Source organism: Myzus persicae, unplaced genomic scaffold (genome assembly GCF_001856785.1).
Source record: "Myzus persicae strain clone G006 unplaced genomic scaffold, MPER_G0061.0, whole genome shotgun sequence".
Lineage (NCBI taxonomy): Eukaryota > Metazoa > Arthropoda > Insecta > Hemiptera > Aphididae > Myzus > Myzus persicae.
In genome coordinates this window covers 7,238-69,184 of record NW_019101213.1, presented here as the reverse complement: position 1 = coordinate 69,184, position 61,947 = coordinate 7,238, and the positions used below count along the sequence as shown (strand labels likewise).

Below are 61,947 nucleotides of genomic sequence, written 5' to 3'. Positions count from 1 at the left end.
AGTTGTAGTAACAAACCGAGTTTAATGACCTAAAATTGAAGGTCAGTACAAAACTGCTATGTGTTTATGACGTATCTTACTGAGAGACTTTTTAGAATTTTTTTGTGGAATGCAAAAAAAAAATTTACAAATCACATTGCTAAATATTATGACATTTTAGAAAATTGTTTTTTTTTTAATAAAATAAAAACAAGTAGGTGCATGATGTAAAATACAAAAAGATAGTTGATATTTTTCCAATTAAAAATGATTAAGAAAAAAAAAAATTCAAAAAATAATATAAGGTGACTAATATTAAAATTTAATGTTGGTACTTCTGTTTGGCTATTTGTAATATTCAATATATTTATTTAGAATTTAATTACATTTTAAAAAATGATCACCTTTTCATAAAAATTGTCCAAACTATTAAAATGTTATTATTTGTGTTAAAAAAGTCTTATCAATTTGAATAACAAATCTGTAAAATATACATAATAATATAATATGCACAAGCACAACCTTGCACCCCTCAAATGGCGCCTCTCCTTCTTGACTGCGTCAGAGTATCAGGCAGTGTCAGTAGATTAACCGTTAATTCAGAGTTTAGATTTTATAGCGTTTAAAATTGTATAAATATGAGCAAAATGTGCCATAATATAATACTACACCCGAATGCGTTGTCTCCATCTTACAAACACTTAACATCGCAAATTAAAATTTAGGTACGTTCTGAATAATTCATTTAATTCTGTTGTGTTTAATTTTTAAAGTGATTTGATCTACTACTAAATTTAGAAGTAAGAATATTATTTGGTACAATATAATATAGTATCTACATATTTTAATTTTAAAGCTAGTAATGAGCATTTTAAAATTGTAAATTATTTGTGCATTTTAAAATGCTCATTACAACCCTGCTTAGGTACTATGAATTATTTATTAATTATTATGACCTATATTACTGGTCCTTGAACGCCATTATAATTATTTTCGTTACTAAATCTTCATTATATTGTACATTAATTAGTTCGGGTACCACGTTCAAGTATATTTTTAATTATGCTTGTCCTCACCTATCGTCCATCCGATTATCATCCATAAATGGATGTATATATGTTACCAGGCATATAGGCAATATACATTGCAAGATACCTTTAGCAATTGGCCACTGACACGAATGACTTAAGTAGTAATAACCAAATTGCCTATTCTATGTGGGAATTGATATTCTTTCATGCGTATTTTTGACAATACCCAATAAATGTAAGTCACCTATGATTCTATAAAATGTCTAAAAATATGAATATTTACCAGGTAGGCATTGCAATTAATGTCTTAATGTCTAATGATCTGTAAGCAATATGATAGTATCTAAAGGGTCAAATAATTGTATACAAATAAGCAAAATGTACAGAACAAAATTAATGATTATTCGAATTTATTTACAAGCAGCAATAGCTATATTAGCTACTTAAGTACTATGGTATTTTGAGTTAAACACAGTGTTGGTCTGGCACACCAAAGGCCCCTGAGAATTTTTTTTGGAGGCCCCTTATTACTTCTACTTTATTTCTTTATTATACGCGTCTATGACTGATTGATTGAATCGTAAAATTAATATTAAAACAAGTTAAAAATGGTTTGAAACCAGTAGACCTTGCAGTGTGCACAAATTATTTTTAAATTTGTAAAAAAAAACATTTTATTATTGAATGTAGTATTGGTGTACATAATGTGTAGGCTGAGTGTTGACTAAGTATACAGGAAAACTGGAATTAGATAGAGTAATTTGGGTGTGTGCCCCATCTTTCTCTTAAGTTATACACTTCTATAATTCTACTATTCGAATAAATAGGTAGGTGCTATAGGTACACGTCATGATGGAATGATGGATAAATTATGATAGTGGTGATTATACTAAAAAGAACCATGAAATAATATGTAGGAAAATATAATTTTTGAATCGTGCTTACATCTATAAACAAGTACATGATAAGCAATATTGTAATAATTATTTTTAAGAACGCTAAAAAAATCGTTAAATATGTATAGTTTATTATGATGACTTGAGAATAATAACTTAAAAAATACAAAAAAAAATATTTGCAATTAGCGAAACCGTTAATAATTGCATGCAATTATTTGGTGGTATTTTGAAGTCAATATGACAAAGTGCGGAGTAGGGTGGGGCAACTTCATATACATCATACAGATTAAAGACTACGAAATATCTATTTTGATTGAAACAAAATACTGTTTTTGTTGATGGTATATTATTTTACGGGTTATATATAATACTGCGCAGTGTATTAATGCAGTATAATAAAGGATAACTAGAAATATCTATATTATATACCATGTACGGACTGAACTTAAACAAAAGTTATAAGTTATAAGAACAAATTATAATTATTTCTCCCACCTCGAATATTTGTATCGAGTATGGTGCAAAATATTTACCAAGCTACATATTTTGTCACACAGTACTAAGTACAAAAACATAAAGCACCCTTAATTTCGTATAATAATAAATATAAATTTATATTAATATTTTTACAATACATATCAATACCTATCTATATTAAAATATTAAATACATATTTTTAACAAATTAATTAAATTAAAATTTTTTTATACTGTTTTTCATACTTAAATGATATAATACAGTATTAATTCACTGTTGTAGCTTAGCATACTCGTTCCCGTCCAATTTTCTGCCTCATTGAAGGAAAGACATTATTTATTCAATGAGTATTTGTTTGTGGGGGGGGGGTCGCTGAACAGAGCTCCCTCTTAGCTATGTCTATGGACATAATACGGACTAAGTTTTACCTAAATGAACATAACAATAAATATTTATTATTTACGCATTAATATTTACATATTGGTAATCACATTATTTGTACCTGAGCGGCGTGTGCTGAATGTTTGAACAATATAGCATTATACCGACTACTGATTAGTGAATAACATATAAACATAATTTATTTTCTTGCCAGTTGGCAATTCATATATTATACATTATCATTAGTCATTAGTATGTCAGTATACATACCTTTATATTGCTATAAATTATAATGTAACAAAACAAATTAGAAGGCGATGCAATTGTAAAAATACGACGCTTGAAAGATAAAAGATAAATGCCAAAAGATTACATTAAAATTTATGCTACCTACAAATAGTTATTGTAAGTCAAATTAATATTGAATTACTTTAATAATATTTTGTGTGTGTACATAGGTATATACTACAGAAATGTATTTTACTGTATATAATAGGTTTATAGATTATAGATCAGGGGTCGGGAACCCAAGTGTCTTTATCATGTGGCTCTTTGGAAAATGATCCTAATGATCTAGACCTTTAAAATATAAATTAAAATTCCATTATAATAATTTCTATATTACGGTATAATTTATGAGGTATATTTTATTTTAACTACCTAATGATAATATTATGGGTTTAACGATGTTTATTTTTGGTAAAAACAAAATAATATTTTATCTATAATGAAACCACAGTTTATCAACCTTATCACACTAACCGTGGCTCTTTGAAAATCTTGATTTTGCAATTTTTTTTTTAAATGCCTCTAAGTATAGATAACAATAATTTTAATTTGTGTATCATATAATATTGTTGTATAGTATACATACTTATATTACACCTAAATTATTACAGTAGGTATATAGTTATTTTACGAATTAAAATTATTATTTTATTGTTGTGACTTACGTGTAAGTATCTATATATAGTATATACCTACTGTATATAGTATCATACAATACTGCAGTAGAGTGTAGACTGTAGTATACCTGTATGTATATTCACACAAAATATTATTAAAGTAATAAAATGGCAATGTAACGCTTGAACTACGCCGTCGATAAAATTTTAAAATAACTGAAGGTTATTGTTACCAATATGAAATAAGGATATAAAGAAAAAACTAAAATTGTGAAATTCGATTTATATTTGATTCAAAAATCTCCTTGGATCTGCAACTGGACCTGAAACGTAATTTAATAATCGCTTACATCACCAACAATCGTATCCTTCAAAATGACTTACCTAGTGTTTGCACATCTGTTCCACTTAAATTATAATCGCCGATCGTACTCGTACCTATAACACAATTTAAGTTCATTGTGGTCATATGTAAAAAGGGAAAACGTTGTTAAGAAGTTGACATCGTCAAATACAGAGTATATCTTTTAATTTGTAGCAGTGATGCATTAATACGTTTCACTCTTAACTCCAATACGGCAACACCATCATAGGCATGCTCAGATTCCAGCTTCAGGGGCAAGCAGAAGATTAATCTGACCAATTTTCTAACGTAATATTTAAAAAATAGATATTTTAATGAATGTTTTCAAAACAAATTCAGTACACAAATGTACGATAATTATTGACGTAGAAAAAAAATGCAAAATTTATATCTTTTTATTTTATCGTTTGGTGGAAAAAAGGTTTCTGTGCCAATTATTTGGAAGGATAGGAGTCCAAAATGTTGACGAGGAGGTTGTATAGAAACGTATCTAAAAAATACATACAAATTGTTTTTAATTATAAATTATAATGTAATGTATATAATAATGTACTTAAATATAATTTTATGGAAGTTGAATTTACTGCAGCCCATAATTCAATATTTGACGGCCGCGGAAAAAGTTCAAAGGCTGAATATGCTGCCCTCGTGTGCACGCCTATGAACACCATCCTATAATCCCTAATAATAGTCTCTCATTTATCATCATCATACTCTTCCTGACAACTCAATCACATCACCTTAAAAGAAGCTAAATGGTGCCATGACCTCCTAAATTAGTGATTAAATAATCAAATTCTGTTCTGAACGGTTTCATCACAAGATTATTCCTTTATCATGTGTTTTTGCGTTATGATGTTATTTACTATTTTTTCCATACAAAAGACATCCTATATTTACTATTATTGTGATTAGTGTTAAAAGTATAGATTATAAGTTTTTAATCCAATAAAATAAATAAAAACAGTGATGACAACCGTTATCTCAAAAAGTATTGACGTTTAGGAAAATATTTTTTATATATAGTTAAAATTCTTTACAAAACAAATTATTCTAATTGAAAATAAATTATATTTTTCAGTTTTCTCTATAATTTTTAAGTTTTTACTTTACCGAATGTCATTATGACAGCACACATTTTAGACACTGAGCGATGAATGTATTTTAAATTTTATACCCAGAAAAAGAATACTATTTATTTTAGTATTTTTATACACAAAATACAATTTTGAATAAATATATTTATTTAGTTAAAAAAATATTTTCAAACATATTATTAGTATACTTAATATAGTTAATACTTTTTGAGATTATGAGTGTTTCATTGAATAATATTTTTATTTAGTAATCAAATACCTACTTTAAACAAATTGAAAAAAGTTTTTCAACTTATTAATATTTACCTTATATATTATCAGACGTGTTTTCGGCATTGTTGTATATGCGTCATTTTGCAGGACATATTTAACCTATTTCGATTGATATCAATACAATTTTTATTTTTGGTATAAAAAGCTTGGAAATGTAATACTTGGTTTAATTTTTAAATTTTTCTTATATTCGATAAAAAATATATCGACTTTTTAAAAATTAAAAATTGTATTATTATCGATCGCCTAAGTTAATACCGGATTTATAGCGTAAATATTATATTTATAATGAGTATAATAATTGTATATACATATTTGTGGATATATATAATGTATAATGTATTAATGTACACTATATACTAGGGTCGCTAACCTTTTCCAATAGTGAGCGAGTAAGCCACATTCAAATTTTTAAGTATCTAGCGATCTACCATTATTTGTTTAGGTGTACTATTTTTATTATTATACGTAGCAGAATAATAAATTGTTTAATAGTTTACTTTTTTCATTATTTTTCCGTCGGCAAATTGTATGTTTTTCTTTTCTAAAAAATACTTTACTTTGTATATAAAGCTTAAAAGTGTGTTTAATTCTTTAACATTAAATTTAAAATAATACGCACGTGATCAGCAGATATTAGTATAATTAATTTTTAGAAAGATCGACCAATATTTCTCTAAAGACCGAATGATTGGTGACCCCTTCTATATGCTATATACCTACTATATAATTTAGCGTAGATACATATTACATTTATATGGTTTTTTATTAAGTGCTATATAATTATATAAAGATATATACGACATATACTTTTCACTTGCCATTATAGCAATTCATTTTTCAAATTAATGTTGAATGGAAGTCATACAAATACGAAACTGTTGCTTGTTGTCTGACATTTGTATTGTAATATTATTTGTTTAGAAATATTTTGACATCCATTCAAAAACAACAATGTAATTATCATTTATCACGAAACCCAACTGAATAATAAACTCGTCATACGCAAAATGTAACTTAAATACCTACTTAATATGTATATTATGTAGTTTACTACATCGTCAGTATTTTATTTGTATTTTTTAATAAGTATATTTCAATATCATACATATATACATCGATACATATATTGTCTGCAAATAATACATATATTTGGTATTTATTATATACCACTCATATTTTATGTACTGCCAATACAGATTATATTATATTATATGCGCATTGTATTGGACTATATTACGTAAAAGTATACGTTTCCTTAATAAATACATAATATGTTTTTCTTGAGTAAAAAATTACATTTAAAAATGTATAGGTACCTTATATTTATATAATTTCTACACAAGTACACAACGCGTGTACCTAATACCTCAATGAGTTCTATGCTTCTATAGCAGAATATTATATATTTATATTATAAATTATATAAATATATCTCACTATTTGCGTCATATTATGTGCTTATACAGTACCTCTTACAGTTAGGTATACTTATGAATTATGTTAAAGTACACGTCAGTCAATCGTCACTTTCAATGCCATGTGAATTGAAATTTCATCTATTTTATTCAGTTATTATTAATGTCAGAGTGAATTGACCAATCATCAAGTTTTAAGGTAAGAATATTATATCTATAGCTATGGCATCTCGTAGGTTCTTTTGACATTTTAATTTTGAGTCGAGTAATGAACATTTTTAAATTATAAATCACATCGGTGAAATATCTATAGTGGTTGTTATAAGACGGTCAAAAGTCTAAAAAGTGGGAGGGAACATTCTCACTTCTCGGTATTACATTATGTGTATAAAACAATAGAATTAATTTGAAATTGTTTTATAATTAATCGTGTTTAGGGTATTTTAGGTTATAGATGTAGCAGGTTTGAATCTACCTTCGACCGTGACAATATTCACTTTATTTCCCTTGGTAATCACCTTGTACTAATGGAACGGCCAATATCAGACATCAGTAATATTAATCAGAATATTAAGTCGTAACATCATTATAAAAAATTATTTATTCTCAGATTAATATGATATAATACTATAGGTACTAATATATTACATCCAAACAATATTGAATCGTATATTTGTATTATTATTCATTATGTACTATATTCCTTTAACGTAAGTTGGCGTAGGTACTTATAGAACATAGACTACTGTATATATTATGTATTTATTTATACTTATACAGGTATCACTGCAGCAGTATCAGTTTCAAGTTTATTTATTTATTTTAATCTTTTAATTGTTGACGTTCGATCTCTATTAAATTAATACGTTTTAAATAACGGTTCGGCTTTATAGATAGATAAATATAGGTCAATCGAAAGTATTCGTCTAATTTGTAGTTGCAGACATAAACATTTTTTACCGATAAATAATGCTTTGTACTATAGATAAATCGATTTTAATTGACGTAATTGATCATTTCCGGTTAATGTAAATATTACTAAACAGAATAAAAAAAATATTTTCCACTACCTAAATAAATATAATAGGCTTTTAAATATTATGTAGGTAATATCAACATTTTTGCATAACACAGTACTCTGTACTTCCATTTGTCTACTTAGAATATAGGTCCTATATTGATATGTACCTTATACCTACATCAAAGATAAAAAAAAACAAATAGTTTTTCTTTCCTTGTTTCAATAAACACACATTATATTATTAAAGGTACTATCCACTATGCCAAGAATTGTGTTTTTTTATTATGATCATTAAATGCTTATTATAATATCGTTGAAACAATAATAAACACTTTATCCGTAGTTGATCGATGATAAATCGAACGGTCCGTCATATTATATTCCTTAAACCTAATATTATTTACTATACAAACTTTGAAATAAAAAAATATAATCAATTGAAATTTATATTGACTTATTCACGATACCGGAACGTTCAATTCAATTAATAACATAGATATATCATCCTGGGCGAGGTTACAAACTGCAGTCGTATTGTGAGGTATGACTATTGCAAAAAATGATAAAAAAAAATAGAATTACCTATGATTGAATTTTGCTTATGTTTTTCAGTATCAACTATCAATTATACAAATAAATAATAAAGATAATTAAATGTATTATACAACCTTACAACTATTTATTATGAGTACCTAGGCATAACTGGTACAAGGTAATAATACTATATCGATCGCACAAGTCGAAATGACTACATGGCATTGTAACAATGTTAATAATATACAATTTGTTAAATACATAAAATATATGAGTGCACTACAAAATTAGTCAAACCAAAATATTAAATTAAATGCATGCATTTATAAGCAAATTAAGCTTTGATAAAAATATTATGTACAATGATGTAATATGGTATTGTTAAATAACTTAATTATATTATGTAATGCGTTTTTGATCAACCATTTGTATAGTTAAACCGTATTATTGTCGTTTTTCTTGAACCTGTGAACAGATGTAATATCCAAGTATGTTAGAATATTGAATAAAAACATTCTTGGTAAAAGCTATTTATGGATTATGGCTTATGGGGCATATTTTAATAATAAGACTAATTTTTCGGCGTATATTATGTGTTGCAAAGGTGGGCGTTAATTAGTTAAAAAGCTATTTTTTTTCTTAACTTTTAAACTTAGCTCGTTAATTTTTAATTAACTATAAATAACTTAACCAGATTTATTGTCAGTTCTAATAACTTATGTTTTTTTCTGATAGCTTGAAAAATAATAGTTACATTAAGCTAAAATCATGTTTATACTAATCTAAAATTGTAGTGAAAACAAGGAAACTTAAATTATGTTTGTTCATTCAATCATGCAGCATAGTGAAGACAATAATCTTAAATCAAAGTAAAACAGTTAATATTTTTGATTTAATAATTTAGTAGGTATGCCTAGATACATGCACATAATTTGCTTAAACCATTAGTGCGTGTATAGTAAGAAGCAAATGTAGCTATAAGCTTAATTATTAACAAAATGCTTTAAGTTTTGAAAATAATTTAAAGTTCAAAGTTGCACACACAATAGTGTTTCCTAGGATGAGTAAAATAAATAAACTAATGAGTTAAGTAAGTTAATATTGTTTTCCGTGTAGGTATATTAACTTAACACTCTTAGATTTAAATATAATTTTGGTAATTTTGAACTTAAAAGTTATAAAGTCCTGAACGTTAATTGAATTAACCTTAGCCATTTTTTTCATTAACTTGCCCACCTTCGATGTGATGTATATTATGAACGTGATAAATATAATGTTCATATATGAAAAACAAAATGAACAGAAAAATCATAGTATTTAAATGTAATACAATAATATTTTTTTAAATCCAATATATTATATTATACACACACACTCACACACACGCACATAAACATACGAACTCGCGCACACACACACATAAACAATAATAAGATTAATACTAAACGACTATAGCAATATAGTAGGTAATAAAAATAAAATATTACACACGTCCATACAAAATAATAATCACATTATCTTATACAATTTTATCTTAAGATCCATTGTTGTACAGTCTTGGATCGAACGATATATTTTTTATCGAATATCCGTCATCAAAAAAAAAACAAAATAATAGTTACAATAATAATAATAATAATAATAATAATAATAATAATAATCATATAGTATTGAGAGAGCTTATCAACTTCTTGTTTAAGGTTCGTACTGGTTTTGTACCTTTTGAGGTTGATAGCCCCAGACAAACTTGTTGAAATATTCGCCAACCATGTATAAGACGGAAGTGTATACAAATGTGCCCAGGAAGAACAGGCATCGTAATGGCAGGTTCAACTGAGAAAGGATCGGATACACCCACATATGGCACTGGCTATACACAATATGAATCCTGTAAATTGCACAAGAAAGGGCTTATTAATTTATTGGCGTAGACGAAAACCATACTCTAAACAGTCTAAACTATAATAGTAGGTAATCTATTATCTTTACTAAGTTCTTAGTTTCTTACAAATAGTTATCAAATACTAAATACCTACGTACTAGATACTTAGCTAAATTGACTTTAATTACTGCTAATTGTATATATTAAGTATAATACTGAAATTATTATGCTTGCAAATAAAATTATCCAAATTATTTTGTATTTAAACCTTATTCCAAATATCAGAGGTTTTGAAAATGTAATACAATGTTCCTCCAAGTAGTATAAAAAAAAAAAAAACTTAAAAAATTACACTATTATTAATTATACTTTTTATACTTCAAAAATATTGAAAAGATATAATATGAGCACAATTTTATTTTATAAAAGCTTTATTTCAAATTGTCCGTCTTTTTCGCTCAGAATTTTTTTTTCGTTTACCTAGGTGTACCTACAATATATACATTGATATATTGCATTTATTGAATTCAAACAGACTATGCAGCAGATGTAAAATCTCCAGTTTTTATAATTGATATCTAAAATAATGACTATCGAATGCCGTCAACAATGCAATTTAAAAAATTTTAAAAATATTTTTAATCAAAATATTTACCAATATTAGTAAAAATATATTCTATTTATGCATAGTATTCCCCCCCTCACTCCTGATTTTCGCAATGTACTACACACAGGTGGTGGTAATAAGCTCCTCCAATTGTATTTTGAATTCTCCCAATGTTAAACATTGTTAACTTTGTCCTCCCCCGTCAACATTTTGTTTATAATAATATTATAGCTCACAGCTAAAGAAATTGATTTATACCAATTACCAAAAAATATTTTTATATCATATAACTATAGTGAAAATTAAAAATACAATAATGATACAAATAATTAATTTATAACAGATTCTGAAGATTTTACATATACCCTTCAGCCTTCAGGTTGTACTGAAGTAAACCCGGTAGAGCTTACATAATATACGAATGTGCTATTAATGGAGAAATCAGAAAAGTCACCATTAGTGAATAATATAACATACGCGGTATATTGTATAATTAATCAATTTTTACAAGTTAGAAAAGGGGTCACCACAAAAAATGTTAAACCTGAAATAAGTAAAGGGAAAAAAATGAAAATATATATTATTACGTTAAACTTATATTATATTGGTGAAACCAGAGACACCCTACCTACACCTTTCACTCTTTGGGTAATAGACCTGGGAGAGTTAACTGGTCATTAAAATCGAGAGACCTTACAGTGGCTGGTACCTAATTGGTTCCCGAGCCCCAACACCATAGGCCGATTAGTTCCAGTTTTATAAAGGTGTTTTATTAAGTTAAGCCAAATTGGTTCCCGTTTAAGAAGGGTATTTTATTAAGTCCAGTCGAATTGGTTCCAGTTTAATTAAGCACATTTTCCTTCTCAATTTTACAGGCTTAGGACTATCAACTTTTAAGTAAGCTTGGTTAAAAATGTGTGGTTATGTGTGTTAAAAAATTAAAATATAATATAGAAAATTGAAAATCTTTGTGGGGCCCATTATTTTCTTGAAGAATAAAATTATACAGACTTACTATTGCAAAAGAATGCTTAAAAATGAAAATTGTAACTATTTGACCTAAACACGAGAACGAGAACCAATTCAGCTCAATTTATTAAAATACCTTTTTCAAACGAGAACGAATTCGGTTACTGCCCTTATAATCGTCCCACACATTGAATTGTAAAATATGCACCTATATTTAAAAAGGTGATTATTTGATCATTTTTAGGTATAATGTAAAATCGTTTAAAATAGTTCACAATATCAACAAGTTGCTTAAATGTTAATACAGATACGTTACATATAATAAGTTCTATACTTGTATTTGTTATTATTCGTTCATATTTCTTGTTCTTTAAATTCATAAAACAAACATAAGCCATAAGGTAAAGAAATAAAAAATGACCATGAAAAATAACCAGATAACTGGTAATGGCATTTAGCATATGTAATCAGTTGTGGTCACTTGTCACAGAATTTTGGAATATTTAATGCGAATCTTGAACTACTTACATTTTTACAGATGATTACGATTCATAATTGAATCTATAATATAATTATGGTTTGTAACTTTTTAAGTTATTATATGTCAACTGCATTTTAAATATTATACCAAAAGTATTAATATATAGAAACTATCATACTTACCATATTAAATAAGACAACTGCAAACAAATATGTGTGGTCATCCCGAAAATACGGGATGGATATGGTCTGTAGGCGGTGACCATTTCTAGGCAGGCGAATACGAATACGAACGTATGCATTGTGTGGTTCAGCCAAACAGGAAAATATAAGTCTATATCTTTAGGCATCACCAAACTTCGGTCGATAAACCATAAGCTCCAAAACGTTGTTGACACAAACTGAAATAATTTTAATAATTTTTAATTTGGCTAAATATATTCTATTATGAATAACATAATATATATATATTTTTATTCAACAATAATGTGATTCAATAAGAATTCACAGCCCCCGTTTTCATCTTTAAGCTTTACATTAAAGCTGTATTTTTAAATTGATACCTACTTAGATTTTTACGGCAGATGGCTTTTTATTTTAAATGTTGGTGTAGCTCTGAGTTATAAAATATTTATACCTACAACTGTATTAACTTTATTTAAGGATAATATGAATAATACACGATGGCGGAAACTCGAAAAATGTCTCAGTTTATAATAAGGTCTAAGAAGTTCTTTAGGTTCTTATTCAGAACCAAAAGTGTGCTTATGTCAAATACAATTTTAGATTCTAGGCGGATCGATGAATGTGTTGATTTTACAATGATTCGAGTTTTTTATTTATTTGTTTTATGCCCGTATTCACGATTCTAAGCAGAAAAAAATATTCCATCTTCAACTTTAAGATGGTATTTATTTAAAAATGTAATCATATTTGTACTTAGGAAAATATTCCATGCACAGGATTTCTTCGTAGAAGAGGTTACGAAGAAAAATGTACAAAATAAATACATCAATTATTGGTTAAATAGCAAAACCAATAAGTGTTAATAACTAAGATGTAAAAAAGTTTTTAAGGACCCCAACCCCTTTGCGCACGAGCATGGCTTGAGCAACTATATTAATAATAGGAATGCAAATTACTGATAATAGAAGTATAAATAAATTATAAGATTTACATAGAAATAACTGAATCTACTCAGAATCGTTTTTCGTATGTAAATATGTAATGATCTACATCATTGAATTCAAGTATAATACATCTATTACATTGACTGAGATAGAATGAATTTCCCGGTGTTTTTCTTAGCTATATATAATTTAATGAGATCAACGTCCAACTATACAGTGTGTATACTATTTGTAGTATTGTGTTATGTATTACTCGAAAGTTTTTAGACGAAACCTTATTTATAATCAGTTATTTTACTTAAATGTGTTGTTCTATTTACTATTATACATATTATCAGGTAGGTATTGATAATACAATAATTATACATTTTTGACAATATAATAAATATTAAAGTAATTTTAAATTTGAATTGTTTCATGTTTGGACTTTTCCCTTTTAAAATTAATAAATGTATTTATGTTTAAAGCTTCGGGAAAATTAAGTGCAGTGTAGAAACATCTTAAGATTTAAAATTGATAATCCTTTAGACAACCGAACAATTATTAAAATCTAATCTTGATTTTTTTTTTTGAAATGATTTATATTTGTAAACATCACTGAGGATTGGCAGAATCACAAAATAAAACAGTGACTATAGTTTATCTGATGTTATCCTCGATTTATTTTTAAACATATGTCTACCCGATATAAATAACTGTTCAATGCTTCAACTTAGGTTTCAAACATTACGACAAATTCAGTGGAGCCAATTTTGCATCCGTTCTATTTATTTTTGAAAAGTATGTTTCAACAATATGTCATACTTAGGATATTTGCCAAATACTGTTACAATAATAAGGAAGAAAACACTTCCAAAAATTATTATTTATAATCTTAATACTTTTCTATACTTTAACGAGTAGAATGAGTAGATGTAATTGCTTTATTTGAATTTTAACCGAAACAAATATTGTATTTTATTAAATAGTTATTATTGATATTTTGTTTAAAAAGTCACGGTCAATAACCACAACCAATACCACAGAACAAATAAATATACATAGTTAATGTATCCGAAATCTGAATGAAATGTTCATGGATTAAATTTAATATAAATATTTACTATTTAGACATTTAATGCATGAATATGTGTATAAATGTTAAAACTTCCAAGTCCTTATAATTTTAATTATTATAGTTATTACTGATTTAGTGCAATGACACAATTTCAATTTCATTAACATAAACGGAGCATGGATAAAATATATGATGCCTACGTATATAAATGTATAAGATATTAATATATTATAGGTACTTTAAGCATCTGACTAACTGGTACTCAATCAATAATTTGACAATTTGTATGATGTATGATAACCAAGGTAAAACGATTTTTTCTTATTTTTCTTTATATTATTTTGAAGGACAAAGATGACTAATAAATGTTAATCAATAAATTATTAACCATAACCCAAATAGTCATGAATACACTAACATATTTTAAACATTAATACTATGAAGTTATTGAATGTCATGGTTCAATTTCGAGGATTCTTACATTTAAATTTTACTATTATTTATATGTGAATTAAAATGATACGTACTTGAGTATTTCTACCTTTTTCTTGTATCAGTTATAATTTGTTTAAATTGGTATCTACAATTATTATATTATTGAGTATACTAAACTATGTATAAATATAGTATTTTAAAGAATACTTTTATTTCATAATCGGAATTCGTATTCAAATACTAGAAAAAGTATTCAAATACTATTAGAATCTATTTCCCCCCCTCGAATATTTGACAATTTTGGAATGGTTGGAAATTGATGTGAGCCAATCATATTACATTCAAAGAGAAAAACATTGCTAATAACTTATTATGTGCCCGACTTTTTATAAAAAAATTTGTTTTGTCACAAATATAAACTATTTTTCGAGTTAAAAAGAAGCATTCTTTAATAAATAAAAAAATACAAAAAAAAATTATTCAGAATACTTATTGGAATAATTTCTTCAAAAAGTGTTTTAAAATAGTATTCGAATAATAATAAAAAAAAGTATTTGAATTGATTTAATTAAATACTTACTTTACAAAACGAATTATATCGTTATACATACTCAATGCTTATAAATGTGTATTTTAGAAGGTTGTTAGTACTTTTGTACTATACAGTATATACGCTATCGGATATAAATACTAGATACTATGGACACAACAATAAATTAATATTTATTCAAACGCATTTTGTTGTATATAGTGTGTAGAACTAGGTCATTTTGAACAGCATATATATGATGAAAAAAGTTTTGATACCTCATGTCATGTTACTCGTATAAAGTAAATATCTTCAAACTTGAAGTTTAAGTCATAAAAAATCTATAGATCTACGTAATAATTATTACTACAAGTATCAATAATTAAGATTCAATCAAACATAATTGGGAGACTTGGTCTATTGTATATAGTATGTGTCAAATGTAGGTACATCGTCACTAGGTTTAGGTCACTCTAATGTTAGATTTGAATTCAACGATGATTCATTGCTTACAAAAAACTATACTAAGCGAAGACTGTCTGATAGCCTATACATTTCTAAGGATATTTCACCTTATTATATTGTAAACCTCAATAATAAACTTTGTAGGAGGTAATAAAATAAAGTTTACGATAGGTTAGGTACTAGACACTAGTAGGTATGATAATAATACCCATAAACGTTTACGATAGGTTATGTACTTGTTGGTAATATTATAATACCTATACATGTTTTTAAGGTTTATTACTAAAGGTAATATTAATAATAGTATTAATTAAAATAATCGAAAACCATAATTTTATCCTTAGCTGGTAAAACATGCGGGACTCTTATTTAAAATAAATAAAATAAAATATAAGCTTAAGCTTTTAAAACTTTGCTTATATAACATTAATTTTTTTAAATAAATTTAATCAAACTTGTTAAATAACTTATTTTTCATAAGAACACGCTCGTCTTAACGATTTTTTTTAGCTATGTACCAACAGATTTTGTTAGATAATATATAAACATCTATTCAAGTTATTAATGAGTCTTTTCACATGCTTTTTAGTACAGTTTTTTATATTGGACACAATTTAATGTAAATTTGTAAACCATTTTATTAGAAAAATAAACACCGAAATTAATTAAAATGGATAAATTCTTGAACAGTCCGCAAATAGTATATGATAAAGTTTCCTCTACATTATTGGTTTTCAACCGGTGTATCCCGAGTCTCGACCCCATTTTGGGTCACTTGAGCTTTACAATTAGGTCGCAGTATACTTTTAATTACCTACTTAAAAAGCTTACATAGAAAAAATATATTGTATTCAATTTTACAAAGCAAATAAGAGTGGCATAACTAAATCAATCAAAAATGTGTCCTTTTTTTACATATATAACAGTATTTATCAAATAACTTTTTCTTGACATGTGGCTCACTAAAAATGAGTAAAAGCTAAAACGGGTTTTAGCCCGATAAGGTTGAAGATCACTGCTCTAAATAGAACGTACATGTTTAGGATGAACTGAGGTATTTTAAATAAGAACGGAAAGAGAGAAAAGGTATACAAGTATGAGTAATAATTAGTGAAAACAACATTTATATTCAAATTGCGGGTATGTTTAGTATGCACCTAATGAAATTACCAAATAATATGTGTAATATGTACTAATTGTCCTAAAATATTTCTATAACAAATATATATTAACTATAATAACTATAAATCTGAACTCTAAAAATATTAAGATTAGATTCAAAAGTTGTACTTACCATACTTAATGGAAAAGCAATGCTGGCGAAGAAAAAGTGTTTTACTTGAGATAGTGTTTCCAAGACCGACGATTTAGAAGGGAAAATCAACGGGAAAACGTCCACAACCAATGCATATAGGAAGAACAATGCTTGAAAACACTATAAAAATAAAATAAATATACAAATTAATATAAACTTATTACATTAAACGTATAATTTATGTAACTATATGAAATTCGAAACGAGTAGTTCACAAAAAAATTAGATTAAATTAAAATTAAAAATACATAATATAGGTATAGGTACATTATAATTCATAAAATTATAATATAGTTTATTGATATTATAGGTATAGCTAGTAGCTACATTAACACATAACACATAAACAAATAGATATAAGATATAAATGTAATAGGCAGATAAGAGCAAGATTTTTGTTTTATTACATGTGCACACGGTTAAAAATATATTTCTATTGAAATCCTGATACGATTTTCAAATTTGAGATAATAGCGAATAATGTATTGATTTCACAATGTTATTTTTTAATATTTTATTTAATACTTTGAATGTAGGAGTGCTAAAATAATTTCACTTATTTAACCTTTATGAGGTGGAAATCGAATGGTACCTTGAAGAGGCATTTTCAGATTATATATTTTATTCTTCTAGTTTTTAGCATCTATCAACCATTGAGACCATCCCAACGCATATACAATCCTCCAATTTTTCCTATTATTTGCTATAGTGTTTTCGGGCAATCAGGTCCTCCATTTAGTGACTCTACGTCTTTTTTAATTATATAATCCAATCTCAAACGGGGTCTCCCAATTGGCTTTTTCCTTACTGAATTATTTTCCATAATAACATTTAATTTATCATACCTACAATCTACTGCTGACAACTGTAAAGCGATTTCTAAGAAATGTCTGCAAGTGTGGTTTTTATCAACTTTCACTCCTGGTGTTTGCTTTGGAGATGGGTGATAATTTGTTACATAAGTAGGCTTAACTAGGATCCCTCATAAGTTTGGTATACTGATGCCATGGGTATATTAAATTTTAGACTTTTGCAGCAAACTTCATGCATATTACAATTTTAATTCTTGGTTACATGTGACGTATATATTATTATATTATATAAATAATGTATAGCACCGTAGTCAAAACTAGGTATACTGAAACATAAAACTATGAAAGTATAATATTATTTACTTTACTTGTACATACAACAATGAAAGCTGAGTTTCTGATTAATTCAACGTTTAGACAAGACTTACCCTTTATATATTAAAAGTTTTGCCACATCGTATTCTATTATATTTAATGGTAAACACTAAACAGTAATAGTAGTATTAATAAAAGTGAAGTTCTGGTCTATTATTATTATTTATAAATTTTCTTAAATATGAACCAACTTATGTAAACGTATTATAAATTCAATATTTAACCAGGTGAAATTGAAATGCAAGTATACAATATTATATCACAAACAAAATAATAAGTCATATACAATTGATTTATCGATGGTTAAGAAAAACACATAATATGTAGGTACATACAATGTTGGTATTCTTTATTATTACTTTTGTAAACATGTATTTATATAGTAGCAGGTATAGCTGTGTAGTATTGCAGTATGCAGTATTCATACATAAGATATATGCACCTATACTAGATTACCTACAATTTACAAACTATTTTGTATTTTTGTTCTATAAATAAAAAAACACGGTTATACTGTAACGAAACAAATTACTTCAACACAGTGGTATACAAATAATTTGTATATAGTATACATATAATCTGTTTATTATACGTACAATATATCTTATACAGCTATACACTATAGTAATATGTACATATATTTTTTTTCTAATGTTATTTTGTAATTCTATTATTTCATTACTGTAACTGCCTTATTTGTTTGTCAGCGTACGCGCATGTGTGTGTGTGTGTGTGAGTGTGTGTTAATAGGTTCACCGCAATTATATTGACCAACTAAAAAAAAATTGTTTAAACCTATTCCAAAATAAGACGACAAATTATAATTCCACTTTTCAATAACAATTTAAAAACACCATGCACATTTGGAATCAATTTCAAAATATAGTTTAATTAGCAAGCACCTATACTTACGACTAAAATCCTAATGGCTAATGCGAACACACTTTAAAAATAACAACATTGATTAACGGTAGTAATATGTATACTTATATTTGTATCTATAGTCTATACCGTTGTCTGTTTTCAAAATTTAAAAAAGCATATTTTATTTCAACTATGTAGGTTTGTGTTTAATACTAATATACAATTATATTGTTTATATATCGTGAGCGTGTCCTTGGACGTTTTTTAATTCGTAATAAAATAATTCGCCTTTCATCGCCTACTCAAAACGTATACAATATTATACTATATAAATAGGTGTAAGAACTGACAAAATTAAAAATACCATGCAGTTTAGATGAATAGAGTATAATTTAACTCAGTTATTACATTTTATTAATTATTATTTATTAATAAATAATGATTATATATAATAACCATACGCATGAATAATAGCTGGTAGGCAATGTTATGAAAAATATTAAATAGATACCTAATACATTTGAGACATAAATAAAATATAGATATCACTTTAGCAGTATAAAAAAATAAATAAATAACAATACAATTGAATGCAATATTATTATATTATATATCTAATGCACTAGTTAAACAAAATTATTCCAATTAGGTATATACGAGCGTGGTAGTACATTTAAAATATAAGAAAAAATACATACATTTTTAACTTTAACAAGTCCATATTTTATCAATAGAATTAGACTTTATAATTAAAAATCGATTTTAATGATTGCACGCTTATGCCATTATATAGGTACTTACATACTTTTAATAATTTTATTTGCAGGTATATAGTATACGGTATGCGATCGGTAAGCAAAACTATAATATTCATTGAATTAGTAGGTATAATAAATAATAATGGAGGTACATGTATGATAATATAATGTACAAACATACATATTATTATAATGCAACAAGTAACAACTGACAACATGGTATGTCAAAGTGTATATAAATTTTCGTCCGAAAAGTTACACGTATGCACTATGCAGGTCGTGTATAATATATGTATTAATGTTATACCTACTCTTACTATTGTTTCATTGTATGGCCCATGAATATTTAAAAAAATAATACCTAACTTTTTTTTCTTCATTACTTTTTATTTAAAAGAAAAACCAAACAATACATCTAACTTTTAAGTCTGGTTCTCTTGTTTGAAATAAATTCTTGGTGAATCGAGAATCGGAGTTAAATAATATATTATGAGTATAGGATAATTATACTTTCACTATATTATAGTCGTCTTACTCGTTTTTGCGTTATGGCAGTTCTAATAATTATAAAAGATAAGACTATTACGTATACGCAGAGAGTGAAAATAAAAATATGTTTTTAAAAAGTAAAATCATCATATAATATGTTATAACTAGGGCTAAGGACTTATAGGAGTTTGTATGTTTTCCAAGATTCAAAGTAATTATTAGTATGGATCTTGTTTTTCTTGTCTGTGAGACCATTTATAAATGAAAATATGAACCATTGATTTTATCAATTTTAACTACTATTACATAACAACCAATAATAACTATAAATTTGGGTAATAATTAACATTTATTAAATTAACTATAGAAAAATAATTAGGTAATTAGTAAATGGAATTTTTTTTGCAGACAAGCTTAAAAAACGGGAAATAAATCTGAATATATAAATAATAAATATAGATTAACATATATTTGATGAAAGTATTACATTTTTATGCAACATACATGTATGTATATTTTTTACAACTCAAATGAATAATATTATTTTTATAGTAATAGTATAACTGAATTAAGTTTATCCAAGAAATTTATATGAATAGTATGATTTGTATGTATACTAATAATTTTCAAATATACGACTTCGATAACCCATTACTAATTGGATTTGGATTAATGGATTCTGGATGCATAACCCATGAACAATAAAACCATAGATAAAGCACAACTTATAACCATAGATAATTTATTATATTAAACTAATTTAGTACATATGATGTATAATTTGCGTATATTAACTTGGCTCTAACCTAATGGATAAAGGGTTTGTTGCAAAATACAATAGTATACTGTCTAGTCAGTTTGAACACCGTATAATGTTCAACAATTTACATATCGTAAAACACGTGTTGGACCTTGTAATAGATTATTATAAACCGTAAAAATATCTAAGTCTATACTGATTGATTCGCTCAAGTGTGGTACATTTGATATGTATTATAAGTTATAAACTAATAATCAACAATTCTGCACATTATTATGTATTGAAACTTAAAACTTTAGATAGGTATATGTTGTGCACGGTTTATGCCATTTCCCTTAATAGCAACACCCGATTTTACGGTTCATGATCACATAGGTACTTCCAATAAACATAGTTGATTAATTTTTAATATAAAATCAATAGTAGTATACAGTACCTATGCATAAAACTATAACATATATTATACGACGTAACATTATGTTTACCGTAGATTTTATAATTTCAGTGTAAATTCACATATATAATTATATATTCCATTAATACTATGTACAATGGATATCTTAATTTTAAAATTAAGTTTTCAATTGTTGTAGTACCTATAATATTTATTGTTTGTGCATAAGATACATTAATTATAATTTAAAGTATCCAACACGCAATTACATTAATACGCTTTAAGATAACCCCTCTCTTTATTATCTATATGCGTATACATTTATAATATATGGATACATAAATAATAGGCAGTATAAATACAAGTAATTTTCGTACATGTTCCATTTTTATTTCAATTTTTTTTAAACAATTCAACCACCAATGACCTTACCAACTTAGGCAAAATTGTATATCATGGATTTCCTCACGCCATTGTGTTAATACTCGTATAATAATATTTATTAACTATTTATACATTTTATATTACAATACTTTTACTATTATACTCATAATATTGTTTGCAATATTTTAAAATTTTAATAGATTACCTAATATAAATTATTTAATCTACAACTTTTATTTTGTATCGTTATTGTTTTTTGATTTTTACTTTATTTAAGTATCTACCAGGTAGATTCTACCTATAGAACTTTCATTAGTTTCTGATCATTAAAATAAGTCAAAAAGTATGTAACTAAATAAGAAGTAATAATAAAATAACTCAAATAAGCGAAGTATATTAGACTAAGTTCAAGTAGGTGCAAAGTGTTAGATTATGCTAATGCAGGAGAGTTAAAATTTTAAACCAGTGATAATATAGGTAATTAGGGTACATAAACAGGTACATTTAAAAAAATGTTTTTTGTGCATTTCGTTCTATCTGGAATTTGTAAAGATATCTTTAAAACAGCTTTGTTTGCTTTTACGCATTTTTTCCGATTTTTACTTTATACATTTATGAAGTTTTCCTATGACCAGTGAGAAATAGTGAGTAAACTACTATTATAGGTATCTGGTATACAATATGAAATGTACATATAATGTTATCTATTCTAATACCTATATTATATTATCTTAAAAGCGTAATAGTACAATACAAATACTACAGAATTTATACAGATGGATACTTAGAAGTCAATAGAAATATTTAATTGCATACCTACCTAAGAAATAAAATACAGAAGTCTAACAACATTTCGCAAAATGAGGTACTATTTACTATTTTGGTATCTCAACCACTCAACTAATCTATTCTATATGAGTATATGACTATATACTGCAGCATATTTTGTACAAAATATTTATACAAATCAGAATAACGATAAATTATCGTCACAACTCATAATATCTAGGATGTGACACCCTCTCTAAATTAAAACTTATTTTTTATGTCATCAGTAGTTAGTCATTTGTATAAATTCATTGATTATAAATTCCATACATATATTATATTGTATATTTATATAATAATATATACAGAGTGATTATTTTAACAGTAAACATTGATTAACTAAAAAAGTACCTACTAACATTTTTCACAAAATCATGTGAAATGGACCATTAGCTTACTATTTATTATTTAAATAAGAGTGATTGTATATGCATTTTAGTGTAATAATATTAACCGATGAGTTATTTCTTATTTTGATCCCAAGCGATATTTTAACATTTTTATTTAAGTCTATCTAGTTTTTGATGAAAAAAATTAAGATGCAATGACCTGGTGATTGACTTTCGACTTTGATTTTAAAAAGTGGACAGTACATTTTAGAAATATTTGTTATTGTTTTCTCTGACAACCCGTATCTCAGCGTTGATAAGTATATCGGAATTTTGACATTAAATATGTAGTAAGTAAACAATATGGCATGTAATATGATTTGAAAATGGGCTACAAAAATGTTGGCACCAACAATAAATGATGTGCCTACTCTTATTGTTGCACAATAAATTCGAGTTTAAGACTAGGTAATGAAACATTTTCGAAAATTCAAAATTATTTTGTTAGGTATTGTTTACGATTTATTTTACATGCAAAATTGTGCACAATATAGTACATTAGTACATACACGACCAATAGAATCAGTGGCGGTTCCAGGGGGGGGCTTAGGGGCCGCGGCCAACTTGTAATCCCGTATTTTTTAAAAAATTGTGCATTTTTAAAAACAAAATTACAAAAAAAACAGAATTATTTATGCATCAGGAAGGGGGATGTAAGGGTTTATGACTTACAAATAGGTATGTTTAAGACTTTAAAATTCGATTACTTACTCCGTCCAAAAACGTGAGGTATTTAAATTTTCCACCGAATGCGTCGTCGATGGGATTCACATGCGTGGGTATGTTGACGTGAACGTAGTTATAGTAGACGGAGAAGACGAACGTGATGGTGCCGAGCACGTGCACGGCGATATTAGCCACCGTTAAATACGACGTCAGAGCCATGGCGGTTAAATGTATATTAGGGTTATACAAAAAATACCGGAGACGTGCGTAAAGCGTAATAAATGTATCTAATACGATTTAATTTCGTCCGTCCGTATAGATGTCGATAATAATAAATAATATTATACGAACCGTACGAAATGCACTCGCGCACGCAACACGGTAAGTATTAAAATGTGGGCTACGGCGACGTGTAGGCAATGTCAATCGGAATATTATGCGATCGAAATTTAATTTGCCGACAGACTGCAAATATTGTTATTGCAGCGCAGGATCGGAACGAGACGATCGCACCAGACGGACGGGCGAATGATCACTAAACAGCAAATGACCGTCGCAACTCGCAAACGCCTTCAAATATGAAATAACAGTCGTTGGCGAGCGTGCGTTGCGCTGCGCGCGCTTGTGTTTGTGTCACGCGCGGATGTGTGTGTGTGTGTGTGTGTGTGTGTATGTGTGCGTTCGTCGCGTGTGTTTGCGCGAGTGTGTGTGTGTGTGTTTGTGTGTGCGTGCGCCGTGTGTGGATCAGCCGTCACAATCGTCTCTGGCGCCGCATTGTCCGAGAGGGTAGTGAACGAGCGAGTGGCCGCGCACGCGCGCCGCGAGCGGAAGGGCACGTCTCGGCACGGCGACAACAAATCCCGTCCGAACGTCTGCTGTCGATCGTCTCTTTAGTCTAAAAGTCTTTACGTCCATTGACCGTTATGGCGTTATATTAAAATAACATATTTATAAATCATCATCTTATTATTGTAAAAGTATAGTTAGTATAATATAAATTGTGAATTATAAACTATAAGAATACTACTAGTGCTATAAATTATAAATAAAGTAAAATTGTAATGCCGTAAAAAATCATAAATCGTAATTTAATTATTGTATGTGTGTATTGGAATATCTGCAGGTTAAAAATAAAATAATTAACAATAACAATTATAATTGTCCAATTATTTTGATTTACTTGTTAATTATAATACATTAATTATATATTAATAAGATTATTAAGATTTGAATATCTGATTTGTCTTCGGCTGAACATGGACGCAAAATGTAGTTACAATCAAATTTCCACCTTTTTAACATCTTTGGTTTCTTTGGAATTAATTTCTCAAATGTCAGCTAATGCCATTTTCTCCTCTGTTCTTTCCTAACCCAACTGGAGTCAACTGTCAATACTCAATACCTAGTTAATTGTCATATATTTTGTATGCTCTACTGTAGAAAGATTTGTAAGCCCAACTTATTATACAAATAAAATAACAAGTACAGTGAAAAATATTGTTTTATTCATATAATAAGGGACTTTTTTTTCTAGTGTTTTTTTTACAGTGGACTTCTTCACCTAGACTTTTTCCGATACCATGGTGTGCCTGCAAAAATACCTATGTGTGGTATACATTGAAGGCACAATATAATGTCCCTTTTCATCAGTAGCGTATTTAGGCCGTGGCCATCGGGGCAACCAAGGTATGTCCAAGTTGGGGGGACCTTTATCATTAGGTACATTAAATAAAGTACTGAACACTTTTTTTTCATTTATTTGTTAAAAAAATAATTTGATTTGAAATACGAAAAAAAAAAATGTAGAGTGTTGGTGTTTATTATCTAATTAAATACGTCATTGGTTTTTGTAACAGACAACTATATAGCTGTACAAATAAATTATCATAACTTGTACGCAGTAATTGCAGCACTCAGCGTCTCAGCTATTCTAAGAATATTATTTCTAAGGAGGCAACTATCATATTGTACGCTTCTCGGTTTTATAACCTATAGATACAATTTGGGATTTGTAAGTCGTACGTCATCTTCTTACAATCCTTATAATTATTATTAGTTCCTACTGTTCCTAGAATCACTATTTAAGGTCGAAATAGATGATCGGATTTTTCCAGGTGAACCGCGAACTGACCGGCCGACAAAAAACGTCACTGCCTGTTTTTTCCACTATCTAACTTTATATTCAACAAACAAAACTAGACATCAGACGCCGTACCGGCCGGCAAAACCCGGCCGTCTGTTTGGACTCTTAACAATCAATTTATTTATCATAATTGAATTTCTGTGTTAAAGAGGACCTCTATCTCTTATGGGCCTTAGGGCCACCGAGTTTTTCTCTATGCCACTGCTCTTCATTCAATAGACAATACACCAGCGTTCCTTAACGTGGGCAGTATCGCCCCCTATGTGGAATTCCAGTACAAAAGGGGAGGGAGGAAGGTTCGAAGGGGGGTTGGAGGGACGGCGAGCTCTCAAATGCGGAATAATGGAAAAAAATATATGAACACCAGCGTCCAGTGACATGTATTATCAAAACATTATTAATAATAATTATAATAATAATATATATTTAAGGACGTCTCATTTGCATTTACTATATACACACGTACAACATAGCATGTGTTTGAGTTCAGTATGGGATAAATGTTTGGGTTATTATCTTTAATATTAAGGTGAATTTATTTTATTAAAAATTAAAGGAACTTTGGTATTTACAATATTTTAATTTAAATTCTGTGTAGTAAGTTGGTAAATAAGTAAAGTAAATAGATATATAAAATAGTACAATTAGACTATATAATACATAATATACATAGTATCTAATATCTTTGATACTCTATGCTACCATAAGTACTAAGCATGCTTGATGAATCACTCTAGTAGGTACCTACCATATTTATAAGAATTAATAAAAAATTAAAACTAAACACTTCATTTGCAAATTGCAATAGTTGGTACCTGCTATATTTTTTTAATATGAAAATATATATATTCATTTTATATCATGAAATATGTTAGAATCTTATAAGTCGATAATTTATCAATCTCAAATTTTGTTAACCCTTGTTAAAAACTAAACGTAAAAAACTAAAAAAAATTATAATTAGGGTCCATTCATTAAAAGTGACACTGCCAGGGACGCCCGGAAGGGGGGCCAGTGGGGGCCATTGCCCCCAATGAGATTTTTTGTGTCAGTTACAAAATTAGAAGTTTTTTTACATAAAGCTGGTCTAAGGTATTTAGCGACTATGCGACAATCCTTGTATCTAACAAGTCATATAAAAGCAGCCTGTCGTCGACGGAAATAGAAACCTTTTGACAGACATTATTATTATTACATTTATCGTATTCTGGGTAATGTGTTCAGCTATCATGGGTAGAAATGTGCAATTACTATATATAAATCATTATCAAACGGTTAACGAAATATTGTGTTTTCCAAGTCCACGTATTGTTGAGTGTTGACTGTTGTTAGCGTTGTTGCCCTACAATTTACAAATTAATCAATTTTTAAGTTAAAATAATAAAAAAATTCGTTAAGAAGTGCAAATATGGATTCAGTTCCTAAAGAAGAAAATGAGGACACTTGACTCCTATTTTTCAAATGATAAAACAAAAAAAGTAAGCTCTTATATTGGATTATTTATATTTAATTTCTTGCTAATATTTTATTAAAATTACATTCTACCATCATAACAAATTTAATGTTTTTGGGAGTTAAATTAATTACTTTCATACTTAAAGTATGCATTTTTTCAGTTAATACAACTTACAAGAAATAAAGTTGTTTTTTGTTTAAATTGTATTATGTTTTTTCTTAGAAATATTATAAATAATAGTGTAATTACTGTAATTTTATATTTACTTAAATTAGTTTTGATTTTTAAAAAATTATAAACGATACTATTACTCAGTATGAGTAGATGAAAGTGTAGCGGTAAATCTTCCCATAAGTATTTACTATTTAGGTACTTGCAATTTTTTGCCCCCCCCCCCCCCGAGCTACATTGCTGCGGGCGTCCCTGCAGGACACTGGGTCTCCATTTTGACCATAGTTGTCCCACGACCCATAAGATTGAGACTTCCACTTAAATTTATTTATTTATTTACTATCATTTATGCTTGTACACTATTAAGTATTTTAGTTTGTATAGCAAAAATTCAAAATAATATCGTGGAAGAAAATAAGAAATTAATCTTATCGTGGATATTTTCCATCAGAAAAACAAAAACGGCGGCATTGAGGTTATACGTATACCATTATGTTATTACCCGTTTATAATTGTATATTATAATAAATAATAATTTATAATTTATAATACGACATTTTATATATTAAAATAAACATACGCTGGCAAGAACTAGCAAAAACCCGAGCAAAAACTGGTTTCAAATTTTGACGCATTTTGTTTTGCAAGTCTACAATGTTGATCAACAAGTTATATAAGGTGACGTGATTTAAAAAATTTATTGTATTCATTTCCGGATGTATTTAATTTATATACCAGATTTCCCTGCGTCATACACGTCTTGTAACATACCCACTTCTACTATAAACGTTTATAGGAACTATAATATATAATATTATAATATTTAATAATATCCTCCATCTCGATTATCGAATCTCGACAACGATGTAAACACAATCGTTGTGACGTTGTAACTTGTAATAAATCGTAGTAAGTAAACATATTTGTTATTCGATTTTAATAAGATACAAGCATAGACAAGCGCCAAGAGAGAATATGCAACAAGTAATAAGTATAACACTATAACCATTTTGTTTTCAAAACACTTAAACAAGTTTCGAAATAAAATCACGATGAACATTAAAGAACTAGGAAGACTTATCAATACACTGTCATTTTGGTCATATCATTCATAATTAATGTTTTAGTTTAAAAGTGATTCGGTAAATGGATGCATTTCGTGCATTTGTTGATGTAGCCATTGTAGCCATATAGGTATTTTTATAATTTAAAAAGTGGGCGAGTTCAAACTTCAAATAGCTCATAAGAAACGTACCTGCCTGTTAATATACCTTCAACGTTTTGATTACTATTATCATAATGTAATTCGAATTGTTTTATTATTAGACAGATTTAATATTATAATTTATAATAAATAGTACAACGATGGATCTATACAATTTATGTAAAAAATTAAAAACTATTATAATTAAAATTGAAACGGAACAGTTTTAACCCCTTATAGTTTTACGAGTTACCAGTTATCCGATTTTGTAATTTGAACTAATATTCTGATAATCTCAACATTCGTTTGAATCACTAGCCAGTAGCTACAGAGTAGGAGTGGCAAATTATTTTGACCCTACATGCCAAAAATTATATTTTTTTTTCGAGCATGCCTGTAGATATTAATATCTACATTGTGATGTTATTTTTTATTAAAAATAAAAATAATATTTGTAAATAATATAAATATTTTAATTTTTCGAGTGTCATCAAAAGTTTTTCGAAAATCAGATTTTGAACAATTGTATTACTAAGGAAAAACAGGAGTGAGTCGTGAACATGCTTGGTACATAACATATAATTTATAATATGAATACAATATAGTACTATAATAATTTATCAATGACTCAAATAATTGAGATTTTCGGTCTTAAGGGTGCAATATGTCCGTCTAGTGAATGGTATTACAATATATAAGAAGATTTTATAAGGATGCTTACGCCATTTTTATTTTTAAATAATGGATATAAATCTGATTTTTGGAATTTTTAAGCGTTATAACTTTATTACTATTAACTATAGTTATAGAGATAATTATTTTTATAAAGACAATATTTTCGCCCATATACGCACACTAACAAAATCTCCTTGGTATATTCTAATAAAACTCTACACACTGACCTGCAAATAAATTATGTAATATATTTGTATTAAATCATTATTCTAGGTTTAAATATGTAATTTCTTCCAAATTTAAACTTAAACAATTTATAAAACAATTGTGATATTTTAATATTTTAGTTATAGGGGACAGCGGCCCAAAAAGACTACAGTGAGGTTTAATAATTCGAATAAGTACCCTACTACAAGAAATGGTTAGATAATCTTGAATAAATTGTAGAAGCAATTCATGGTATACCTATAGGCTATAATAAGAGTGGATGGTAATTGGTTCAATGTTTAGTATCTTATTTTTTAAATTATGTTTGTAGGAAGTAGGTTTGACAATTTCTTATAAACTCCTTACGAAAATCGTAGTATTTTGTTAATACAAGTAATTGTTGTGATTTAACAAATTTTATTGAAATTTGAACTTCATGCACTTATTAAAAAATAATAATCATTGAATAGGCATACATTTTTAATATTTTCAAATAGCTATAATGTCGTGCATTATTTATATGAATAATACCACAAAGTGGCATAAACATATTTTACAATCCTTTATTTTTTTTTTTTAATTGATCCTGAGCCCGGCAACTGTGGCCATTAGCTATTAGTAGGTACTGTAGGTTTTTGTATTGATGGTTTGTAGGTTTTTGGAACGGTAGGGGGAACACGTGTGTGTTTGTTTTGGCAGAATTTCGAATGGGGCACCCGTAGGTTTCTGCCATGCCCCGGGGGTGGGGGATGGCAGCACTTGCTCTCCGGTCACCGCGACTTGTCCGGAGAAAAATGCCGCCCGGTGGCCGAGGATCGAACCGCGACCGGCTGCGTCGCAGCGGAAGAGTCAGACCACTCGGTCACCTCGTCCCCCACAATCCTTTATTGTTAACTGCCTAAATCGTTTGATGTAGATATTAGGTGGGTACGAGGTACCTACATCAAAATTGTTCTACTCACTATTGACCGATAAACATTTGACAGTCCCATCTGATCGTAATTTGATACATAAACGTATAATGATACTTATACAGTTATACTACGTGTATAATAGTGTGGAATTTATAATTGATGAAAATTAACATTTCTTTCCTTTAAAAATTGTTGTTCTAGATTCAGCTGTTGTAAGCAGTGCCGCAACTACATAATAAGGGGCCCGTGAGCGATATTTTTTTTGGGCCCCTTCCTAAATTAATTTTTTAACTGTAAGTATTACAATCTATAAATGCCAACATTTTTAGGTTTTGTGTACACCTACATATTATTTATTTTTTGGTTCGTACGTTTTATTCAATCTGTTTCGAAGGGAACAATAAGAATAAATGATGGTATAGAATAAGCTAAAATTAATAAAAATAAAAAGGCAGACTAAACAGATTTCAGAGGCCTCCCAGTACTAAATACCCATAAATGTTGTGTACGTCATCACTCGTCCACCGTCGTCGTTTTCCGCTATCAGTCTGTTGTTTTTCCGACAATTCGACAAACAACGACCCATAGACGTGATAAAAATAGATCTTATGGAAAAATTGATAGTACTTAAAAAGTTAGAAACGTTGACACTTGAATACTTGATAGGTACCCACCTTTTACTAAACTTACCATCCTATTTTAACATACTCATTGCTTAATCTAATATTAGTATACCTACAAGTTACAACTACACTTATGTTTCAACTTAAAAAAAAAAGTATTGTGAATAATTAAATTTTGAGTTTTAAGACAATTTCAGTGTTTGCTCCAGGTTGGGCCCCCCCCCCCTTATGTATGTAAGCCTTGAGACCCTTGTGCGCCGCACACTCCGCACACCCGGTTTTGCGGCACTGGTTGTAAGAGTATAAGCGAAATAAAATTACTTGGAGGTGGTAATGAATAATTGATAATTTAATCTTTATGTATTTTCCAAATAGTTCCGTCATTGAGTTAGATCTACATCGTGCATACATATTACATATAGTATATTGTTGTTAGGTACAAGGTACTTGTTAGTTGTTAGTATAATGCATTTGCTAACTTTACCCTTCACTGATTTATCCTATAATCTTCAGCTAACATTTTATCTAATAGGTACATTAAATTATATTGCTCAGCTATTACCATCATTGTTTACTAGCGATGTTTTCACTTGTATTCAGTATAGTAAAGTGTCGAATTATAAGCTAGTCAAATGGCGTAACATTACTGCTTAGCCGGCGTTTTTTGTTTTGTTGAAAACGTGAACCTATTACAAAACATCAAAAGAAATGTATTTAATCAAGATTGTGCTATTGAACAATTTATTACTTAGCTGGCTATTTTTTTATGTACGTGTCAGCGGACGGCACATATAGGTACAAAACTCATATACACATTCTGAGCGAAGAATTATGTGTCAACCTATATTTCTAAGTACATATATATATTTTATGATGTTATTGCTATTAGAGTAATTTATTTTACTATTAGACTATTTAGACATTACTACATTACTACATTAGTAATATGAATTGACTTTTTGGTACGAAGTACTTATGAGAAACATTGTTTTAAATTGTCAATCCTTTGCTATATAAAATTTGAAATGTACATTTTTAACTACAAAATAATTTGCACATTTTAGAGGTTTTTAGATATCTTAAGAGGACGCTACACCGAAAGCGAAACGCATACAATGACAGAGAGAACGCGCTGTTAGGTGTTATCTTATCGAAATTTTAACTATAAGCGTTAATACAAAATCGTACTCATGTATCTTTAATATTTTTTCACTTCTATTGACTCTTATAACAACTTATAAGGAACACTGTAGGTATACAATTTTCAAAACGTAGTGATCCAATGAAAAAAAATGTATCAATATTCATAAAAATAAAACTAAAAACAAATGAAAATCAAAAATATTTATAATGGCTCAAAACGAGTTAAAATATTTTGACTATTATGTAAAAACTAAAAAGGCGATAAAATTCGTATTTTAATTACAACAAAATAGAAAATCTTTTGATGAAAAATCGTTATTGAGTCAATATCCAATGTCAAAAAATGTTCACTTCAAAAGCGCATAAAAAATTCATTTGACTTCCGCTGAACTTTATTTATGGTAGAACAACTTAAAAAGAATCTTGTACTAAATTTTCGAAAATATTTGAAATATTTAAAAAGAAATTTCTAACTAAAAAAAATTAGCAATTTTTCGTGATTTTGATGAATTTTGTCAAAATTCTGTTATTATTCTGACTATGGTGAATTTACGCTTAATTTTTTTTCTGAATCACATTAATAACAACTTACGTAGACTATGTATTACATTTTCAAGTTTTATGACCAAGGAAAAAATGTTATATCTACAATAATTTAAAAAAACTAGTTACCTACCTAATAAAAATACAAAATATCTTATACATCGATAAATATCTAAAAGAATCATCATTATAAAATGTTAACTAAATGAGCTACTCGTTTCTTTTTTTTTGTTTAATACATTTTCAGAACTGTGTGAATTTTTGATAATGTGTGTAGTGTGTAAATCCTATAAGTACCCATTATAAGTACAATTTTTTGAACTATGATATTTTTATTATAGCTATTGGGTGTTAACTATTTAACGATAAACTGTTATTTTTAGAATGAATTCTTATCTTTATTTCTATTATTAGTTCACTCTGTGACTGTCATTACATAATAAAAAAATTTTAATTAAAACAAGCTTTGACTTAAACGTCGGATGTAGGTATTGACAACATGTCCAGAGATGGAGGAGTAGTAGTGTTCACACAGATCCTCCTCTGCTGTCGGTTCAAACGGAAAAAAAAAAAAAAGCTCCAGAGATATTTTAGAAAATAAAGTAACTTCTATTCTAATTGAGTTATTTTTTAAACTCAAAAGTATTGTAACTTGACCAAATAAATAAAACGTAACTTAAAAATAACTTATTTACAATTTTGAAAAGGAATTAGTAATGTAATTTAATTAGCAAAAAAAGTAACTTAACCAACACTGACAGACGACAGTATAGTTATTATAAAAAAAAATAAATACCTGATACAAATCTACTATAGTTAGTAGTTACCTACTACCTATTCTGCATAATGTATGTTTATTATTTACATATTTATTTCAAACAAAATAATAAGTGCTGTAGCGCAACAATCAAATTAATGATAATTATTATAATAACAGGTTATTTATGTATAAACGATAAAGATGTAAGAAAAACATTATCTACCTACTTATGTATAATATATACATTATACAATACCCACCTACCTCAAAATGACAAAATTTCAAGTTTTTATTAGAACGGTGGGTATTCATTTTGAAACGAGCACTTTAACTACTATATAGTATATACCTTTACTAAAATAGATGTAAGAACTGAGAATATATATTATAGTGATTAGCGGGTTGAGTGTAGACGATGTTTTTGAAATCCTCATTCAAGACCGTCAAAATGATAGACTGGGTTCAACAATAAGAGGTCGGAGATGCTGCTCTTTGTAATGCAGTAGTGGTGTTCGCATATTTTAGCCAATGGATATTTGCAAATGGTGGTTTTGGGTCACTAAACATTGGTTAAGTTGGCTTTATTGAAATACTAAAATTATGATTATTTTTTTAGGAGATTAACGGATCGAGATTTCAGCGAGATTAATGCTATTTTTTATTATCAAGGTAATTTTTTTCTTCTTATCCCAATTGAATACTTCGGGGTAAATCCATTGACATATGTCTATATGTCTATGGTTAAGTCCAATTAAATGTTCCCACTAATGATCTATAGTTGGGTCTATTGCAGACTGCAGAAGAATTTAAACTGCACATCACGGTTCCCAAGGGTTGGGAGTTGATGAAGGGAGCTGCATCAAAGAACCAGAAACCAAAATTAATATAGGTATATAATTTATAAGCATTAATTGCATTATAGCGATCATGAAAACGATAAAGAAACACAATTGTTCATTTTAAGTTTTATTTCTACTAAATTCATTATTATTACCTATCACCCGTATTGTATCCGATGAGAGCTGCCAAAATATTAGGAACACACAAAGGAGATGAACAAATTTGAATACTTCTGGTCTATTGTATAAAGGTAACCATATATTACTATATAAGCATTTTGTTTAAACAAATACAAAATAATGAGAAGTACAATTTAAGTGCAATACTTAGTGCAATAATGAAAATATGTATTTAGTATTTACAAGTAAAAAAATACGTAAATGTATAAATATATACAAACATTGCTAATTGCTAATGACACAATGTTTATAACTTTATGAAATAACTTCAACAAATATGAAATTATATGCCTTAAAATAGGTTAAATATTTTTCAATATTTAAACATGCAAAAGATAGTTAATAATTATTAATAAAAAAATAAATTATAATATGTACTTTCAAAAATCTATTTAAAACATGAAAATGAAAACAGTTTTTAAATAGCTGACTTGCCATAATATAAATACAATTTTATATAAATTAATTTGAATAACTGAGTATTTTAAATATTGGGAAATTATGGCCTCTGCTCTCATATAATTCTGATTGTAATAACAATATAAGCGTCAAAGACATAATTAACAAAAAAAGTAGCTTAACAGTAGGCTGTAGCAAAATCATAATTTAAAATAAATGTTAATATTGTTTGATTAAAAACAATACAATTAAAAGGTTAACAGACTATAGGAAGTAGGAATCTAAAGTCCATAAAAAAGGTAACATTGTTGGATACATTTTCATGATACACATTATTTTAAATAAAAAATCTGTTAATTTTTTTAATATAATATATATATATATATATATTGATATAGTATGAAAGATAAATTTTGAATGACAAATGAAAATAAAATATCTATTGAACATTAACAATAACTAATTTAAAGCACCATTGGTCCATTCATCTAATATATTAATACTGACATCACATATTTAAGTAATTTAACTACATTATTAAACTATATTGAGATACCTAAGTGCTTTTGGAATAGACGTAAAATGTATCACAGTTTCAGCCGTATGTAATCATAATAAAAAATAAAAAATGTCTGTACAAGAAAAGTTAAAATTATACTCAATAATAAATATTGTGATGTATTAAAATCAGTTCATTACCAGTAATAATGTCTAATAAATATTTCCATAGTTGAAATTCAACAAGACCTCCACCTATGTTAAATTACAGAGTATGAAATTTAAAATTGTACGTGCACCAATAACAAAATAAAACTTTAATAATTTATGGTCACAGAACAAAAATGTTCTGTGTAAATTATATAAACATAATGATATAATAATATAATACAATATGTATAATAAATATTATAATTACAAATATTTAGACCTGTCCTCGCTAAGAAAATGAATGTGAATTAAATGTCAATGTAATAATATAAAATTATAAATCAACTCCCAAAGAAGACCCTAAAAGACTTTTTAACCAAATCCTTGAATCATATGGAGGTTGTTCGCCACCTAGTTCTGAGGGCAGAACATCTCTTGGAAAGTATTCATGTAGAGTATTCAAATTCAAACCATGCAAAATTATCTATGAGATAAAAAATAAACAGTAAATATGTATTGTAATATATATATAATAAAGAGGTTGATTTACCAACAACACTCAAAAATAGTTTTTTCCTTTGATAATGAATTTATTCAAATTCTGATTTTTAGAATTCTTAAGTACATAAAAAATTGTAGATAATTTTTTTAAGTATTTTAGATGTTGATGCAATTTAAAAAAATATCATGCATAAAATATAAAAATTTATTTTAATAAAATAAGAACTACCATTATATTTTATAGTTATATATAAATTATTTAAGATATAGAGGAAATAATGATAAAAAATATTAAATAATTTGTAAATTAATAAATCATTGTAATAATAATTGTAAAAATTGTCCAAGCACAATAAGTAGGTACTAGATTAAATATTAAATATATTTTATATTGGATGTGAGGCATTATTAGACTGATTATTATTCTAAGTATATAAGATTAACTCAAAAAATGAATTGTTAAAAATTTTATTTAGATACATTAACATTTAAAAATACCTTTGGATTGACCTTTTACAGTAAAAATAGCAGTTCTCATTGAAAAACAAAGAAGTTTGTATCGCCACAAACACTTCATTAATGGTGTAACAAATCTAGGTATTTCAAAATATGGTATCTAGTATCTACACATATCAAAGGGTGGTTCTCATTAGAAAAAAAGAAGGTTATATCATGATCACCAAATGATACTTATCCTTTTATCTACAGTTGTCTCCATCTCATACATGTACGACATGACAAATTTTTGCTCATTAATTTCAATAATATGCTGTTAGTTTTAATATTAGAATAAATTAACCTATTATCAAACTTTAAGGTAAGAACATTATTTGTGCTTAAGAGTTGGCGATTTTTTCGATATTTTAATTTTCAAGCAAGATATGGGTACCAATGTGAAATATCAAAAATTAAAATGTTCATATCTTACTTGAAAATTAAAATATTGAATATAATAAAATGCATGATCAGATAATTTTCTAACCTATAAGTTTGATAATAGATTTCAATTTATTTTAATATCAAAACTAACAGCAGACTACTGAAACTAATGAACAAAATTTGGTATGTAGTATGTTTGTAAGACAGAGACAGCAAAAGCAGGGATAGCGTCCTCTTAGATGAAATTCAAAAATTCATAAATTGAATAAAATAATGTATTATTAAAGAATAAATTCAAGTGAGCATGGTTGGTGAATCACCTTGTGCACATATTATGTATAATATGTAAAATTAAAATTATAATAGTAATTCCTAAATATTCTTACTTTATTTTTTGTTTTTTCCTTTAAAAACGGTTTAACGACGGACATTAGGCCATCAATATACCACGGTTGGTTGATAAAATGGACAGCTTTTATTTTTGCAGGAAAACAGTCTTGTAATCCTTGTAACATTACATGTAACAATCTTGGACTGATGTTCATTGTCTGACGAGCAGTAAAATTGGTCCAATCAACAATAAATACAAAACCGTTATACTGAGTATTCACATCTTGGATCAAATGTTCCAGAGATACTAATATTGCTCTGTATATAGTCAGTAAGCAATAACGTTCAATGTTCCATTGGGAGCAAACCATAAAAAGAACACGACGGCTTCGTCTATGAAGGAAAAATATATTTAATACAATTACAAATTAAGTTTAAATAAAATAATCTTAATTATTACTAAAAAGTTAATATTGAAGATAGAAAATGAATTATATTAACCTATCTAAATTTGAAAGTACAGAAGGAAAACCATCTTGAATAGCCATTTGGATTTTAGGATCAAAAGGTTCTAATCGACGGAACCATAGATCGTGTTCCTTTCTAAATTGATAATAATTTTGAATCAAAATCAATGCGTTCCTCTCATTCATTTTCCGTGCATATAAGAACATCATTATAAATCCTTCTTTATTATTTTCTAAATATACATAATATATGAAACAAACATATAATTAGTCATACTCATATTTGCATAAATCATAAGTTTTATATTTTTGAAGATAATAATTATAAATTGTAGTAATAGAATTCCATCAGACAAAATAATTTAAACATTACTAGTTTACTACATCAATAAGTAATAGGTAAAATGAAATACTTTTTTTAAGAAACCCAAAATCTAATACTTATAGAATCTTATTCCTAATACTCTTCAATACAGTAGAATCTACTTAATTGGGACATATAGGGTGGTGATCTATTAGTCCCCAATAACTGATTAATTTTTGACCAAATACAATCGTTCGCCGTTCGGAACTCTGAAAATTTGTAACCATTGAGCGATTATCTAAATCAAACAGATTCTACTATATTTAATTTGTTCAAAAAACCACATAAGTGATAAGTCTTTAATATCTTTATCCATTACTTTTAAAATCATAATAATTCAAATAATTAGAGTATTTATTTTTAGTAATAATTAAATATTTAGAATTTATATGAATAGTATTTAGTGAATATTAATATAGGTAATTAACGATAACCTACTATCAGAAATCTATAAACTAGGCATTTATAATTCAAACAATTAATTATGCTTATACATTTTAGTTATTGTTAACTATTTTTCAACAAAATAAAAGTTTCAAAATTTTAAAGTCATTTAGTGAATACCTAATTTAAAAATAATTATGAACATATTTTATTCTATTTCTTTGACATTCATAAATTCAGATTAAGAGAATTGTTTGGTATTAGTTATAAATTTGGTATGCTTGTGTTTGTTCAAATTATAAAAATTACAAATACTGATAAAAATGTATACAAATTAATTAACTTTTTGACCAATAGGTATTAATAAATGAATGAATTAATAATTATCAATAAGTAATTGATGTATATATATTATATATATATATATATATATGATAAGATATTTTTAAACATACAATTGTAATATACCTAATAAATGTAATATATTATACTATTATAACATATTATGTTATTAATAATAAAGTTTTATCAATCATATTAATCATAATGATTCTAATGATAACATATTTGACCTATAAAAGCATATTAATTATTTTAATTTTTAAATAAGCTATGAAGTGCAAACCATTAGTTAAATGTACCTAAATTATTTTAGTATATATACAAAAAAGAGATAAAATATAAATACTGAAACCTTAATTAACTTAAATAGGTATTTATTATAAATATAAATATAAGGTTAATTTTACATCTGTAATGTATAAAATGTGTGTTGTATTGTTGTCTAAATTGTATTTGATATTTTAATAAACCTTGAATTTTTTCTACGGTGACACACACATTACTCTACCGAACTGAAAGTATCCTAGTCAAGTTTAGAAATATGCTTATCAACAGACTTGAATGCACATAGGTCTTAGAACACAACAAAAATTGAGGTGGTATTATGATAGACATGGTGGAGGTAATGAACAGGGGTTGCTTGATCGCCAATCTTATTAAGTGGTCGTCACTGAGTATATTTCATAAATTGAATACATTTTTTAATGATTCAGAACCTCATTTTTTTAGCAAAATAGGAACATTTTCTCCATTTCCTTCTTTTAAACTAAATTAAAATAATTATGTTTCAATATATTGAGCATCAAATTATAAATACTAATGTAATTTATCTAATATTGTATAGTTATTGGATTTTGATTCTAATATCAACCTAATAATATTATATTCACAAACTTTTCAGTTCAGCTTACAAGGCGACTTTAGTTGTTAATCCCCAGTGTCTAGTATACAGTATATACTGTAAATTAAGTTTACAATGTATAGTACTTAAGTGTGCATGATTTTAAATGGTAAGATTAGAACTAATGAATTTAATTGATTTTCAATAAGTAGAAATGTATTGAAATTATAGTAGTGAATTACAATGCATTACAAATGAAAAGAAAAACAATTATCAGTTATTTATGAATTACTACCTCAATAGAAAAGTATAATTAAGTGTACAGTGGTTGTTTACCTGTAGTATATAACACTTGTAAATTAAAGTGTTCAATTATGAATGGTCGTAATAGTCAAGTGACAAGTACATACTAAATACAAGACAATTGTCTTGTCAAATAAATAAATAATTATTATTGGCTTATAAGTAAACAGTATATAAGTACCTATAAATATTTCAATACATAGGATTAAAAATATATTTGGTATTGAATTAAATTTATTTATATACTCTTATATTAGTCCATAGTAATTAGTTAACTTATTCATAATTTGTTAAATTACAAAGCATATTATAACTTACCGGCTAGAAAGGCAAATCCATTACTCCTGAGCAACTTTTTTAATTTAATCAAAGCTTCTTCCCGAGTATTTTTTTTAATTACCGGATTTTGACTTGAACCAGGGAATAACTCGATACCATAGTTAAAATTTAAAACATTATCCAAGGTTTTTTGCCGGTACTCTGCATATTCTGCCATTTTAATCAACTAAAAAGTAATAAATATCAGTCACGAATAAATTCAAAATAAAAAATCTCATCAAAGCAAACAACTCTCAACAGAATTGGTCAATCACTAACAATATTACTGTAATACTGTATCTACCATATATAATTTAATAATAACGATGTGATGTGGTGCCTCCTATAATTAACTCAATATCAATAATGTATGACAAAGATTGATCGAGAAATATGTGCGTGGGTATTATTATCAAAGTTGACCTCTTACTTTTAATACGTAGTAAAAACATATAAATCACGTTACTAAAATACTAATACTATGGTCATTACACATCACACTATCAAAACGATGAACGATGAACGGAAGGAAGTATAAGAACTTTGACATTGTCGCCGTGGTGGTTTTGAGCGTGTTTCATTACTATTGTAGGGTCATACACCCTGTAGAGTATATTATTATTCAGCTATAATAATAATGTTAAAATGGATCAACAAGTGGTGTAACGCAATCATGTCGTAACAGTGGTTGGTAGGCAGTGCGTTTACGTATACCTATTATTAATAATTATTACCCATTACTGTAGTGTTGTTGTGTAGGTACATCTGTTATAGAACAATACAAGTTCTTACTACTTACCTACGACGGTAATAGATGTCGATATTATTATTTCGACATCCGACTGTTTCACGTATCAGTCCATTCAGACATTCAGTCCTAATAGTGTCGTTCAGGGTAGACAGTGACTAAAGTGAGTCAATTTCAGACTTCAGTGATGTCGACAGTAGACAAACGTTTTTCTTTACGTTTACGTTATTGTGTAAACAAGGCGAAAAACATTGATAAAACAAACAATATTATCGGTAGCAGTTTATGTTATAGGAGAACTGAGAATATTATACCAGATATAGGCATACAGCCATACAGTTTTATAATGTCTTATCATAGGATGTGATAACTCCAGCTGCAGCTGCTGCTGCGTGACTAAATAATATCATCGTAATATTATAATCCTGTAAAATTCATTTACAACATTGAATACTATACTGTCTTTACTAGTATTATTGTTCTATGGTACTAAATACTAATGGTAGAATACTATAGGTACCGACAGAGTCAATCTGGGTGACTTGAAACTATTTCAACATTATTTTCTTATTCAGAGCTGAAAAAACAATAATTAAAACAATTTGTTGTAGCGTAAGGCCCTATAGTGCCTCTATAGTAGAACCACTTAATACTTGTAAACAATTTTAAGCCCAAAAATTGATGGATGAAAAAAATAAAAAAACTTTTGTTTCTACCAAAAGAAGACAAAATTAAAATAATTCTTTTTTAAAATTAACAACATAAAACAGTGATTTAGGATTTTCCTTGATAAAATAAAATAAATAAAAATTTCTTTTAATATTCAGTTTAACTTAAAATTAAGCTGAAACAACTATATGTATGCCCCAATAACAATTGAAATATAGGTTTGGGTGCTAGGGTAATAGGTGCCTACCTAAATACTAAATAATAGTGCCTAATTAAAAAATTAAAAAAAAACACTTCCTGCGTAGTATGGCATTGTTTTGAGTGACCTTAAATTTTACTTTTTTATTTTGCAACTGATGCCCTAAAATAGAAAAAGCGTTTTTTTGTTTTCAATTAATTATTAAATAAATATTCTTTTAAACTACTGTGTAATATATGAAAAATACACAAACATTAAAATTTGATGTTCATCTAATACAAATCATGAACACTTTTGAAAGTGATTATAAAATTACTAAAATTTTAATAATATATAATTATTATTATTTTGTACTTGTTAAAAAAAAATCGACTGATGATAGGAATATTTTGTGTCACAATTCACAAATACACAAAGACAATTTTAATCCAAGGACCGTTCGATTATTGCTAAATATCAGTAATATAATATAATAAATTAATATATAATATGATTAATGATAAATAAAAAATGAAACTGTTTCAAATCTCACTGAAATTTCAAGTCAGCCAAATTGACGGTACATTACTACGACACTATATACGTAAATATGTATATACATAGTTACAGTGGAACCTCGATAACTCGAACCTTTATAAGTCAAATTTTCCATAACTCAAAGGAATGCCTTGGCCCCTGCCTTATAATACATACATGGTATGTGTAATAAATATTCTCAATAGTTTGAATTTCTTGATAAGTCGAAGTAATTTTAGTCGAATTTTGGATTACAATTCGAATTCATATAATAATATTATATACTACTAAAAACTTTACAGATAGGTCAAACAATAAAAAACAATCAAAAATATCTGATTTCTTTAAAAAGCAGTTCTACTTTATTTATTACATTGTATTTTATTTATTACATTCAATTTATACATATACATATACATATTTATTACTTTATACTTTTTTATATAATATTTTATTTTTAATTGTAATACAATATACATACCTACATGCATAATACATTAATGATTAATACATTTATTAGTAAATGCATAAATAAATAAAATTATAAAATTAAGTCTTGTGTTTTTTAAATAAAAATATATTTTCGATAACTCGAATGAGCAAACAAAATTCGTCACTGTAATGGATGGTGTATTTGGTGTTAAATTTGAATTCAATGAATAATGTTATATTATATCATTGTATCTATAAGTAAACGAAAAACGCATCTAAGTGTAAAACTGGAGATGGTCTGTCAGCCTGATATAATATATATTATGTTTATGTTCTTATTAGTACCTAAATAAAGTAAACGGTAGCCGATAAGTTAATATTATCTATGGCTATCAAATCTGGTCTACCGGGCGCCGTTTAGTTTTTACAAGGGATTAAGATTCGGTTTAATCTCTTTTCCTTGGTTAACACTATATCAGTGTTGGCCTGGCATGCCAAAGGCCCCAAAAAAATGTACATGACATATTGTTGAAATAATATTTTTCATTATCATGGACCTCAGGACGGCCCTGGGCCCTGTTAAGGAAAATTGCGTCAAAATATAAGGCACGGCTTGATATCTAGACTACGGTTATCTACTACGATCATAGACGTATAATTTTATACGTCTATGACTCCGATAGTCCGAAATAGATAACCGTGATCTAGACGAATACTTTATACGGGGTCTCTAGTTCTCTACTCCCTAAACATATAGACCCACGGGCTACAGGAACACGCCAAGCAAATAAAAAACGGAGGGGCCACGATCTCCATTGCCTGGCCGACATTCCACTTTATCTTTATGACTTTCGATAACAATGCTTCGTAATTTCGTAAGCTCAGACAGTCAGACGCTCAGTAATCAGTACTTCACGTATTGTACGACACTACAATTTATACACTGGCATACAGTTACATTCAATATGATGGCAAAAAATTTTTATTTAACAATACATAATCCACATTCTTGACAACAATTTAGAGACAATTGATAAACATTAGGATTCACAAGTTATAAGTTATAACAAATGAGTAATTTATTTAACTATTATATTCATTATTTTTTTATTTGCGGTAGACCGCATGAGTATTATAATTTATAAGACCTCCAATTTTATTTTAAATCAGGTGTTTTTGGAATAGTTGCATACATGTACACACAGTGCTGCTACTATATAGACATGGCCTCAAATGTGTATGGAAGTCTGAAATGAACTTATAAATAGTTATATAATTTGTACCAAATAAAAGCGCACCGGGTAGCGGACGAAAACCAGTCAAATCTCGCGCATGTCTCCCCACCACAAGCAGTCTCTGCCGCCGTCCGAACGTCCATTCTGGAGAGTAGAGACAACAACTTACAAGTCTACAAGTTACAACCATAGATAAAGGATAAAGGATTGACTGCGGACTGACGACAAAGACTGGAAAGACTGTAAGACTGTTGTCACTTGTTGCTGCGGCCTGCGACAAAACTTACGACAACATAATATGCAGTATTCTACCGCAACTTGCGCAGATGATAGGCGAAAGGATCGGGTGACCAACTTATAAATGTACACAGAATATTCAGTTTCAAGTATAACAATTTTACTGCCACGCCTATAGCGTACAGTATATTATAATATATATATATATTACAACTATATAGTATAGGATAATTAATCAATTAATAATTTGCGGGCGCCCATAAACATTAAAGTATAAAATATAGTATAATAAATCTCACGAATAACAAATAATTTACGTGTGCTTATAATGCATAAATGGCATGGAGTACAACGATCTCAAATGACAACTTATCTTTTGCCACACCTGCGGTGTCCCGAGGAGATTTATATATAACGCTCGTTCCGCGATCGAACAAAGACTGTTTCAATATTTTTGACTTGTATTTAATTCTTCGCATTTTGAACAAGCATCTTTGATTGGAGCACCAAAGCTTAATGACAAATTATTCTTAAAATACTTCCCATAATATTGATATTAAATTTGTCCCTCTAATTCTGGATACAGTAGAACTTCGATTAACCGTCACTCGATTAACCGTCACTCTCCGTTATCCGTCATCGGTCATCGCCGAAAAAAATAATTAATTAGGCGATTAGACGATTGTCAAATGCTACGCAAGTCTTACTTCTACGTCAAATACGTAATATTGCTGCTAAAAAAGCTAGAGAATCAAAAAACCAAACTAAAATTACAGATTTTTTTCTATAATATGTGTGGTATGTATGTTTATAATTTATATGTGTTATAATAATTAATTTATATGTTATATGTAAGTAATTTTTTTTTTAAAGTACACACACGTAAAAAATATAATAAATGTGTGTACATATATGTATGCACACGTTTTTTTTTGCAAAATTTCCGTTAACCCGTAACCGTCTATTCGATTAACCGTCATAGCCCCGGTCCCGACAGTGACGGTTAATCGAAGTTCTACTGTACTTGTCTATAAACATTGCGTGCATAGTCTTAACATTTATTTTAAGGTTTAAATATTTTTTCAATTGTGTTGTGTAATGAGTAATATCTTAAGTTGGAAAACTCAGTATATGTTCATGTATTTTTTGACAATACTCAGATGGCCTAGCATTAGCGGTTATCACTAATATTTTTGCCTCTCATATGCCATATCAACTGGGGTAATATTGTGTTCATTTTTTTGAACAACTTTAAATCGAAAAAAATTAATATAAAAATATAAAAAGACCTAGGTAGTTATTGTTAGTGAACAAAACAAACTAAATATGATATAATTTCCATTCTTCAAAGATTACTGAAGGATAATTTTTTACAACTATTATTTTTCCAATCCAGTTTGTATGTTTTGCTTGCTTTATAACATTTCTTTTATATTTATCGTTAATAGACACGCCTTTTTTTCTTTTGAGAGGATTAATATATTCGTCTGAACTCATGTTTTAAAGTTATACACCAATACACGTTATGAACGTTTATACATGACTACGACGTTTCGACCAGTACAATCTTCATTCACTGATAATCACTTTTATTATTTTATAAATATTTATAGCAACGTTTTCTGGTATTAATCATTATTCATTATTAACTGATAATCAGATTTACAAAATTAAATTTATAAATAGAACAATATTTTGTGTCACACAACAAAATGATATAAAGTGAATAACAAATCACCATACTATTGTGTACATAGATCAGAGCATTAATCTTTTTTTATGGATCAGAGGTTGTCTATCCCCATAATTGCTTCGATGTTTTAGAAAATGTATACAAATTATTGACAATTTGTGGATACAAAAAATTAAATGTTTAGAGGTTCACAGGCTATCATAGAAAGGCAGATAAATGCATTTTAGAAAGCAAAGAAAATGATACTGTTTTTCAAGCTGGAGACTACAGTTAATTTCGAATTACACAAAATGTATTGTCAATTAAATACAAAATGTAATACAAATATGATCACATATTATTGGCTAGAGATAGCTGTTAATACTATAAAACAAATAGTTAAATAATGCATTTCAAAATGAGAGTAAAAAAATAAACGGTAAGAGGTCATAAGTCATTACTATATACACCGACTGCCAAAAGGGGGTAGCCTTCCGCCTTCATCATGGTTTCATTTATCGGCGAGAAACGTCGCATAAATACAAAATAGCTAGTTTTTTTTATTAAAATTTTTAAATTAAATATAGTTTTACTGACGTTCGTCATCTTAACCTGAATAGTTAGAAGATGGTTTAATATTTCTAGTTGTTTTAAATTTTTCACACGAATAAAATGTGTTGCCTTACGAATTGTAAAGACAAAACATGCGCATTAATAAAGTGTTCAATATTGTCCTTAAAAGTACCCACATATTATTATTACTTTGCAAGTATTGAAGTAGGTATGCACCGAAAAAATATTAATTATTTTAATAGGTATTTCGGTATTGTAAGCGATTAACAATACTTTTACATTGTTAACCTGAATATAGTTCATAAAAATGACGATGTAATTTCAAATTTGTAGAAATAACACTATATATTTTCCCAACAAAAACACTTCGTCGAACTTCGTGTAAAAAATTGCGAAGTCAAAACAAATTAGTCATTTATAAAACTTAAGCATTATATAGATGTGATATCATGAATAAATGCTAAATAAATTAAATTTAAAATACATTTGTTCTATCTCAATAATTTATTTACTTTGCTAGACAAATAAACATGTCCGTTCATAACAAACTGGGCTATTTAACAACTTTCCATTACAAATGTTACTAAATTTGTTTTGTAAAAAGGTCTTAACTCCTAATTATTAATTAATATTTATTTTATTATATTATATTAGTTCGTGGTTATCACAGAATAATGTTATCGTCATTATCATTGTTATTATCGTTTTGCACTTAGATCACAGAATATTCAAGGTTAGATCATCTGTGCTTAGATCATATACTTGTAAAATATGATCTAAAGTTTTCAAACCACTAATCATCCGGTGCGCACCAGTTTTCTAGATGGTACTATGGCTAAATAACTAGTTAATTAGCCATGGATGGAACTTAACTAAAACTTAATTAACCTGGTTTGTTCGTTTTGAAAAAAAAGTGTACACTAATAATTAGCGTAGTGTCTGGGTAAAGTGTAAGGGGTGTGATCAAATATCTGTATTATATTATATTATTTTTATTTTTTATAATCGTGTTTGGTATAGTAGTAGTTTAATCTGCAGAATTACAGAATCAACTATTCGCTGATAAGAAATGGTAACGATCAGCACCTACACCGGGCAACACGTGCTTGTGGGTCGGTGTGATCAAAATGTACACTTTTTTTTTTAAATCAACACTTTTTTAAAACAATTAAAAAACAGCGTGTACAACCACACTTTTTCAAAACGAACGCTTAGTTGCACACTTTTAGTTGCTGACACTTTTTGTCAAAACAATCATACCTATATGTGCACTAGACTCCGTCAGTGCAGTCGGTGCAGTGTTGTGGAAAACGCGATAGACATACTTAAAAATCGTGATTAAAACTTTAATGATAATTAATGATATTGAAATTTAAAATTGTGCTCAATTATGTTGTTTTACTTTTGATTTGTAATTGAATTAATTAGTAACTAATAAGGTAGTTATTCAATTATTTGATAATCTTTTAAATTTAAATAGGTACATATTATTATTATTTTATTTTTGTGTAGGTATTTTATTTAAAATAATAATTCCTCGGTGCTCACTAAATCATTGTAAAAGTAGATGCAAATGTATACTGTATAAAAGTCTAAGTCTAAGTTCGTTTTATGGATTAAAAAGATGAAATTGATAAATTTTACCAGACGCTTGTGGGAAATCAAATTTAAATATTAAAAATGGTGAGATATAGAATAACATGCTTAAATCAATTAAAAATATATATTTTTAAATTTGTTAAAGCTTATATATAATGTATTAATGTTCCATTAGCTTATTACATTTTGAATCTGAGAGTTATAATAAGCCTCTAATTGGAGGAATGCGTAATTATTCACTAAGTGTCAACGGAAAGTACTAAGTGCCATGTGCTGTCCATACAATTAATGTAACATCTACCACAAGTCCACAATTACATGAAATGAAGATAAAAATAAACTTTTAACTAATACAAGTACTCAAATAGTCAAATTGCCAAGTAAGTTAATTAATTGATTTTTTTCTTAATACATCAATAAGCACCTACATCATTTAGCATTTCATTATTTTAATAAATTTCCTTTTTTTTTTTTTTTTATCCATTAGTCCAAACTATTACGGCTCAATAAATTTCTTAAATGCCAAGCATGTTGAGATAGTAAACGTTAATTTTAGTAATTAAAATATTGATAATAACATCACAGAACAGCCAGAACTCTAAGTATATTCTAATGCAGCATTTCCCAAACTTTTCCTCCACCGGACCCCTTAGATTCTTAGGCTTAGAGCAGCGGTTCCCAACCTTTTTAGTTGTGTTGACCACCGCATATATAATTACCTATGAAAAAAAAACTCTGAGGTCCATTTACCTAATATACATGTATAAAATATAAACACCCACAATTAAGACATTAGAAGAAATGTAAAAATGTATCGTAATATTGATGCCAATTAAAATTTGTCATTTGATGACCCTTGGCTTGGACTCTTGATCAACGTCCACGGCCTAGTTACCACATTGCCCTCGGCCCATAAATTGGGAACCGCTGGTTAAGAGTAAAGTAAAAATGATTGAGGACCTGTAATAATAATATCACCCAATCTAACAATAATAAATAATAATTCATGGACACTTTGGTATACAGTTTGGGAAACGCTGTACTAGTGACATTGAATATGTTTGTTTAAGTAGTAGTATATTTGAGGTAATTAACTCTTTTGATGAGTTAATTTAGATATGTTTATAGCTGTATTCAATAATTAGTTCCTAGTGACTACCTACTCTAAATTTAAAATTAAATTTTTGTCCACAGAAACATTCCCTTTATATTCATAATACTATGAGTGTGGGTGGAGCAATCTGAATTTGCAATAAATGAAGAAAGTCATCTTTCTACTATAAATGAAAATGATATTTATTTTGATACTCCTCTTTTAAGTTCTGTGAAAGAAGAAGTTACCATGCATCATGATTATGGTGAAAGTGGTCATCTTTTTCCAATTGATAAGTAAGTCTTAAAAGTTATACAGTGAGATTTATTATAAATGTACTTTCAATTTGGATTATGTAATATGTGCATTGTTTTTTATATCAGAAACATTAATAATACTGTCCATAGGTTTGAAAAATATACAGAAGAAAACTTTAAAGTTAAAACTGAAATTGACGTAATAAATAATCTAGAAACTGATAATTGTTTCTTTAAAGAAGAACCTGAAGACTTAGATAATAGTTTTCAACCATAGTAAGTGAATTAACATACTTTAACCATTTATCTATTTGTTTTAATTGTATTTGATTGTTTTGACTGCTATAAGTTTATAGTGTTAAATTAGCACTCAATACAGTTGTGCTGATCAGTGGTATGCACATGGTATTTGATATTTGTAGGGCAGGGGAACAGCGGAACACTAACAAAAATTGGGTGTTATAGTTTGAGGATAAAAAAAATCACAATTGTGTGAAAAATATTATTTTAGGTGAAACTCAAGGTTAGGATTTCTAAAAAACTTAATTTTTTACCATTTATTTAAAAATTAAAAGTACTTACACGTGAGAGTAAACATTTGACATTAAAATATCACCCTATTTGTGTACGCCCCTAGTGCCGTAGAATCCTAATTAAAAATTATCTTTTAATCTTCTAGTTGTGAAATAATTTTTTACTGACAAGTTAAAAATGTATTTTTAAATCCTTTTTAAATTGTTAATACCCACAACATATATATCTTTAATTATTTAGTCACACGAGACTTGAAAAATGGTTAATTTGATGGTAACTAATTTATTGAAATAATTTTTATCTTTCAGTGGTACTGTTCTAAATGAAAAAGACGATAAATATAAATTAAAAATAGAATACACCGACAAAACTATCACAATTGAAAAAGAAACTATTGGAAATACTGTATTTACAAGTGAAATTGTCATTGAGAAAAATGGAATACAATCTTTTTTGAACAAAGAAAAATGCAATGCTGGTTATTATTCCAATTTTACTGATTCACCAAGAACAAATTATAAAGACTTAGTTAATTGTAATGATGCAACTGATCAGTACAAGAGTAAAAGTAAAAAACACATCTATATTTGTGATTTATGTCATCAATCATTTATCAGTAAACAATTGCTCATTATTCATATGAGATATCATTTTTCGAACAATGATTATTGCACAAATAATAATTCCAAAAGGGTCCATTCAAAAAATATTAAATGTGAACAATTGAAAAAACATAAAAAAAAACAAATATTTGAGTGTACAATTTGTGGCAAACAATTCAATGATCCGTCCAATTGTCGAAGACATACAATAATTCATAATCAATCTTATAAAAAAAAATTTAAATGTAAATTTTGTAAGAAACAATTCTCTCTTAGATACAATCTTCGTGTTCATACTCGATTACACACTGGTGAATCCCCATATAAATGTAACATATGCCATTTAACATTTTCTCGTAACGACACAATGTTAGTCCACAGAAGGAATCATGAAGTAAATCAGAAACCATATGATTGTAAGGATTGCCACAAACAATTTTCATCTGTCCATACTTTATTGCGTCATGCAAGAATTCACCATATGAAAATTATATATACGTGCAATTATTGTCAACAACCATATACACGGAAAGATACATTGATTGTTCATTTGAGGTCAAAACATACTGGTGAGAAGCCGTATCAATGTCACATTTGTAAGAAAGGTTTTTTTGAAAACAGCGTCCTTGTACGTCATATGAAGATTCACAAATAAATGTTAAAAAATAAGTTAAATGATTCAAAAAAAAAACTAATACATTTATATTATTTTATATGATTAACATTTTAAGTCTTGTTATGTGACAAGAATAAAGAAATATGTACTGATAAAATATATGCTTTTGCGATCAGTGATATTAAATCATTGCTATCAGTTTGACTATCTATAATTGTTTAAATAACTGACTTGTAATAAACACTTAGTGTAATAGTAGTCATAAAAATGTAAAAGTATTAAAGATTTTGATATTTTTTAAATTGTAATTATGTAATTGGTCTTAAAATATTTCTTTCTTTACAACTATCATTTTCTGTAAATACTTAAAAAAGTGTACTTAAATTTTATATTATTTTTCTTAATAAACCGACCTACATTTGATTTTTTGAATATTTTACCTTAACAAATACATTTGAATATTGTCAGCATGTGTCATGATCTGTGATGGTAAAGTTTTGCTCAGAATCATTTTAAGAATAGTATACAATTATAATATATTTGATTTCATATTTAATGTTATGGCCTATAAGACACCACTATTTTGTGCTGAGTGATAACAGTGCTAGATATAAAACAGTCCAAATATCTGGATTGTTTTCGGCACGTCTTATATTCTTTATATCAAATGCAAAATTATAATATCATTTGCTCTCACATAATAAAATTAAAACTCAAAAACATTTTAAGCAGGTTATTATAATATTTAGTATGTAATTTTTATTTTCAACTCAATCACAATAATATCAAATTGTTTAGTCTGTAAATTTTATAAAAGAATGATTTTTATTATAAACTCAGCCAAATCACAAAAATTCAAACTTCAAACAGAATAAAAATAAATTTGACTTGGTTTTTGAATTATATACCCAAAATATAACACTTCAAGGTGGAAGAAAAAATGTTTGTTATGAGTTATCATCGCAAATCTACTATAACATATAATAATTTGAGGTATCTATTATAATTTATATTTTATAAAAATAAATTTAAAAATGTCTGTGATTATAAAATCACCTATTAACTAAATGACTAATTATTGTTCGGTTAAATTGGGTATAAAAAAATCAACAAATGTAAAAAATCTAAAAGTAAAACACAGGATGTAAAAAAAAATATTTGTTCGTCGTCTAGTTATTGACTGTTGTATATATCTCAAAAATGCCAATGTTGTTAAGGATCAACAAAAGATATCATAATATATCTTGTGCCATTGGTGACTTCAAGTCCTTCATGGTAATGGGTGAGCCGTCCCGGGTGCATTAGCATCCAACCTTTTTTCATGTCTGTAACTTTACACTTGTATCTCAAAAAATGGCAGCCACCTCCCTGTAAAAATATAAAAATAATAAATAAAATGAAACAAGACCACAATAATTAGTGCGGAAACTACTTTACCTGATAATCTTTTCCAGGAGAATTTAAAGCTATATTGATGGTATAGGTAGAAGAATCATGGTGAGGCCTCAGTGAAGCCTGACCAAGTGGGTTGTATTTGACGACAAAGTTCATCAGAGAACGAGGAGGCTATAAAAGTGTTTGTAAAGTAATGTTAGTCATTGATTATTATTTATATTTAAGACAGTAATTAATCACAATTAACCAGGCGACATGCATTAAAATATTAAAATGTAATACATTTAACATAACATTGACATCATAATGTTCTATAGAAACTACAAACATTTTTTTTTTCCAAAATGCCAGTTCTAACTAATTTCTTAAAAAAAAATATTATTTGTGTTATTTAGTTTTAATTTTTTCAATAAGCCTATAACCTTTGATATAGTGCTATAATTTTATCCCCCGATAAAAGAGTATAACAGATCATAAAGGTCCCCATACACTGCAGCGGTAGCGGTAAAATTCTTTTGTCTTGGCGGTGGCTGTAAATTGTGTCCGGACTCATTTTACCGCCACCGCCACCGTTGCAGTGTGTGGGGACCTTTATATGATAATGACTGTTGAACACAAGAGCAAAATTTAAAATAAGGTCAACGAGAAATCAGTTTCACATAGATTCAGGAATTGATGAGAAGACATCCTATGGGCCATGCCACTCAATTTTTTTTACATGAGGCTGATGTTAAAGATATTATTTAAGTAGGAAGCATTATCAACAAATCATGGCAAATCTGCGCGTTTATACAGATGATATTGAATATTTAATTAATAGCAAGAAGTGAAGCAGCCATGAAATAAGCTCTACTGTAATATTGAAAATACGGGAAGATCGATTGGATTATTTGAATTGAAAATCAATGAAGAGCCAAGAATATAAAATTATCCACAAAAACATATTGCACTGTACCTACTCAGTAAATTGACTGTATATATTAATGGCAGCAATAATATGAAAGAGTAAACAGAAAAAAGAACAATAACTGCCAAGCGTGCATACTTTGTTAATATTACACTTATGTCAATGTTATTGTCAATAAATGTATTATCATATACTGCTGAACTAGGTACATATACGATTTTTTAATGTAACTTAAAATAAATTTAATAAATTTAAAAGTATAATAAATTAATATTCAGATAAAAAAAATTATTTTGGGTGCTAGTAATAGATGAGTGGGCACTTGTTTATAACAACCAAAAATATTTTATATTCTAGGTTAAGTAATAAGCATTGTAATGTCTGATTAAATATATAACTAATCATTTATAATTCAGTATAGGTGTTAATATGATATGATAAATAATCTTCATTTAAATTAAAAAAAATTTTTTTTAAACTGAATCAAAATTATAGTTTAACTTGTAGGCTTAAAAACCCCTTACTGTTTTGATATGTAAAATACATAAATTGCACAGTAGAACATAAGTTAGTTAAAGCAAGCAAGCAAAAACAAACATTTTATACAAATATGAAAACAATGTACAGTTAGTTTATGATTAAAAAATAATTAAAAGTAAAAAAGCAGCTTACGCCATCTGAGTAATAGCCAAGATACACATGCTCCTGTAATCGGGAAACAAATAGTCTTAAGAACTCTAGCCACACATTTTGTAACCCAACTTGTTTCATATGAATGTCTCTTGTTGGCACAGCTTCATATCCATTATCCAATCTGGGATCCTACGGTTGGAGGTTATCATGCGCTATTGTTAATAATTACTCTTACATATTACTATTGAGTATTTATATACACATAGGTAATAATTATATTATGATTAATTTTTAATGTCAAGCAGAGAACACACACATGCTTTTAGATTGTTTTAAATTTTGTTTGGTTTTCATTCCCACATACGTCGTGAATGTAACCAATAAATGCTTTCTTTTGTATTGGCAGAACATATGAGCGAAGAAATTCGAGCCAATGCTTCTCAAGTCCAACTTGATTCATGTGTATGTCTCTGGTTGGTACAGCTTCATAACCAGTTCGAAGGCGTGTATCCTTCAATTCAATTTATGTCATTTGCTGTTCAAATTTTTATATCAAAAATAGTATATTTACTGAATGACTTACGTTATTTGTACCGTCAGACCATTGACCAAAATTTTCCATAATTTCAATGAATTCTTGGCAAAACTGTTCAGTTACAATTGGGAACCAAAATACATCTGGGCATGGCTTAACATTAAAATAAATATATACATGAAGAATAATTTTAAATATTTAGTTAAAATTCTGTCAAATTGTTACCTCAGCAGGTTTTTTATCTGGATTGAAATTTTCCATATATTCTGGATGAATATAACGTTGTTCCCAATCATATCTGTTTTCAAATATTTGGTATACTTCGGGATTTTTAAGAGTAATATCAAATGATTCTGAATCGATCAAATGCCCATAAGTATATTGATTATCAATATACATAAAAACCCCCTAAAAATAACATTTTCATAAATAATCTTCAACTTTAAAATTATGACTTCAAAATACCTTTTCTCTTAATGATTTACTAAATGCCATATCATAGTCCAAGTTATCTTCTTTGTATGATGGCCTAGTGTATTTATTTTCCAAAATTGTACCTTTCATTAAGTAACAACTACTTATATAAGGTACATTCCAGATCCCTCTAAAACATTATCATACATAAATATTTCATCAATATGTTAAATCTGTTTTTTTTTTTAAGCAAATTTGTTATTATAAAATGCAACAGGGGAATTTAATAGAATTAGCAATTTAAAAGGAAGTGCCCTTTAATTGATCATAAACCAGGATAGGGTCAGAATTGCATCCAACATGACGAGGACATAGTTAGTTTTTCATTGTAGTCAACAGAATAAAGTTGTGCTAAGCCATAGCAAATAAAAAAAGGTCATTAAGTTCTGCTAAAATTTGAATACATATCAAAGTTATCAACAGAGAATAAAAAACAACACAAGTAATGAATATTACAATTTAAACTTCTTTTAACAAAATATTTAATAATGTAGATTATTTATTTTTCAGAGATACTACTTCTTAATTTAAGTTACTGAACCATAAATAACGTTTTTTGATGATTTCAGGTGAGTGCAGAATGGGATTTAAGAACATTGTAGTAGCTGCATTAATCACAGCATGTATATTTGCAATTATAACAGATGTTTGTGGTAAACGTGGCCGAGGAAGAAGTAGATCAAAAAGTAGAGTGCAGATTGGATTACCTATTACAGGAAAATACAGAGACCCAGAATCTGATCAATACTATAATCATAATGATGTATGGTGCCAAATATTTGCTGATAGAGTTAAGAAGTTGAATTATAATTATTTTATTTTAGGGGGCAAAAATAGTCATGGCATCACATTTTGATTACGAATATGTGCTTGGACACAAAATAGTATTTGTTTGTGTAGCCAGAGGAAATCCGAGACCTCAAATTACTTGGTATAAAGATGGTACTGAACTGTATTATCATTACAATCACCATGTAAGTAAAATATTTTAAAGAATAATTTCAAAGAATCAGATGAAATATTATCTAATAATGACATAAAATTAAATAATTACATAAGCAACTCAGAAGTACTTACTAAATATATTTTAAATAATTTGTTCTTTAAATAATAATAAAAACAATATTATGTAATTTATATTTAATAGAATTTAAACTAAATTGTTTTATTTAAGGTTCATGAATGGAATATTGCCGAAGATAGCATAAAATCTAAATTGGAAATTGATCCAGGAACACAAATGGATGCTGGTGTGTACGAGTGTTCAGCTGACAATAAATACAGTATAGACCGAAGAAGTTTCAAAACAGATTTCAGTATAGCATTTGAATCATAATGAAAAATAATTATTAATGAATGTGCGTCTTACATAAAATACATTTTTCTTGATTAAGACTTACGTTTTATTGTAATTGACAATATCCATGTAGTCAAACGATCTAGCATAGAATCCTTCTTTAGATAAGGCACCCCAAAAGTTAGACCAAGCTTTAAATGGTCGTGTGAGCATAGGGGCAATAATTTTTCTAAATGAAAAATAAATGCATCATTATTTATTATAAATAATTGACAGATATATCCTTACTTATTATGTTGAATTAATGTTTTTAATGTCTGTGGATTATCTAAATGTGCTTCACTTTCAATGTAAAATAAATAGTCACATAATTTGCTAGTGCATAATGAACTGTAAAAATAATAATTAACAATTAGCACATACATTACAAATATAAATAATATAAACATTTAAAACAATAATTACAATGAAAAGTGCCTTGCATGAATGTTTTCTTCTGCAGTCTTATGAAACACAAATGATCCATTATATTTGTCACCTATTCTAGAAACAAATTTATCCACGTGCTCTTTATGATATTCCACCTAAAAGTTTAAAATAAATACATAGAAAATGAAGAGTAAAACCTAATTCAGTTATTGATTAAAAAGAAATATTTACGAGTGTAGTTATAGACAAACACAGTTTGCTTTTTGGATAATCAATGTTTTCAATTTTTTCTAAAAACTCATCAAAAAATGGAGTTGGTTTATCAACTATTATAGATAACAGCACTTTTGGATAATTTTCTTCCTGAAATGTACAAACATTCACAAATTACAGTTTGTAGCTACCATGAAGACTAGAATAAAGAGACCAAACTCTACTTCTGAGAATGTCCCAAAATGAACTGCACAATTAAATGGCGACAGGCTGCACTGTGGTCTTAAAGGTTGCTACTATAACAAATTTACCCACACAGCATATTTTTTCTACTCTTTTTTTTTGGAAAATATATGCATTATTTTGAACCATGACACATTATAAGTATAATAGTTTGTAAAATTACACATTCATGCATGTGTATATGTGTATATTTCACTAACATTCAACATCCTTAAGAAAAATTTGAATGTACCAACGGTACATATCAGTACAACACAATTATTCAAGAAGACACGCCATGTGTGATGTGTACGGTGTATCGATTAGTATTAAACTTAGACTAACCGTGAACATAGATATATAATATTATATGTAAGATAATTAGATATAGTGTTAGCAGATTGTTTAATTTAATTATTTACGCAATAATAAATTTTTTCTATGAATTATACACATATGCACATTACACACGTATGAATCTATAATTAATGTGTACAGGGCCTATACTATATGCTATACAACTTATAATGGGTCATAGTTCAAAATAATATATATATTTTTCAAAAAAGGTAAAAACATGTACCATGTCTACACTACATGGGTTAAAGTGGCAAACTTTGCAACTGTAGCCCAACACATGGCCATTTAATCAAGCTACTCATTACAGGCCGTTATTCTGAGTGGGTGGCAGTATAAGTTTAGTCTTCTTAACCTGGTCTTCGTGGTTTGTAGGTACATAAATTGATTACAAATTTGTATAGAAAAGTTAAAAGTGAAAGAACCTTGAGCGTTGAAAGATCTAGATTGTTGTCGTAGCACGATCTACAGCCACTCTCAGGAGACCACTTATTTGGAATATAATTTGTGTAGCTATTGAATGTTATTTTAGACAATCCATTTCCATGAATAACAACTGGTTGAGTATTAAAATTAATATTTTCCAATACATATGATCTATTTACAAGTTTCAGTTTTATATCGTCTATAATTACAAAAAAAAATGTAACAAACTATAGTTCAAGAGATTATAAATTTGTAAATTATAAGTTAGAATATTATGGTAAATAAATAAATGTATTTGAAATACATAAACATGTAAATGCTGTAAGCTTAAAAATTGATCAATTATATAACATTGTTCATGCTGAAAATCTAAAATTTAGATAGAACGGTTTTTAAAGTATTTTTACCTTCAGCAAGATAGACATTCTGAAACAATTTTGCATAATTATCCAACTTAATGTTAAGCTTTTCACGTAATTCGCTATTTAAATACAAATTAGTCAAATGCAATTGATCATCTCCTAGATTTTTAATTGGCTTCTCTGATAGAAGCTTATACAATTGGCTAGCATAACCAATTATACCTGTTTAAATAAAAGTTTTAACATTAATAACATCTAATAAGCACTTATATTTTTGTGTTAGCCCCTAAACAATATATTATAAAATAATATTAAGTATTTAAATATTATTTTATAATATATAACAAGTATTAACTCACTATATTTTAAATTATGTAATGAAATTAACATGAAATTGTAAACAAACCTCCAGAGTTTAAAAATCTATAACCATTTAGATCAACAGTAGGATATTTGTCTGCTAATTTTCTATCGGGCCAACAACTATTTTCGGTTGAAATTACTATTGAAGAATCAAATTCAGTGAATGTTTTTAGAATTGTACTGCTGTTAGCTAAAAGTACAACATCATACCTGAAAAAAGCATTATGTAATTAGCTTAGTAATCTAGTCAATGAAATATAGTTGTAATTAAAAAATGTATTACGCATCAGTGAGTAATACTGCTAAATTGTCATTGTTTTTATAAGGCTCTAATGCTTCAAGATACAAATTTAGTTTGTAACCACCACCAACACTATTCATGTTGCCTCCTTGCCATGGCTTATCAACACCAAGCACCTGAGGAAAAGTACATAAATTAGAAACTGAATACTGAAAATAATTCATACAAGTTTTAAGCAACAAAATATAATATTTACTTTAGTTTTAAGGCCATTTAGGTTAGCAGAATCAATGAATCTCTTGAAACCATCATTTTTTTCAGAAGCTACTGTGAGCACAAGCAAATCTAAAAATTATAACCATGATAACTTTTTTATTTTTATACTTTGTTATTATTTTATATAGTAGGTACATAATACTTTTGGTACTACTACGTAACACTAAATAATAATTATTTATTTATTGAAATATTGAAAAATAATTGGCTTAGCCCAATTAAAACTATGTTTTAAATGGACTTTAGTTAAATGATAAACAAAATTAAGCCAATGTCATACATTAATAAAATAAATCAATAACACATAAACATATTTTTGTTTATATAATAGCCTATGGGACACAGACTTTTCCAGGTTTCTATTGTAACAACAACTATACAGAATCATTAATATCTTTCGGGGATGGACATGTTGGCCATAAAAGAATTCTAGTTCTATTCTTAGCAATTACAGAGCCCAAAACTCAATTATTTAACTCTTTAAAAATTGCATACATTTTGACAATATCCTGATTTATGTTTTAATTAATTATTTAAAAAATATTAAGACTATACCAGTGGCGGCGCGAACTTTTTGAGTCTTTGAAGCAAATTGTACATTTTTAATATTTTTACCACCAACCATCCCCTTTATTACATCAAAATGATAATTAACTATGTTGAAGCTATGAAGCTATGAAGCAATTGCTTCAAATAGTATTATATCCCGTATTGGACTATACAAATAATTACTTTTGGATTAAATGTTTTACTATTATTGTAGAGTTACTTTCAATTTTCAAAGTATTGTTTGATAGTCGAAACCTAATATAATTATATCAAAAATTAATTAAGTTAATATCAGGCACAGCACTGAGTAGGCAAGGTATCGGCCCACTAAGTTATAAGAATTCTAACGTTTGACTACAACTTGTGCTACTGCATGGTTTAATAATTTCTACTAATGTTTGTAGTTTGTACTTACTAATTTCTCATTATAATATGAAAATAAAATCTTGGCCAAATAATCATGACCGACCCATATTTTGAGCGGCCTGCCGACAACCTTAACTAATCTAGATTTTCTCGGTAGCTAGCTAACCCAATCCGAGTCTGAAAGAGCAATAAGAATTGCACAGTTCTTATACTATACTCTATTTAAATTTATAAGAATTAATAATTTCAATTCAGATTTTGAATTATTTATATTACAAGTATTCAATTCCATAATCAGCATATTTTTAAATAAAATTATCAGATAATACTATGTTTAGTGTGCACCAGATACACAGATTACACACACAACAGAAGATGAGAATTTTTTTATTAATATAGTTACAGTTTAAACAGAATAAAATATTATATAATATGATTAGATAAACATTTTTGAATCCATAAATGAAATTAACAAATTATTCATGTGAAAACATGTAAGGAAAAAAGAATGGAATCACATTTCCGACTGACCCTAGTAAAAATAAATGATAAAACGCAAACAGGAAGCATACAGAAATGATTAATGTTATAGATAATAAGTAATATATTAGAAAAATCATACAATAATTTATTTTTATTTTTACGGTAATATTAGTTAAGTAATATAATATCTATTACTTAAACAATTATTTAGTTATTAAGTATAGGGACCTATATATTCCATACGATAAAAATGTTTGATCGATAACTATATTTTTTCTAAGAAATAGAAACAAACTATTAAACCTATGAATTAGATGATAGTGATAGGTAGGTACAAAATAAAATGATTAAGCCTTATACCTAACAGTTCCAAAGTTTAATATTTACAATGCTATTTATCATGCATGTTAGTATTAACTAATTAGATATAAGAAAAATATATTATTAATATTATTTTGATATTCATTTTAGCAAATACCATATACCTACCAAATATATTATACAATGTAATACTTTACTCTTAGGTACACAATTTCTTGAAATTGTATTATTAAATAATATATAATATGTACATCTATATTTATTGACAAAATAATAAATATGTTGTAAATGACACATTAGAGTATAATAAATTATAGATATTATTCTATTACCTACTTACTTAAGAGAGCTATTTATAGGAAAATTCCTTAAAATTAAACTAAATGAAACAATTGATAAGTAATTAAAATTGTAAATAGGCAACATTTATTTCATAGAAATAGTTTTTATTTCAATATAGGTACTTGTGAAAATATAATATTTTGACATTCTCTGGGTGGTATGGATGGTATACA

The 61,947-nt window shown here is 27.6% G+C and overlaps 4 protein-coding genes and 1 pseudogene across 12 annotated transcripts in view; 2 read left to right on the top strand and 3 right to left on the bottom strand.

Moving 5' to 3' along the window:
- Window positions 1-8,273: 8,273 nt before the first annotated feature.
- On the bottom strand, window positions 8,274-24,540 carry LOC111028215 (androgen-dependent TFPI-regulating protein-like). 2 transcript variants are annotated; one of them, XM_022306766.1, is made up of 5 exons: window positions 24,013-24,540; window positions 17,228-17,368; window positions 12,501-12,718; window positions 10,099-10,267; window positions 8,274-8,844 (listed from the first exon to the last, which is right to left on the bottom strand). In XM_022306766.1, the coding sequence occupies exons 1-5, from the start codon at window positions 24,184-24,186 to the stop codon at window positions 8,824-8,826; spliced, it is 723 nt and encodes a 240-aa protein (XP_022162458.1). In that variant the 5' UTR covers window positions 24,187-24,540; the 3' UTR covers window positions 8,274-8,823. The 2 variants fall into 2 exon arrangements, with proteins under 2 accessions (XP_022162458.1, XP_022162457.1); XM_022306765.1 differs by lacking the exon at window positions 8,274-8,844 and having other exon boundaries at window positions 9,840-10,267; window positions 24,013-24,539.
- Window positions 24,541-35,693: 11,153 nt separating this feature from the next.
- LOC111028220 (clavesin-2-like) lies at window positions 35,694-41,683 on the bottom strand. 4 transcript variants are annotated; one of them, XM_022306772.1, is made up of 5 exons: window positions 41,401-41,683; window positions 40,602-40,788; window positions 38,084-38,282; window positions 37,639-37,975; window positions 35,694-36,356 (listed from the first exon to the last, which is right to left on the bottom strand). In XM_022306772.1, the coding sequence occupies exons 2-5, from the start codon at window positions 40,777-40,779 to the stop codon at window positions 36,207-36,209; spliced, it is 864 nt and encodes a 287-aa protein (XP_022162464.1). In that variant the 5' UTR covers window positions 40,780-40,788; window positions 41,401-41,683; the 3' UTR covers window positions 35,694-36,206. The 4 variants fall into 4 exon arrangements, with proteins under 4 accessions (XP_022162464.1, XP_022162465.1, XP_022162466.1 ...); XM_022306773.1 differs by lacking the exon at window positions 41,401-41,683 and adding an exon at window positions 41,032-41,353; XM_022306774.1 differs by lacking the exon at window positions 41,401-41,683 and adding an exon at window positions 41,094-41,353.
- Window positions 41,684-46,727: 5,044 nt separating this feature from the next.
- LOC111028234 lies at window positions 46,728-51,935 on the top strand (annotated as a pseudogene).
- Window positions 51,936-51,972: 37 nt separating this feature from the next.
- Window positions 51,973-56,922, top strand: LOC111028214 (immunoglobulin domain-containing protein oig-4-like). 3 transcript variants are annotated; one of them, XM_022306762.1, is made up of 4 exons: window positions 51,973-52,072; window positions 56,097-56,290; window positions 56,352-56,501; window positions 56,702-56,922. In XM_022306762.1, the coding sequence occupies exons 1-4, from the start codon at window positions 52,060-52,062 to the stop codon at window positions 56,861-56,863; spliced, it is 519 nt and encodes a 172-aa protein (XP_022162454.1). In that variant the 5' UTR covers window positions 51,973-52,059; the 3' UTR covers window positions 56,864-56,922. The 3 variants fall into 3 exon arrangements, with proteins under 3 accessions (XP_022162454.1, XP_022162456.1, XP_022162455.1); XM_022306764.1 differs by lacking the exon at window positions 51,973-52,072 and adding an exon at window positions 53,066-53,168; XM_022306763.1 differs by lacking the exon at window positions 51,973-52,072 and adding an exon at window positions 53,066-53,173.
- The window catches only part of LOC111028213 (procollagen-lysine,2-oxoglutarate 5-dioxygenase 2), an 11,077-nt gene continuing 1,697 nt past the window's right edge, over window positions 52,568-61,947 (bottom strand). The window contains exons 2-16 of one of the 3 annotated variants that reach the window (XM_022306759.1): window positions 59,694-59,782; window positions 59,480-59,613; window positions 59,240-59,406; window positions 58,879-59,055; window positions 58,471-58,670; window positions 57,485-57,616; window positions 57,290-57,408; window positions 57,113-57,214; window positions 56,928-57,053; window positions 55,519-55,657; window positions 55,279-55,461; window positions 55,102-55,206; window positions 54,558-54,707; window positions 53,021-53,149; window positions 52,568-52,951 (exon numbers count right to left, since the gene is read on the bottom strand). In XM_022306759.1, coding sequence (XP_022162451.1) covers window positions 52,796-52,951; window positions 53,021-53,149; window positions 54,558-54,707; window positions 55,102-55,206; window positions 55,279-55,461; window positions 55,519-55,657; window positions 56,928-57,053; window positions 57,113-57,214; window positions 57,290-57,408; window positions 57,485-57,616; window positions 58,471-58,670; window positions 58,879-59,055; window positions 59,240-59,406; window positions 59,480-59,613; window positions 59,694-59,782 — 2,108 coding nt within the window. In that variant the 3' untranslated portion in view covers window positions 52,568-52,795. Of the gene's footprint in view, window positions 52,952-53,020; window positions 53,150-54,557; window positions 54,708-54,834; window positions 55,030-55,101; window positions 55,207-55,278; window positions 55,462-55,518; window positions 55,658-56,927; window positions 57,054-57,112; window positions 57,215-57,289; window positions 57,409-57,484; window positions 57,617-58,470; window positions 58,671-58,878; window positions 59,056-59,239; window positions 59,407-59,479; window positions 59,614-59,693; window positions 59,783-61,947 lie in introns of those variants that run through there. The other 2 variants (XM_022306760.1, XM_022306761.1) reach the window with 2 other exon arrangements.

Excerpts from the sequence above, each read along its gene's own strand:
- LOC111028215 (XM_022306765.1), bottom strand. The coding sequence starts at position 24,186 with ATGGCTCTGACGTCGTATTTAACGGTGGCTAATATCGCCGTGCACGTG. Across the intron at positions 17,369-24,012 it reads ACCTCACGTTTTTGGACGGA|TGTTTTCAAGCATTGTTCTT; the intron begins GTAAGTAATCGA and ends TTATTTTTATAG. Across the intron at positions 10,268-12,500 it reads CAGTTGTCTTATTTAATATG|GATTCATATTGTGTATAGCC; the intron begins GTAAGTATGATA and ends TGCAATTTACAG.
- LOC111028220 (XM_022306771.1), bottom strand. Across the intron at positions 38,283-40,601 it reads TGGATTTGCCTTTCTAGCCG|AAAATAATAAAGAAGGATTT; the intron begins GTAAGTTATAAT and ends ATGTATATTTAG. Across the intron at positions 37,976-38,083 it reads GTACTTTCAAATTTAGATAG|ACGAAGCCGTCGTGTTCTTT; the intron begins GTTAATATAATT and ends TTTCCTTCATAG.
- LOC111028214 (XM_022306762.1), top strand. Across the intron at positions 56,291-56,351 it reads AATACTATAATCATAATGAT|GGGGCAAAAATAGTCATGGC; the intron begins GTATGGTGCCAA and ends ATTTTATTTTAG. Across the intron at positions 56,502-56,701 it reads ATTATCATTACAATCACCAT|GTTCATGAATGGAATATTGC; the intron begins GTAAGTAAAATA and ends GTTTTATTTAAG.